The following is a 72,089-nucleotide window of genomic DNA, read 5'->3' as shown; positions in this document are numbered from 1 at the left end:
TTAGGGGAGGTGAGAGGTGTCCTGTGTTAACGTAGGCTTTTTATACACACAACAAAGGGTGTGGCATAATATAAATAGTGAAGTTATGTGGCTCACCAATGTGGAGGAACCTGGTTGGTCAGTCACATACCACCCTGGGTCCCTGTCTAGCACCACCCCCCCCCCCCCCCCCCCCCGATCAGGGTGTCTTACTGGTTTGAAAACTTTAGTTGCTAGTGACTTTATAGATTGTGAGTATTATTATTACAAAACATACCTTAACCAATTCAGCCATACAGTATATATACATTTTGGCCATTTTAAAATAGCCGATCTACAAGCTGTATAGATCTGCTATTTTCAAACGATTTAAAAACAAAACACACCCGTGTGAACTGAGTGGTGCAAGGTCTTATATAGCCTGATCAGCTGTGGTCTGACGTAATGTCTGACGTAATGTCAGTGACCATAGTAACCATGCTCATTCATTTGGGCCCCACGTACAGGTACATAGAAACATAGATACAGACAGACAGAAAGCTGGTTATTGGAATGGTTTGCACCACTCAAAAAAAATATATTGTATGCATTTGAAAAGTTGTGAAACAGGTCATTCTGCATAATGAATACTTTCTACTTTTGGTACTTTAAGTCCATTTAGCTACCGATACTTTGGTAATTTTACTGATGAAACTTTTGAATTCCAGACTTTTAACTTGTAACAGAGTATTTCATTGCAGTATTGATATAGTATTTTTACTCAAGTAAAACATGCGAGTACTTTTTCCACCACTGGCCCCACAGCTACCCATCGCTACACCAACGGGTTGCATTGTTCCTGCCGCTGGTCAGGAATCCTGCCTCCTTGAATAGAACCAAGGTATTCCACTACAGGTGTAGCCTGGCGCAGCCACACTTCACCCGCCCCTATTGCATATGCATATTCCCCGAGGCGGATTAGCCCAGCGCAGTAGTATATTAGTATCGCTACTACAGGTGTTTCCCAAAACCACCATTTAGACCTGAGGACGATTCTACAAATGTCTTCTAAATCCTGACAGTTTTCTGAAAAACCCATGTTTCTATATTAGTGGTTCTCAAATTATTTCATGTCAAGGCCAAAAATGTTATGAAATTGGCTGCCAACCCCCATCTGAAAATATGTTGTTCAGGCCCCCAGAAGCAAAGATTTGAGTTAAAAACGTTATAGAATATAATAGAATATATATGCAAAGATTTGAGGCACAATTTCACGATTTTTCAAAAATAGCAGATCTACAAGCTCGTATCACGGCACCGGCTTGTAGATCTGCTATTTTTCAATAGCTAAAGTATAACGTAATGCTTAAAACACCAAAAGGGGTTCCCGCCCAAAACCACACAAAAATACTATAGCCGATCTACAATCCGATCTATTTTAAATATTTAAATATTAAATATTGAAAATCTGTGATAAATTAAATAAACACTGAGGATTTTACTGTGTTAATTGCTAGAAACGTATAACCATACAGGAACCCTGGCGTCCCAATTCACATCATAACAGGCGAACATCCAGCTAAAACAGTCAATCTACACTACAGGGTCACAGATATGTGTCGCAAACGCAGAACATGAGCCGGTAAATCTGATATTTTCGGTGAAGACATTTGGTGTAGAGCGAAAGGAGGGGACCGCATGGACCCAGAGTTTCCAGAGTTCCACTTTCTGTTGTCAGTCGTTCAATAAAATTCATTCGAGTGATCCGTGTCAGTCAATAATGTGGGAACACAACACTGCCTTAGTGCCTATTTTCCTTACAAGATCTCCATCCAGCTGATTCAAATTCAATAATAATCAATGGCTCTGACACTTGCTCTTAGCAGTAGGCTAACTCCTGCCCTGTGTTTCATACTTTTTATTAAAGTGACTTCAGCGCTCGATAATAAGCATTCATCACCAGGGATTGAGAGACCAGTAGTTGTTTTTTGTATAAAGGGACACAGAAGTCATCAAATGTAGTGTGTATAGACTGTGGCTCTGCTGTTTATATGGAAACAAGTTCTGGTTCTACCGAATAACCTGTATGGTGGGTTGGATCTGAGTCTTCACTAACAGAGTGTGGAAGAAAATCAATACAAAGACGGGTTGTGTCAATAGAAAGCCTACTTTCCTTAGTGGAGGCACTCTGAGCCCCCCACCACACGTATAAACGGTACTTTTTGGCCAAAAAGGGATTTTGTTTCCACCGGAAAAAAAATCCTTTTAGTTACTCCAATGCGCCCTCTACCGATATTGCCCAGAGAACTGCCTCATAGAGAATATTTTTCCTCCGGTGAAAAAAAATCCCTTTCTGGCCAAAAAGTACCGTTTATATGTGTGGTGGGGGGCTCAGAGTGCGTCCACTAAGGAAAGTAGGCTTTCTAATGACACAACCCGCCTTTGTTTTGGTGAGTAGCAAAAACGTTCTTTTAAAATACGCTAAAGAGGAGAGGCTGGTCTGATTTCGATTTGAGATTTAAAACCGAAAGTCCCATAGCCTTATACTGCAGGGCAGAATCGTAGAAGCAGTAGAAGGCTATGGACCAGAGCTAGTCTAGTTCACACTGCTGACATTCTGTCTCGTGAGCCTTTGATCTGAGTTGGCCTTTAAAGGCCGCACATCCAATCAGACCCTAGAGAATCATCTGGTGGCCTAGCTGCTCTTCACACGCAGCCCTTAGATCAGATAAGCTCACTTTATGATCAATCAGCCGGCGAGGGTTTGGACCTCCATTGTATTCATTCTTCCCAGTGTCAAAGAGAAAATAATTCTGTTTAATCATAAGCTGCAGTACAGTTTGAAGGTAAACACACATCCATGGTGACAGTTCTGAGTACTGAGTCCCAACCCGTTCCTTTTAAAATACATTGTGAAATAAAATAGCCAAAACAAGCTCATGACGTGAGCACTTGCATGATTAAGTAGGTCATTCATTTACGAAAGAAATAGAAATAAAATTTAAATGTGGAGTTACGAGGTTTCTGATATTTTATTCATACTTTCAATTCTTGCCAATTCTATTTTCTGTCACCTTTGATGTCATCCAATCCGATGGTAACCAAGGGAGACTGTGCTATACGGCTGCTGCTGTTATGTGGCGCACCAATGTGGAGGAACCAGCCGTTCTGTCACATACCACCCTGGGTCCCTGTCCGCCCCCCAGGAGTGGTGGAAAGTAACTACATATACTTAAGTAAAAAAAATCAGGTACTTTTATTTTACTTTAATAATTTTAATTTAATTCCGATTTTCTATACTATTACTCCACTACATCTCAGAGACAAATATTGTACTTTTACTCCACTACATTAGTTACTAGTTAGCCTACTTTCTAGATTTTGATTATTATTACAAAACCTACATTAAAATGGAGGTTGGGTTTGTATAGGAAGGGGGCGGACCAGCTAAAATGAATATCAAATATCTAAATACTGAATCGAGCAACTTAAAACTGTCTGGGGTGTTCACATAAGCCTGGGTAGACGATTCAATTACCCCAACTTTTTTTTTAAAGTGAAATATCCCTTTAACCAATCTGACAATCTAACAATCTGTGCTGTTGTTGTCAGGCTTGGCTACAACAGGTTGCAACTGCAGACTCTCTCCACATGAGGGCAGCATAGGGATGGCTGCTTTCTGTCAACCTTCACAAACGCGTATGCATTTAATTATCTGTGTCAAAACACCTGCTGTTTCCGAGGTGTCCCAAACAGAACTAGACTACGTTCATTCATTTGTAGTCGCCTACTGCGGAGAAAGAGATATAGGCCTACAAGCTCACAACGTAGTTCCACTTTGAGTCACATTGATTTATACCTTTATTATTGAGCTGGCCTCGATAGAATTTCAGTCGCCCAGGCCTTGTTGGTAGTAGTAGTCGGTCGCCCACAGAGGCAGCACAGCAGTTTGATTTAGAAAGATACAGTTCTGTGTGAGACTGAGACACAACAATACAAAGGTAAGAAATAACAACATTAAGAAGCACCATTAATAATACAAAAGTATACATAAAATAAATGATACAAGCTCAACAACACCAGGTTATAGCCCAAACATTTAGACTCGTCGAAAAAAACCTACGAGAGTCTAAATGTTTGGGCTAACCAGGTTACACTACACTACAAAGTCACTTACTTTCATTACGCCAGCTGGCGCATGGGGCAGAAACAAAGTTTCTCCACTTGCATCTGTCTTCTCTATTATTATATGGTCCCCCAGGCCCCAGCTGGCTAGCTCTGCCTCTGATGTTGCTTATGGTTCTGCTTCTCTATCCTGCTAAAACGCATGTCATTCTACTGATTCTAGGCCTAGGGCCTCCCTTTCTTTCTCTTGGCTTCTGGTTCTGGGTCTGGGGTCCAGACAGTCTAATGCGACTCTTGGGGTAGCGTTGATGTCCATTCTGACTTCTGAGGACATGATGCATTGCCAACCCAGGTCCATATAGTGCAGCATATAAACATAACAATCGTTCAGTTTGTGATAAAAGCATGACATTTGGTACACATATAGCCAAAGGCATCCCAAACATAATTGGATGTGGAGGCATCCTGAATTTTCAACATGGCACCCATGGCAGCCATTTTTCAAAATGCCACCATTGACATCCTATTATAAGGCAATATTTTCTAAATTTCCTTATGCTTTAAGTAGCATGTGACATATCAAACTAGGGGGGTTTCATGATGCTGAATCCATTCCAAGCATTAGTTTGGGCTAATTGGCCAAATTGGGCTAAATAGCATAGCAACTTGCCCAAAATGTGCTGACATCAAGTTGCTATGGCCAAATTTAGCCCAATGAGTGTTTTTATGCAAAACTAATGCTTGGAATGGATTCAGCATCATGAAACCCCCCTAGTTTGATATGTCACATGCTACTTAAAGCATAAGGAAATTTAGAAAATATTGCCTTATAATAGGATGTCAATGGTGGCATTTTGTAAATGGCTGCCATGGGTGCCATGTTGAAAATTCAGGATGCCTCCACATCCAGTTATGTTCGGGATGCCTTTGGCTATATGTGTACCAAATGTCATGCTTGTATCACAAACTGAACGATTCCTTTATATATTGGAGCTAAGCAGCTGGACTAATAGCCCTTTATTGATTAGCCTATAATCATGTATGCAGTGCAGTGCATGTCATCTTGTTGGGTGATGTTCAGGAGGTTGTTGTTTGATTGATTGATTGATTGAAATATTTATTAACAGTTTGCAGAGTTGCAGTACATTTCAAGCACAACTCAATACAAAGACTGTTGTTTGTGATGGTCTTGGGCCCTGCTTGGGCCAGAATATGTGCCGGCATGATAGTGGAATATATGTGGATAATTTATGGATGTCGAGTTCTGTAGTTTTCCATTTACAGTCTGTGCCAGTGGAGTAAAACCAAACCAGTAAAACAAATTACATAATTACTCAAATTCATCTACTGTCCACACTGTCATTTTTTGAAAAATGTAGTTCAATTAAGGTAAACTTTAATGTAACCAAAACCAAATATAAACTTTTTGTCTGTCCGAGGGAGACCAATTAGTGTGAACATCAGCCCTGCTCTGCCTGTGGGCCAATTCTCTCTCTCTGTGTGTGTGTGTGTGTGTGTGTGTGTGTGTGTGTGTGTGTGTGTGTGTGTGTGTGTGTGTGTGTGTGTGTGTGTGTGTGTGTGTGTGTGTGTGTGTGTGTGTGTGTGTGTGTGTGTGTGTGTGTGTGTGTGTGTGTGTGTGTGTGTGTGTGTGTGTGTGTGTGTGTGTGTGTGTGTGTGTGTGTGTGTGTGTGTGTGTGTGTGTGTGGGGGGGGGGGGGGGGGGGGGCAGGCATCTCTCTGGCTATAATTAATCTGTCATCCCCCTTGTCCTCTGTCACCAGGACTTCTAGTACTGCTGGTTTTTATCTCCTACCAGGACCTCTAGTACTGCTGTTTTTATCTCCTACCAGGACCTCTAGTACTACTGTTTTTATCTCCTACCAGGACCTCTAGTACTGCTGGTTGTATGTCCTACCAGGACCTCTAGTACTGCTGGTTTTTATATCCTACCATGACCACTACAAGGTTGTAGATAATTGAAGACCCCACCCAGACAGGCACCCACCCACCCGCACGGAATACTTACCGCACGGAAAGTCCAAAAGGGTGAAGGGATACAAGATCCCCTTAGTGCAGTGGTTCCCAAAGTGGGGTGGTTTTATGTCCTACCAGGACCTCTAGTACTGCTGGTACTAGAGGTCCTGACCCCCAAGGGTACTTGAGGGCGTTCCAGGGGATACCCAGCTAAATGATCATTTGGAACCAAATGGACCCTTATGGATCTGTAACTCAGAGAGTGTACAAATGGAGAGTTAAATTAGCATTGATTTTACAATATAAATTGGGGGTCCCAGAGATAGAAAGAGAGTCCGTAGACTAATGCATGTCAAACTGGGGGTCGTTGAAATTAAACGGGTTAAAAATCACTGCTAGAGCCGTAAAAATCTTCTCTTATGGGGGTCCCTACCCTGGCATATCTTTTCAAATGGGGGTCCGTGGGCTAATTAGTGTCAATGTGGGGGTCCTTGAGATGAAAAAGTTTGGGAACCACTGCCTTAGTGCTCACTAGCAGGGATACAAGATGCCCTTAGTGCACACTAGCAGGGATACAAGATGCCCTTAGTGCACACTAGCAGGGATACAAGATGCCCTTAGTGCACACTAGCAGGGATACAAGATGCCCTTAGTGCACACTAGCAGGGATACAAGATGCCCTTAGTGCACACTAGCAGGGATACAAGATGCCCTTAGTGCACACTAGCTCAGTGGCCTTGCGGTCGGGGGTTCGATCCCCAGCCGGGTCATACCAGACCAGAAACGGGACCCAATGCCTCCCTGCTTGGCTCTCAGCATCAAGGGTTGGGATTGTGGGTAAATCCCTGCGACATACTATAGCGTCATGTCCAGGGGGTGTACTTGTACATCAAGCTGCCTCACGCTACAGAAACAGGAGATAGGCTCCTGTCCCTATATGGGCCTCATGGCTCGGCAAGGCTTACGTACACATCAGTTTAACCACTTTAACCCCATTTCATTGTTGGGCCATTCAAACCTGAGTGGAATAGTAACAGAGTGGCGACACTAGCGTTGACTCCCATTGTAACAATGGAATGCGGAAGTGCTCGTTTTATCTCAATGGGATAGTTCATAGAGTATAGGGGATAGTTCCAGCCATAGGAGCAATGTTTGGAACTATAGCCCATAGGCACCCGCTTTGTGGCGAGATCAAAGCGTGTCGCTACTCTCCTACTCTACACTCTGATTCAAACATACTGTAGCTGATCTACAAGCTCAATGCACCACAATGTGTAAAGGACCACTTCACCACTTTTCAACCTATCTTCAATCTTCACTTTTCAACCTATCCTCACTAATCATGATAAAATGGCACAATTATTTTCTACTCGGTCTGTCTCATAGGACACAGACTGACTGTCACCTGTTGTAAGCAGTGGATCAGGGAAGGTCTCTGGAATTAGTGCTACTTTGGCCCATGTGGTATCAATCTATCCCTTATTGTCTCCACCAGGCCAAAGGCATGGGGAGGGGATAGAGTATGTTTTGCACTCCGTCCATCAGTTTTTTAGAACGGCCTGTTATAGCGCCACCAGGAGGTCGACTTTTGTAAAACACATCTTTTAATATTACTCCTCCAGATTTTGTCCAAAAATCCCGCAAATCGCTACACAGTATCTCTATAGTCATGTGCTCAAGACGGATCTGTTCGATATTTTTGGTTTGGCCAAACATTTGTTTTATTGCTGATTGCAGCCTCATCAAACACAAATGTTTGGTCAAACCATGTGACTCACATTGGAATTGCATTGTGGCAGCCATTAATCAGAGACAGCTAAAGACAGCACAGAACATCCGTTTGATACGTGTGAATGAGGCCTCACAAGTGCCTGATTACTTGTTGGGTGGGTGTGATACATTGATTGGTCTGCTATGGCTTTACCATTCACATGCAATGCGGTCAAAGTGGTGCATAAGGATGGTGTTCCATTGTCATTAAAACACTGTATTGTTCACAGTACAAGATGCCCATAATTAAATGAGGTGAAACCGTGGCTGAAACAGATGTGTTGTGATCATGTGATGTACTCTCTGTAATGAACACACAAAGGAACTGTAGCTGTCAAACCTTTATTTGAAAAAGAAGAAAAATAGGAATGTTGACTGGTATAACACAGTACATATTTCACTTTGCAATGCACTCTATGATGATCTAAACAAATGATGAATAATATAATGTGATAATCTGTTCAAACAACACACGTTAACACACAGACGAGTTGCAATTGCACCACTAGTGCATGCATATTCATTCATTAATATAATGAATATGGCATTTTAATGCCTGACGAATGTGGACAAACACTGATTCTCATATTGTCATATCAGTATCATCAGAAGGTCATAATACAAGTTGAAAATAGCTTTCTTCACAGATGTGTTCATAAAGGTTGGGGTGCTCAATCTGTTCCAATGATTTAGTAAAAATGACTCCCTGGCCATATAATCATATAATCTCCTTTTGTATACGTGTCCCAGACATGTGTACTGTAATACTAACTAACAAGCCATGTAATGCATATGTCAATTGATGTCTATGTGGTGTTTTTAATTTTTTGACAGAAAACATGTTAATTGATTAAATCCTGCCTTAGTATGTTTTACTAAATTAACACCTTGAGCACCATCCCTATTCTGGGGGAATAGGGATGCTATCAAAAATAGCACACCTATACAAGGTGTAAAGGTGGTTACAAACTGATATAGTATTCAAATGATCTACACTACTACAACACACTACTAATTACTATGTCTTGTAGTATATGCAGTACTAAATTACTCACACAAAGTTTCCTCTTTGTATTTGTAGTACATTAAAGTACTCACACAAAGTATTAACCTCAGGTAGTATTTCAAGTGAGTCAAAGTGATCACATAGGGTATTCATTGTTGTGCAAACAGGACAGTCCCTGTTCTTGTTCACCGTCCACCATTGCTGCAGACAGGCGCTGCAGAAGCTGTGGCTACACGACAGGATAACAGGATGTTTAAAGATGTTGCAGCAAACAGGACAGGTGAGCTCCTCTTCCTGTCGAGCCATTCTGTCTGCTAGCATCACTCCCTCCTCAGGAGAAGAATTGTTGTTGTTGTTGTTCATCTTCACTTGAAGTCTGGAGTCCACAGTCAGTTCTGGTTCGAAATGATTGATACTCTGGAGAGGAGTTGTGGAGACGTTACAACTACACTCTTCTTATACTAGAGAGCCTGAGGCGGAGGCTTGCAATGATTGGCCAAAGAGGAGAACAATAGAACCATCACCACCAATCACAACCTAACTCACTCAAGGTTCAGTATTCAACACTACTTTAAAAAGTGAAGTAGGCCTAAGCAGGAAGTAATAAATATACATTACTAAAAATGTTTACTACATTCAGGTAAACTAATGTAACTGATTGAAATACAACATAAGGGAAACATTTTTGCTTCCCATTCATTTCACAACAACATACAATTGTGGGACTTTCCATTTAGAAATATATAATTAAATTAAATATTGCATATTAAAAAGCTAGCAGGCTTGAATATTTTATTAAGCAATGCGAATAGCTAATAATGTGGGTAAACTTAAATACATGACATCCACCAACACCCTGAAATACATTCGCATTACACTTTACAATGTCAGCACTACATCCATTTCATTTTCTGGTGTGAACATGAATAATAACACAATAATATAACACTAAGTAAGTCCTAATAAATAACACTAACGAATAATGTGTCTTAATTTAAATTAATATATTTTTATTTTTCAGAAGAGAAGAAATGTAATGAAATATTAAATATTTAAAAAAGAAAACGGGTTCACCTAAATGTTATATGAAATAACTTGTATGAGTATGAAAACTCAGTGTAGTCGCTGTTATTAACATTAGACTGGTAGTGAGAATCATTTAGATGAGCTGAATATAAAATACAACAAATAGAGTAGTAGAGTGTAGACCAGGGGTGCCCACACATTTATGACGTGAGATCTACTTTAAAAATGACCAGCTCAACAAGATCTACCCACTGAAAAAATAAGTGTACCATTGCTGAAAATAGTTTAAATATATAATGTACCTGGGGGAGAAATTACGACGTATTTAAAACACAAACTTTGCCATGCTACTAGTCCTACATACTTACACCTAGAAACCCCATTCAAACCTATTTAGGTTCATCTTATGGTGGACATGTTTGCATGAAAAGAAATCTTTGAAATGTTTCATAGTTTTAGAAATATATAGTGCAAGGACACTTCGACACCAACTCTGGGGGAGCCCAGGTTCGAACTGGCAACCTTGCAGTTACCATCCAGCCACTCTACCCCCTGTTTTGGTTTTATTTAGTTTATGACAGAATGGAGAGAGAAAGCTAAATTCATTGACAAAGTACATTTGGAATTTGTCACCCATCCTACACACCCTGTAGACAATGTTGGCTATGTCAGTAGTTTCGCCATACAAGATCCCCTTAGTGCAGTGGTTCCCAAAGTGGGGTGGTTTTATGTCCTACCAGGACCTCTAGTACTGCTGGTACTAGAGGTCCTGACCCCCAAGGGTACTTGAGGGCGTTCCAGGGGATACCCAGCTAAATGATCATTTGGAACCAAATGGACCCTTATGGATCTGTAACTCAGAGAGTGTACAAATGGAGAGTTAAATTAGCATTGATTTTACAATATAAATTGGGGGTCCCAGAGATAGAAAGAGAGTCCGTAGACTAATGCATGTCAAACTGGGGGTCGTTGAAATTAAACAGGTTAAAAATCACTGCTAGAGCCGTAAAAATCTTCTCTTATGGGGGTCCCTACCCTGGCATATCTTTTCAAATGGGGGTCCGTGGGCTAATTAGTGTCAATGTGGGGGTCCTTGAGATGAAAAAGTTTGGGAACCACTGCCTTAGTGCTCACTAGCAGGGATACAAGATGCCCTTAGTGCACACTAGCAGGGATACAAGATGCCCTTAGTGCACACTAGCAGGGATACAAGATGCCCTTAGTGCACACTAGCAGGGATACAAGATGCCCTTAGTGCACACTAGCAGGGATACAAGATGCCCTTAGTGCACACTAGCTCAGTGGCCTTGCGGTCGGGGGTTCGATCCCCAGCCGGGTCATACCAGACCAGAAACGGGACCCAATGCCTCCCTGCTTGGCTCTCAGCATCAAGGGTTGGGATTGTGGGTAAATCCCTGCGACATACTATAGCGTCATGTCCAGGGGGTGTACTTGTACATCAAGCTGCCTCACGCTACAGAAACAGGAGATAGGCTCCTGTCCCTATATGGGCCTCATGGCTCGGCAAGGCTTACGTACACATCAGTTTAACCACTTTAACCCCATTTCATTGTTGGGCCATTCAAACCTGAGTGGAATAGTAACAGAGTGGCGACACTAGCGTTGACTCCCATTGTAACAATGGAATGCGGAAGTGCTCGTTTTATCTCAATGGGATAGTTCATAGAGTATAGGGGATAGTTCCAGCCATAGGAGCAATGTTTGGAACTATAGCCCATTCAGGTAAACTAATGTAACTGATTGAAATACAACATAAGGGAAACATTTTTGCTTCCCATTCATTTCACAACAACATACAATTGTGGGACTTTCCATTTAGAAATATATAATTAAATTAAATATTGCATATTATAAAGCTAGCAGGCTTGAATATTTTATTAAGCAATGCGAATAGCTAATAATGTGGGTAAACTTAAATACATGACATCCACCAACACCCTGAAATACATTCGCATTACACTTTACAATGTCAGCACTACATCCATTTCATTTTCTGGTGTGAACATGAATAATAACACAATAATAAAACACTAAGTAAGTCCTAATAAATAACACTAATGAATAATGTGTCTTAATTTAAATTAATATATTTTTATTTTTCAGAAGAGAAGAAATGTAATGAAATATTAAATATTTAAAAAAGAAAACGGGTTCACCTAAATGTTATATGAAATAACTTGTATGAGTATGAAAACTCAGTGTAGTCGCAGTTATTAACATTAGACTGGTAGTGAGAATCATTTAGATGAGCTGAATATAAAATACAACAAATAGAGTAGTAGAGTGTAGACCAGGGGTGCCCACACATTTATGACGTGAGATCTACTTTAAAAATGACCAGCTCAACAAGATCTACCCACTGAAAAAATAAGTGTACCATTGCTGAAAATAGTTTAAATATATAATGTACCTGGCGGAGAAATTACGACGTATTTAAAACACAAACTTTGCCATGCTACTAGTCCTACATACTTACACCTAGAAACCCCATTCAAACCTATTTAGGTTCATCTTACGGTGGACATGTTTGCATGAAAAGAAATCTTTGAAATGTTTCATAGTTTTAGAAATATATAGTGCAAGGACACTTCGACACCAACTCTGGGGGAGCCCAGGTTCGAACTGGCAACCTTGCAGTTACCATCCAGCCACTCTACCCCCTGTTTTGGTTTTATTTAGTTTATGACAGAATGGAGAGAGAAAGCTAAATTCATTGACAAAGTACATTTGGAATTTGTCACCCATCCTACACACCCTGTAGACAATGTTGGCTATGTCAGTAGTTTCGCCATACAAGATCCCCTTAGTGCAGTGGTTCCCAAAGTGGGGTGGTTTTATGTCCTACCAGGACCTCTAGTACTGCTGGTACTAGAGGTCCTGACCCCCAAGGGTACTTGAGGGCGTTCCAGGGGATACCCAGCTAAATGATCATTTGGAACCAAATGGACCCTTATGGATCTGTAACTCAGAGAGTGTACAAATGGAGAGTTAAATTAGCATTGATTTTACAATATAAATTGGGGGTCCCAGAGATAGAAAGAGAGTCCGTAGACTAATGCATGTCAAACTGGGGGTCGTTGAAATTAAACGGGTTAAAAATCACTGCTAGAGCCGTAAAAATCTTCTCTTATGGGGGTCCCTACCCTGGCATATCTTTTCAAATGGGGGTCCGTGGGCTAATTAGTGTCAATGTGGGGGTCCTTGAGATGAAAAAGTTTGGGAACCACTGCCTTAGTGCTCACTAGCAGGGATACAAGATGCCCTTAGTGCACACTAGCAGGGATACAAGATGCCCTTAGTGCACACTAGCAGGGATACAAGATGCCCTTAGTGCACACTAGCAGGGATACAAGATGCCCTTAGTGCACACTAGCAGGGATACAAGATGCCCTTAGTGCACACTAGCTCAGTGGCCTTGCGGTCGGGGGTTCGATCCCCAGCCGGGTCATACCAGACCAGAAACGGGACCCAATGCCTCCCTGCTTGGCTCTCAGCATCAAGGGTTGGGATTGTGGGTAAATCCCTGCGACATAATATAGCGTCATGTCCAGGGGGTGTACTTGTACACCAAGCTGCCTCACGCTACAGAAACAGGCCCTATATGGGCCTCATGGCTCGGCAAGGCTTACGTACACATCAGTTTAACCACTTTAACCCCATTTCATTGTTGGGCCATTCAAACCTGAGTGGAATAGTAACAGAGTGGCGACACTAGCGTTGACTCCCATTGTAACAATGGAATGCGGAAGTGCTCGTTTTATCTCAATGGGATAGTTCATAGAGTATAGGGGATAGTTCCAGCCATAGGAGCAATGTTTGGAACTATAGCCCATTCAGGTAAACTAATGTAACTGATTGAAATACAACATAAGGGAAACATTTTTGCTTCCCATTCATTTCACAACAACATACAATTGTGGGACTTTCCATTTAGAAATATATAATTAAATTAAATATTGCATATTATAAAGCTAGCAGGCTTGAATATTTTATTAAGCAATGCGAATAGCTAATAATGTGGGTAAACTTAAATACATGACATCCACCAACACCCTGAAATACATTCGCATTACACTTTACAATGTCAGCACTACATCCATTTCATTTTCTGGTGTGAACATGAATAATAACACAATAATAAAACGCTAAGTAAGTCCTAATAAATAACACTAATGAATAATGTGTCTTAATTTAAATTAATATATTTTTATTTTTCAGAAGAGAAGAAATGTAATGAAATATTAAATATTTAAAAAAGAAAACGGGTTCACCTAAATGTTATATGAAATAACTTGTATGAGTATGAAAACTCAGTGTAGTCGCAGTTATTAACATTAGACTGGTAGTGAGAATCATTTAGATGAGCTGAATATAAAATACAACAAATAGAGTAGTAGAGTGTAGACCAGGGGTGCCCACACATTTATGACGTGAGATCTACTTTAAAAATGACCAGCTCAACAAGATCTACCCACTGAAAAAATAAGTGTACCATTGCTGAAAATAGTTTAAATATATAATGTACCTGGCGGAGAAATTACGACGTATTTAAAACACAAACTTTGCCATGCTACTAGTCCTACATACTTACACCTAGAAACCCCATTCAAACCTATTTAGGTTCATCTTACGGTGGACATGTTTGCATGAAAAGAAATCTTTGAAATGTTTCATAGTTTTAGAAATATATAGTGCAAGGACACTTCGACACCAACTCTGGGGGAGCCCAGGTTCGAACTGGCAACCTTGCAGTTACCATCCAGCCACTCTACCCCCTGTTTTGGTTTTATTTAGTTTATGACAGAATGGAGAGAGAAAGCTAAATTCATTGACAAAGTACATTTGGAATTTGTCACCCATCCTACACACCCTGTAGACAATGTTGGCTATGTCAGTAGTTTCGCCAGTGTTCTTTCACAGGTTAGTCTGATTACTTCTTGCCACACCCATGTATCACACCGTGTGATACATTAATTAGTCTTCTATGGCTTTACCATTCACATGTAATGCAGTCAAAGTGGTGCATACGGATGGTGTTCCATTGTCATTAAAACATAGTCATTGTCCTAGTTTTGTCTAAAAGAACAGAGTGTATGTAATGATGATGGCTAGTCGGTCAGTAATTGATCTACGCTTTAACATTCAATTGTCATTCAGTAGTGCATAATGCTGGTGGATCATTCAATGCTATGCTCACTGTTTTGTCACTAGAAGGAGGTGTTTGACCATTGCTTGGTCTATAGTGGTGATTCTCGAAATATCTTCTGTGCATGGCAGCAGTAGAGGCAAATATGTGTGGAGAGAAACTCTATTCAACCCTGTCGTGAGTTTAATCATGCTTGTGTGAATAGGCTAGATAGCATTTTATGTATGGCACTCTTGCATTTGTAGTGTTTCTCTCCAGTGTGACTTCTCTGATGGAGATCATAGAACCTGGAGTTATAGGCCTACTAAAGCTTTTTCTACACTCGGTACAGTGCAAAGCTTTCACTCCTGCATGTATGTGTGTGGATCCATGACACTGAGTTAAACTCCTCCCACACAGTACACAGTTGGATTATTTCTTTCCTGTGTGAATCCTGTAGTGTTTCTCTGAATGACCTTTTCCATATTGGTCAGAGCAGTATGGCTTCTCCAGTGTGAATTCTCTGGTGATTTTTACGCTTTCCCCACAATTGCAAATTAGAGATGTCCCGATACTGTATCCGGGTATCGGCCCTTATTTGTCATATCGGTATCGGCGAATATGCCAGTCTAACCACCGATCCGACACAGGGGTAAGGGGTTAACACTATGGCAGGTAAATAAGTGCACATTTGAGTGAGGAGTCAACATTGAATAGCCTCACTGGCCCCATGGGATAGTTCCAGCCATAGGAGCAATGTTTGGAACTATAGCCCATAGGCACCCGCTTTGTGGCGAGATCAAAGCGTGTCGCTACTCTCCTACTCTACACTCTGATTCAAACATACTGTAGCTGATCTACAAGCTCAAATTAATGCACCACAATGTGTAAAGGACCACTTCACCACTTTTCAACCTATCTTCACTTTTCAACCTATCCTCACTAATAATAATCATGATAAAATGGCACAATTATTTTCTACTCAGTCTGTCTCATAGGACACAGACTGACTGTCACCTGTTGTAAGCAGTGGATCAGGGAAGGTCTCTGGAATTAGTGCTACTTTGGCCCATGTGGTATCAATCTATCCCTTGTCTCCACCAGGCCGAAGGCATGGGGAGGGGATAGAGTATGTTTTGCACTCCGTCCATCAGTTTTTTAGAACGGCCTGTTATAGCGCCACCAGGAGGTCGACTTTTGTAAAACACATCTTTTAATATTACTCCTCCAGATTTTGTCCAAAAATCCCGCAAATCGCTACACAGTATCTCTATAGTCATGTGCTCAAGACGGATCTGTTCGATATTTTTGGTTTGGCCAAACGTTTGTTTTATTGCTGATTGCAGCCTCATCAAACACAAATGTTTGGTCAAACCATGTGACTCACATTGGAATTGCATTGTGGCAGCCATTAATCAGAGACAGCTAAAGACAGCACAGAACATCCGTTTGATACGTGTGAATGAGGCCTCACAAGTGCCTGATTACTTGTTGGGTGGGTGTGATACATTGATTGGTCTGCTATGGCTTTACCATTCACATGCAATGCGGTCAAAGTGGTGCATAAGGATGGTGTTCCATTGTCATTAAAACACTGTATTGTTCACAGTACAAGATGCCCATAATTAAATGAGGTGAAACCGTGAACAGTGTTGTGATCATGTGATGTACTCTCTGTAATGAACACACAAAGGCACTGTAGCTGTCAAACCTTTATTTGAAAAAGAAGAAAAATAGGAATGTTTTGACTGGTATAACACAGTACATAGTTCACTTTGCAATGCACTCTATGATGATCTAAACAAATGATGAATAATATAATCTGTTCAAACAACACACGTTAACACACAACGAGTTGCAATTGCACCACTAGTGCATGCATATTCATTCAATAATATAATGAATATGACATTTTAATTCCTGACGAATGTGGACAAACACTGATTCTCATATTGTCATATCAGTATCATCAGAAGGTCATAATACAAGTTGAAAATAGCTTTCTTCACAGATGTGTTCATAAAGGTTGGGGTGCTCAATCTGTTCCAATGATTCAGTAAAAATGACTCCCTGGTCATATAATCAGCCATGTCTCCTTTTGTATACGTGTCCCAGACATGTGTACTGTAATACTAACTAACAAGCCATGTAATGCATATGTCAATGGATTTTTTTTGACAGAAAACATGTTAATTGATTCAATCCTGCCTTAGTATTTTTTACTAAATTAACACCTTGAACACCAGCATCCCTATTCTGGGGGAATAGGGATGCTATCAAAAATAGCACACCTATACAAGCTCAAACAAGGTGTAAAGGTGGTTACAAACTGATATAGTATTCAAATGATCTACACTACTACAACACACTACTAATTACTATGTCTTGTAGTATATGCAGTACTAAATTACTCACACAAAGTTTCCTCTTTGTATTTGTAGTACATTAAAGTACTCACACAAAGTATTAACCTCAGGTAGTATTTCAAGTGAGTCAAAGTAATCACATAGAGTATTCACTTTGGAATTATCTCTGAGAGACCTGCGACTTCTCTCCTCTAAGAAGTTCTCAGAGAGGTTCTTCAAGGCCAAGTTGACAGGAGGTGCGTCCTGGGAGGAGTTTGTTCTGCAAACAGGACAGTCCTTGTTCATTTTCACCGTCCACCATTGCTGCAGACAGGCGCTGCAGAAGCTGTGGCTACACGACAGGATAACAGGATGTTTAAAGATGTTGCAGCAAACGGGACAGGTGAGCTCCTCTTCCTGTCGAGCCATTCTGTCTGCTAGCATCACTCCCTCCCCAGGAGCAGAATTGTTGTTGTTGTTCATCTTCACTTGAAGTCTGGAGTCCACAGTCAGTTCTGGTTCGAAATGATTGATATTCTGGAGGAGTTGCAGAGAGAGGAGTTGTGGAGACATTACAACTATACACTCCTCTTATACTAGAGAGCCTGAGGTGGAGGCTTGCAATGATTGGCCAAAGAGGAGAACAATAGAACCATCTGTCCACCAATCACAACCTAACTCACTCAAGGTTCAGTATTCAACACTACTTTAAAAAGTGAAGTAGGCCTAAGCAGGAAGTAATAAATATACATTACTAAAAATGTTTACTACATTCAGGTAAACTAATGTAACTGATTGAAATACAACATAAGGGAAACATTTTTGCTTCCCATTCATTTCACAACAACATACAATTGTGGGACTTTCCATTTAGAAATATATAATTAAATTAAATATTGCATATTAAAAAGCTAGCAGGCTTGAATATTTTATTAAGCAATGCGAATAGCTAATAATGTGGGTAAACTTAAATACATGACATCCACCAACACCCTGAAATACATTCGCATTACACTTTACAATGTCAGCACTACATCCATTTCATTTTCTGGTGTGAACATGAATAATAACACAATAATATAACACTAAGTAAGTCCTAATAAATAACACTAACGAATAATGTGTCTTAATTTAAATTAATATATTTTTATTTTTCAGAAGAGAAGAAATGTAATGAAATATTAAATATTTAAAAAAGAAAACGGGTTCACCTAAATGTTATATGAAATAACTTGTATGAGTATGAAAACTCAGTGTAGTCGCTGTTATTAACATTAGACTGGTAGTGAGAATCATTTAGATGAGCTGAATATAAAATACAACAAATAGAGTAGTAGAGTGTAGACCAGGGGTGCCCACACATTTATGACGTGAGATCTACTTTAAAAATGACCAGCTCAACAAGATCTACCCACTGAAAAAATAAGTGTACCATTGCTGAAAATAGTTTAAATATATAATGTACCTGGGGGAGAAATTACGACGTATTTAAAACACAAACTTTGCCATGCTACTAGTCCTACATACTTACACCTAGAAACCCCATTCAAACCTATTTAGGTTCATCTTATGGTGGACATGTTTGCATGAAAAGAAATCTTTGAAATGTTTCATAGTTTTAGAAATATATAGTGCAAGGACACTTCGACACCAACTCTGGGGGAGCCCAGGTTCGAACTGGCAACCTTGCAGTTACCATCCAGCCACTCTACCCCCTGTTTTGGTTTTATTTAGTTTATGACAGAATGGAGAGAGAAAGCTAAATTCATTGACAAAGTACATTTGGAATTTGTCACCCATCCTACACACCCTGTAGACAATGTTGGCTATGTCAGTAGTTTCGCCATACAAGATCCCCTTAGTGCAGTGGTTCCCAAAGTGGGGTGGTTTTATGTCCTACCAGGACCTCTAGTACTGCTGGTACTAGAGGTCCTGACCCCCAAGGGTACTTGAGGGCGTTCCAGGGGATACCCAGCTAAATGATCATTTGGAACCAAATGGACCCTTATGGATCTGTAACTCAGAGAGTGTACAAATGGAGAGTTAAATTAGCATTGATTTTACAATATAAATTGGGGGTCCCAGAGATAGAAAGAGAGTCCGTAGACTAATGCATGTCAAACTGGGGGTCGTTGAAATTAAACGGGTTAAAAATCACTGCTAGAGCCGTAAAAATCTTCTCTTATGGGGGTCCCTACCCTGGCATATCTTTTCAAATGGGGGTCCGTGGGCTAATTAGTGTCAATGTGGGGGTCCTTGAGATGAAAAAGTTTGGGAACCACTGCCTTAGTGCTCACTAGCAGGGATACAAGATGCCCTTAGTGCACACTAGCAGGGATACAAGATGCCCTTAGTGCACACTAGCAGGGATACAAGATGCCCTTAGTGCACACTAGCAGGGATACAAGATGCCCTTAGTGCACACTAGCAGGGATACAAGATGCCCTTAGTGCACACTAGCTCAGTGGCCTTGCGGTCGGGGGTTCGATCCCCAGCCGGGTCATACCAGACCAGAAACGGGACCCAATGCCTCCCTGCTTGGCTCTCAGCATCAAGGGTTGGGATTGTGGGTAAATCCCTGCGACATACTATAGCGTCATGTCCAGGGGGTGTACTTGTACACCAAGCTGCCTCACGCTACAGAAACAGGCCCTATATGGGCCTCATGGCTCGGCAAGGCTTACGTACACATCAGTTTAACCACTTTAACCCCATTTCATTGTTGGGCCATTCAAACCTGAGTGGAATAGTAACAGAGTGGCGACACTAGCGTTGACTCCCATTGTAACAATGGAATGCGGAAGTGCTCGTTTTATCTCAATGGGATAGTTCATAGAGTATAGGGGATAGTTCCAGCCATAGGAGCAATGTTTGGAACTATAGCCCATTCAGGTAAACTAATGTAACTGATTGAAATACAACATAAGGGAAACATTTTTGCTTCCCATTCATTTCACAACAACATACAATTGTGGGACTTTCCATTTAGAAATATATAATTAAATTAAATATTGCATATTATAAAGCTAGCAGGCTTGAATATTTTATTAAGCAATGCGAATAGCTAATAATGTGGGTAAACTTAAATACATGACATCCACCAACACCCTGAAATACATTCGCATTACACTTTACAATGTCAGCACTACATCCATTTCATTTTCTGGTGTGAACATGAATAATAACACAATAATAAAACGCTAAGTAAGTCCTAATAAATAACACTAATGAATAATGTGTCTTAATTTAAATTAATATATTTTTATTTTTCAGAAGAGAAGAAATGTAATGAAATATTAAATATTTAAAAAAGAAAACGGGTTCACCTAAATGTTATATGAAATAACTTGTATGAGTATGAAAACTCAGTGTAGTCGCAGTTATTAACATTAGACTGGTAGTGAGAATCATTTAGATGAGCTGAATATAAAATACAACAAATAGAGTAGTAGAGTGTAGACCAGGGGTGCCCACACATTTATGACGTGAGATCTACTTTAAAAATGACCAGCTCAACAAGATCTACCCACTGAAAAAATAAGTGTACCATTGCTGAAAATAGTTTAAATATATAATGTACCTGGCGGAGAAATTACGACGTATTTAAAACACAAACTTTGCCATGCTACTAGTCCTACATACTTACACCTAGAAACCCCATTCAAACCTATTTAGGTTCATCTTACGGTGGACATGTTTGCATGAAAAGAAATCTTTGAAATGTTTCATAGTTTTAGAAATATATAGTGCAAGGACACTTCGACACCAACTCTGGGGGAGCCCAGGTTCGAACTGGCAACCTTGCAGTTACCATCCAGCCACTCTACCCCCTGTTTTGGTTTTATTTAGTTTATGACAGAATGGAGAGAGAAAGCTAAATTCATTGACAAAGTACATTTGGAATTTGTCACCCATCCTACACACCCTGTAGACAATGTTGGCTATGTCAGTAGTTTCGCCAGTGTTCTTTCACAGGTTAGTCTGATTACTTCTTGCCACACCCATGTATCACACCGTGTGATACATTAATTAGTCTTCTATGGCTTTACCATTCACATGTAATGCAGTCAAAGTGGTGCATACGGATGGTGTTCCATTGTCATTAAAACATAGTCATTGTCCTAGTTTTGTCTGAAAAGAACAGAGTGTATGTAATGATGATGGCTAGTCGGTCAGTAATTGATCTACGCTTTAACATTCAATTGTCATTCAGTAGTGCATAATGCTGGTGGATCATTCAATGCTATGCTCACTGTTTTGTCACTAGAAGGAGGTGTTTGACCATTGCTTGGTCTATAGTGGTGATTCTCGAAATATCTTCTGTGCATGGCAGCAGTAGAGGCAAATATGTGTGGAGAGAAACTCTATTCAACCCTGTCGTGAGTTTAATCATGCTTGTGTGAATAGGCTAGATAGCATTTTATGTATGGCACTCTTGCATTTGTAGTGTTTCTCTCCAGTGTGACTTCTCTGATGGAGATCATAGAACCTGGAGTTATAGGCCTACTAAAGCTTTTTCTACACTCGGTACAGTGCAAAGCTTTCACTCCTGCATGTATGTGTGTGGATCCATGACACTGAGTTAAACTCCTCCCACACAGTACACAGTTGGATTATTTCTTTCCTGTGTGAATCCTGTAGTGTTTCTCTGAATGACCTTTTCCATATTGGTCAGAGCAGTATGGCTTCTCCAGTGTGAATTCTCTGGTGATTTTTACGCTTTCCCCACAATTGCAAATTAGAGATGTCCCGATACTGTATCCGGGTATCGGCCCTTATTTGTCATATCGGTATCGGCGAATATGCCAGTCTAACCACCGATCCGACACAGGGGTAAGGGGTTAACACTATGGCAGGTAAATAAGTGCACATTTGAGTGAGGAGTCAACATTGAATAGCCTCACTGGCCCCATGGGATAGTTCCAGCCATAGGAGCAATGTTTGGAACTATAGCCCATAGGCACCCGCTTTGTGGCGAGATCAAAGCGTGTCGCTACTCTCCTACTCTACACTCTGATTCAAACATACTGTAGCTGATCTACAAGCTCAAATTAATGCACCACAATGTGTAAAGGACCACTTCACCACTTTTCAACCTATCTTCACTTTTCAACCTATCCTCACTAATAATAATCATGATAAAATGGCACAATTATTTTCTACTCAGTCTGTCTCATAGGACACAGACTGACTGTCACCTGTTGTAAGCAGTGGATCAGGGAAGGTCTCTGGAATTAGTGCTACTTTGGCCCATGTGGTATCAATCTATCCCTTGTCTCCACCAGGCCGAAGGCATGGGGAGGGGATAGAGTATGTTTTGCACTCCGTCCATCAGTTTTTTAGAACGGCCTGTTATAGCGCCACCAGGAGGTCGACTTTTGTAAAACACATCTTTTAATATTACTCCTCCAGATTTTGTCCAAAAATCCCGCAAATCGCTACACAGTATCTCTATAGTCATGTGCTCAAGACGGATCTGTTCGATATTTTTGGTTTGGCCAAACGTTTGTTTTATTGCTGATTGCAGCCTCATCAAACACAAATGTTTGGTCAAACCATGTGACTCACATTGGAATTGCATTGTGGCAGCCATTAATCAGAGACAGCTAAAGACAGCACAGAACATCCGTTTGATACGTGTGAATGAGGCCTCACAAGTGCCTGATTACTTGTTGGGTGGGTGTGATACATTGATTGGTCTGCTATGGCTTTACCATTCACATGCAATGCGGTCAAAGTGGTGCATAAGGATGGTGTTCCATTGTCATTAAAACACTGTATTGTTCACAGTACAAGATGCCCATAATTAAATGAGGTGAAACCGTGAACAGTGTTGTGATCATGTGATGTACTCTCTGTAATGAACACACAAAGGCACTGTAGCTGTCAAACCTTTATTTGAAAAAGAAGAAAAATAGGAATGTTTTGACTGGTATAACACAGTACATAGTTCACTTTGCAATGCACTCTATGATGATCTAAACAAATGATGAATAATATAATCTGTTCAAACAACACACGTTAACACACAACGAGTTGCAATTGCACCACTAGTGCATGCATATTCATTCAATAATATAATGAATATGACATTTTAATTCCTGACGAATGTGGACAAACACTGATTCTCATATTGTCATATCAGTATCATCAGAAGGTCATAATACAAGTTGAAAATAGCTTTCTTCACAGATGTGTTCATAAAGGTTGGGGTGCTCAATCTGTTCCAACGATTCAGTAAAAATGACTCCCTGGTCATATAATCAGCCATGTCTCCTTTTGTATACGTGTCCCAGACATGTGTACTGTAATACTAACTAACAAGCCATGTAATGCATATGTCAATGGATTTTTTTTGACAGAAAACATGTTAATTGATTCAATCCTGCCTTAGTATTTTTTACTAAATTAACACCTTGAACACCAGCATCCCTATTCTGGGGGAATAGGGATGCTATCAAAAATAGCACACCTATACAAGCTCAAACAAGGTGTAAAGGTGGTTACAAACTGATATAGTATTCAAATGATCTACACTACTACAACACACTACTAATTACTATGTCTTGTAGTATATGCAGTACTAAATTACTCACACAAAGTTTCCTCTTTGTATTTGTAGTACATTAAAGTACTCACACAAAGTATTAACCTCAGGTAGTATTTCAAGTGAGTCAAAGTAATCACATAGAGTATTCACTTTGGAATTATCTCTGAGAGACCTGCGACTTCTCTCCTCTAAGAAGTTCTCAGAGAGGTTCTTCAAGGCCAAGTTGACAGGAGGTGCGTCCTGGGAGGAGTTTGTTCTGCAAACAGGACAGTCCTTGTTCATTTTCACCGTCCACCATTGCTGCAGACAGGCGCTGCAGAAGCTGTGGCTACACGACAGGATAACAGGATGTTTAAAGATGTTGCAGCAAACGGGACAGGTGAGCTCCTCTTCCTGTCGAGCCATTCTGTCTGCTAGCATCACTCCCTCCCCAGGAGCAGAATTGTTGTTGTTGTTCATCTTCACTTGAAGTCTGGAGTCCACAGTCAGTTCTGGTTCGAAATGATTGATATTCTGGAGGAGTTGCAGAGAGAGGAGTTGTGGAGACATTACAACTATACACTCCTCTTATACTAGAGAGCCTGAGGTGGAGGCTTGCAATGATTGGCCAAAGAGGAGAACAATAGAACCATCTGTCCACCAATCACAACCTAACTCACTCAAGGTTCAGTATTCAACACTACTTTAAAAAGTGAAGTAGGCCTAAGCAGGAAGTAATAAATATACATTACTAAAAATGTTTACTACATTCAGGTAAACTAATGTAACTGATTGAAATACAACATAAGGGAAACATTTTTGCTTCCCATTCATTTCACAACAACATACAATTGTGGGACTTTCCATTTAGAAATATATAATTAAATTAAATATTGCATATTAAAAAGCTAGCAGGCTTGAATATTTTATTAAGCAATGCGAATAGCTAATAATGTGGGTAAACTTAAATACATGACATCCACCAACACCCTGAAATACATTCGCATTACACTTTACAATGTCAGCACTACATCCATTTCATTTTCTGGTGTGAACATGAATAATAACACAATAATATAAAACTAAGTAAGTCCTAATAAATAACACTAACGAATAATGTGTCTTAATTTAAATTAATATATTTTTATTTTTCAGAAGAGAAGAAATGTAATGAAATATTAAATATTTAAAAAAGAAAACGGGTTCACCTAAATGTTATATGAAATAACTTGTATGTAATAGTTTAAATATATAATGTACCTGGGGGAGAAATTACGACGTATTTAAAACACAAACTTTGCCATGCTACTAGTCCTACATACTTACACCTAGAAACCCCATTCAAACCTATTTAGGTTCATCTTATGGTGGACATGTTTGCATGAAAAGAAATCTTTGAAATGTTTCATAGTTTTAGAAATATATAGTGCAAGGACACTTCGACACCAACTCTGGGGGAGCCCAGGTTCGAACTGGCAACCTTGCAGTTACCATCCAGCCACTCTACCCCCTGTTTTGGTTTTATTTAGTTTATGACAGAATGGAGAGAGAAAGCTAAATTCATTGACAAAGTACATTTGGAATTTGTCACCCATCCTACACACCCTCTAGACAATGTTGGCTATGTCAGTAGTTTCGCCAGTGTTCTTTCACAGGTTAGTCTGATTACTTCTTGCCACACCCATGTATCACACCGTGTGATACATTAATTAGTCTTCTATGGCTTTACCATTCACATGTAATGCAGTCAAAGTGGTGCATACGGATGGTGTTCCATTGTCATTAAAACATAGTCATTGTCCTAGTTTTGTCTGAAAAGAACAGAGTGTATGTAATGATGATGGCTAGTCGGTCAGTAATTGATCTACGCTTTAACATTCAATTGTCATTCAGTAGTGCATAATGCTGGTGGATCATTCAATGCTATGCTCACTGTTTTGTCACTAGAAGGAGGTGTTTGACCATTGCTTGGTCTATAGTGGTGATTCTCGAAATATCTTCTGTGCATGGCAGCAGTAGAGGCAAATATGTGTGGAGAGAAACTCTATTCAACCCTGTCGTGAGTTTAATCATGCTTGTGTGAATAGGCTAGATAGCATTTTATGTATGGCACTCTTGCATTTGTAGTGTTTCTCTCCAGTGTGACTTCTCTGATGGAGATCATAGAACCTGGAGTTATAGGCCTACTAAAGCTTTTTCTACACTCGGTACAGTGCAAAGCTTTCACTCCTGCATGTATGTGTGTGGATCCATGACACTGAGTAAAACTCCTCCCACACAGTACACAGTTGGATTATTTCTTTCCTGTGTGAATCCTGTAGTGTTTCTCTGAATGACCTTTTCCATATTGGTCAGAGCAGTATGGCTTCTCCAGTGTGAATTCTCTGGTGATTTTTATTTTTATTGACGGACGCTTTCCCCACAATTGCAAATTAGAGATGTCCCGATACTGTATCCGTATCGGCCCTTATTTGTCATATCGGTATCGGCGAATAGGCCAGTCTAACCACGATCCGACACAGGGGTAAGGGGTTAACACTATGGCAGGTAAATAAAATGTTGGGGCATGTGGAGTTTGCGTTCGAGTTGCCCAAACTGCAAGTGCACATTTGACTGAGGAGTCTGCTATAAACACAACATGAGATATATATATATATATATATATATATATATATATATATATATATATATATATATATATAGCTATAAACACGAGATCACAACACTGGTATCGGTATTCGGTATCATTGTCTAACACAGAAATTGTGGTATCGGGCTTCTCTCTGTATGGACGCAATGATGAGTCTATAAGTCACAATTGGTTAATAGTCCCCTCTGTTCTTCCATGAGACTCTGTAGTGTTGGATGTTATGTCTCACTAGTCACAAAAAAATCCTTAGTTTTAGTCTTTGTCGAAGACCCTATAGCAAAGAAATAGCAGATCTACAAGCTCAGAACACGTTGCAATGCAACACGTGGTTGCAACACTCGGCTATTTTTCAGATTTTGGCAATGTATATAATGGAAAACAAAAACAAATAAAAGCTTTTTTAACAACTCATGTCACTTTATATCACTTGTTCTCAAACCTTTTCATGTCAAGGACCCCCAAAATGATATTCATTTGGTCACGGACCCCATCTCAATATGGTAGGCCTATGTTGTTCCAAGGCCCCCCAGAAGCAAATATTTGAGGTGTAAATGTTTACTTAAAAAATACTGTATGTTCAAAGATTTGAAAAAAAAAAAGGGTTTAGGGGTTAGGGTTAAGTTTATTGTTATAAGCAGGGAACCCTGAGCCCCAAAGTATATAAATTATCATACTCAGCCATGGTCTTATTTACTATTCCCAAAGACAAGAACTAAAGGTGGTTTTGGGGATGGGATCAGATTTCCAGGTATTTCCTCATGATGATCATCAGTTCAGAATCCCTTCTATTACCATCATCTCCACATCAATATGAAAAGCTGTCAAGCTGTATTTATAGGTCAAGGATAATAACACACATGGTGCCACCCAAGGATATAGTAGCATAGTTGACAAAGCGAACACCAGTTTATAGAAGAAGGAAAAGTTGATCATAAACTTGAAAAGTACCCCTAATGTATAGTTTGTATTGTTTGTTCATATAAATATTTAGTTTGCAATGCATTATGGGTAATGCACTTTATAGGAATGTGACTGGCAAAGTAAATGTTCAGGTGAATTAACTACCAGTTTATCTAGCAGTGATTGATACAGCAGCTAGCTATCATAAACAGCTCACAAGTAAAGTAAACAGTCAACAAGTAAAGCTTAACAAGTAAAACTTAAATAGCCTATGAATGTAATACATTGTTCTACATTGAGAAAGAAAAATAGTAATGGTTAGAACCACACAGCACTTTGTAGCATGCTCCGTAAAGACACTTGGCCCACAATGCCAACATTATGGGTTCAATTCCCATTTAAGAGGTCCTTTGGTGAGGTTTGGACCAACTGTCTTGAGGCCAATTTTGGAGGTAAAAATTCATGTTAATGCTTTAGAGAAAGTGCCAAAATCCACCATGATCTTAATGGAATGGAAAAACATGTTTATAAAATAACAAATGGAAACTATAGTAAAATACGCATCACACATGGAGGTAGCTGATCTACAAGCTCAAATTAATGCACCACAATGTGTAAAGGACCACTTCACCACTTTTCAACCTATCTTCACTTTTCAACCTATCCTCACTAATAATAATCATGATAAAATGGCACAATTATTTTCTACTCAGTCTGTCTCATAGGACACAGACTGACTGTCACCTGTTGTAAGCAGTGGATCAGGGAAGGTCTCTGGAATTAGTGCTACTTTGGCCCATGTGGTATCAATCTATCCCTTATTGTCTCCACCAGGCCGAAGGCATGGGGAGGGGATAGAGTATGTTTTGCACTCCGTCCATCAGTTTTTTAGAACGGCCTGTTATAGCGCCACCAGGAGGTCGACTTTTGTAAAACACATCTTTTAATATTACTCCTCCAGATTTTGTCCAAAAATCCCGCAAATCGCTACACAGTATCTCTATAGTCATGTGCTCAAGACGGATCTGTTCGATATTTTTGGTTTGGCCAAACATTTGTTTAATTGCTGATTGCAGCCTCATCAAACACAAATGTTTGGTCAAACCATGTGACTCACATTGGAATTGCATTGTGGCAGCCATTAATCAGAGACAGCTAAAGACAGCACAGAACATCCGTTTGATACGTGTGAATGAGGCCTCACAAGTGCCTGATTACTTGTTGGGTGGGTGTGATACATTGATTGGTCTGCTATGGCTTTACCATTCACATGCAATGCGGTCAAAGTGGTGCATAAGGATGGTGTTCCATTGTCATTAAAACACTGTATTGTTCACAGTACAAGATGCCCATAATTAAATGAGGTGAAACCGTGAACAGTGTTGTGATCATGTGATGTACTCTCTGTAATGAACACACAAAGGCACTGTAGCTGTCAAACCTTTATTTGAAAAAGAAGAAAAATAGGAATGTTTTGACTGGTATAACACAGTACATAGTTCACTTTGCAATGCACTCTATGATGATCTAAACAAATGATGAATAATATAATGTGATAATCTGTTCAAACAACACACGTTAACACACAACGAGTTGCAATTGCACCACTAGTGCATGCATATTCATTCATTAATATAATGAATATGACATTTTAATTCCTGACGAATGTGGACAAACACTGATTCTCATATTGTCATATCTGTATCATCAGAAGGTCATAATACAAGTTGAAAATAGCTTTCTTCACAGATGTGTTCATAAAGGTTGGGGTGCTCAATCTGTTCCAATGATTCAGTAAAAATGACTCCCTGGTCATATAATCAGCCATGTCTCCTTTTGTATACGTGTCCCAGACATGTGTACTGTAATACTAACTAACAAGCCATGTAATGCATATATGTCAATGGATTTTTTTTGACAGAAAACATGTTAATTGATTCAATCCTGCCTTAGTATTTTTTACTAAATTAACACCAGCATCCCTATTCTGGGGGAATAGGGATGCTATCAAAAATAGCACACCTATACAAGCTCAAACAAGGTGTAAAGGTGGTTACAAACTGATATAGTATTCAAATGATCTACACTACTACAACACACTACTAATTACTATGTATTGTAGTATATGCAGTACTAAATTACTCACACAAAGTTTCCTCTTTGTATTTGTAGTACATTAAAGTACTCACACAAAGTATTAACCTCAGGTAGTATTTCAAGTGAGTCAAAGTAATCACATAGAGTATTCACTTTGGAATTATCTCTGAGAGACCTGCGACTTCTCTCCTCTAAGAAGTTCTCAGAGAGGTTCTTCAAGGACAAGTTGACAGGAGGTGCGTCCTGGGAGGAGTTTGTTCTGCATACAGGACAGTCCTTGTTCATTTTCACCGTCCACCATTGCTGCAGACAGGCGCTGCAGAAGCTGTGGCTACACGACAGGATAACAGGATGTTTAAAGATGTTGCAGCAAACAGGACAGGTGAGCTCCTCTTCCTGTCGAGCCATTCTGTCTGCTAGCATCACTCCCTCCCCAGGAGCAGAATTGTTGTTGTTGTTCATCTTCACTTGAAGTCTGGAGTCCACAGTCAGTTCTGGTTCGAAATGATTGATATTCTGGAGGAGTTGCAGAGAGAGGAGTTGTGGAGACATTACAACTATACACTCTTCTTATACTAGAGAGCCTGAGGTGGAGGCTTGCAATGATTGGCCAAAGAGGAGAACAATAGAACCATCTGTCCACCAATCACAACCTAACTCACTCAAGGTTCAGTATTCAACACTACTTTAAAAAGTGAAGTAGACCTAAGCAGGAAGTAATAAATATACATTACTAAAAATGTTTACTACATTCAGGCAAACTAATGTAGGCCTAACTAATTAAAATACAACATAAGGGAAACATTTTCCCCATCCATTTCACAACAACATACAATTGTGGGACTTTCCATCTAGGAAGATAAATATATAATTAAATACATATTGCATATTAAAAAGCTAGCAGGCTTGAATATTTTATTAAAGGACCACTTCACTACTTTTCAACCTATCTTCAGATAATAGGTCCTCACTAATAATCGTGATAAAATGGCACTATTTCTTTCTACTCGGTCTGTGTCTCATAGGAGGGCTGTGGGCAGTTCAGAGACCCGTGACATCATCGATGGGGAATCCAAGCTAATAGAAACTGCAGGCTTTCTAGTCCTGAAAAGTTGCAATGCGAAAATGGAAGCCGTTGTTCTCACGATAATACAAATCTAAAAATGTTTTTAAAAAAAATCTGCCTGACGATGATGTCACTGGTGGACGGGTTTCTGAACTGCCCACAGCCCTCGTATGAGACACAGACCGAGTAGAAAAGAATGGTGCCATTTTATCATGATTATTAGTGAGGACCTATTATATGAGGATAGGTTGAAAAGTGGTGAAGTGGTCCTTTAAGAAATGTGAATAGCTAATAATGTGGGTAAACATAAATACATGACATCCACCAACACCCTGAAATACATTCACATTACACTTTACAATGTCAGCACTACATCCATTTCATTTTCTGGTGTGAACATGAATAATAACACAATAATAAAACGCTAAGTAAGTCCTAATAAATAACACTAACGAATAATGTGTCTTAATTGAAATGAAAACAATTCTACTCATCCCCTTTCACTTTTTATATTTTTATTTTTCAGAAGAGAAGAAATGTAATGAAATATTAAATATTTAAAAAACAGGTTCACCTAAATCAGGGGTGCCCACACATTTATGACGTGAGATCTACTTTCAAAATGACCAGCTCAAGATCTACCCACTGAAAAAATAAGTGTACCATTGCTGAAAATAGTTTAAATATATAATGTACCTGGGGGGGGGGGGGGGGCTTTGGAATAGGACCTATTTAGAATAGGTTAATCTTACGGTGGACATGTTTGCCTGAAAATAAATCTTTGAAATGTTTCATAGTTTTAGAAATAGTGCTTTCAAATTTGAGAAATTCACAATGGGGCTCAATGGCAGATATTGGCACGTAAAAAAAGCATTCACACTTTGTATAATTCAGCTTACTGTGGAGACACATGCTGGAACTTTTTACTTTGAAATTATTTGTAGTTTCGGAGTTATTTAACTTAAACACCCAATGCACTCTCAATGCCTAAATAATGTTATGATCTATAGAAAACTCAGTGTAGTCGCTGTTATTAACGGTAGTGAGAATCATTTAGATGAATATAAAATACAACAAATATAGTAGAGTGTAGACAATGTTGGCTATGTCAGTAGTTTCGCCAGTGTTCTTTCACAAGTTAGTCTGATTACTTGTTGCCCTACCCATGTATCACACCGTGTGATACATTGATTGGTCTTCTATTTACCATTCACATGTAATGCAGTCAAAGTGGTGCATACGGATGGTGTTCCATTGTCATTAAAACATAGTCATTGTCCTAGTTTTGTCTGAAAAGAACAGAGTGTATGTAATGATGATGGCTAGTCGGTCAGTAATTGATCTACGCTTTAACATTCAATTGTCATTCAGTAGTGCATAATGCTGGTGGATCATTCAATGCTATGCTCACTGTTTTGTCACTAGAAGGAGGTGTTTGACCATTGCTTGGTCTATAGTGGTGATTCTCGAAATATCTTCTGTGCATGGCAGCAGTAGAGGCAAATATGTGTGGAGAGAAACTCTATTCAACCCTGTCGTGAGTTTAATCATGCTTGTGTGAATAGGCTAGATAGCATTTTATGTATGGCACTCTTGCATTTGTAGTGTTTCTCTCCAGTGTGACTTCTCTGATGGAGATCATAGAACCTGGAGTTATAGGCCTACTAAAGCTTTTTCTACACTCTGTACGGCGCAAGGCTTTCACTCCTGCATGTATGTGTGAGGATCCATGACACTGAGTAAAACTCATCCCACACAGTACACAGTTGAATTATTTATTTCCTGTGTGAATCCTGTAGTGTTTCTCTGAATGACCTTTTCCCACAATTGAAAATTAGAGATGTCCCAATACTGTATCCGTATCGGCCCTTATTTGTCATATCGGTATCGGCGAATAGGCCAGTCTAACCACGATCCGACACAGGGGTAAGGGGTTAACACTATGGCAGGTAAATAAAATGTTGGGGCATGTGGAGTTTGCGTTCGAGTTGCCCAAACTGCAAGTGCACATTTGACTGAGGAGTCTGCTATAAACACAACATGAGATATATATATATATATATATATATATATATATATATATATATATATATATAGCTATAAACACGAGATCACAACACTGGTATCGGTATTCGGTATCATTGTCTAACACAGAAATTGTGGTATCGGGCTTCTCTCTGTATGGACGCAATGATGAGTCTATAAGTCACAATTGGTTAATAGTCCCCTCTGTTCTTCCATGAGACTCTGTAGTGTTGGATGTTATGTCTCACTAGTCACAAAAAAATCCTTAGTTTTAGTCTTTGTTGAAGACCCTATAGCAAAGAAATAGCAGATCCACAAGCTCAGAACACGTTGCAATGCTACACATGGTTGCAACACTCGGCTATTTTTCAGATTTTGGCAATGTATATAATGGAAAACAAATAAAAGCTTTTTTAACAACTCATGTCACTTTATATCACTTGTTCTCAAACCTTTTCATGTCAAGGACCCCCAAAATGATATTCATTTGGTCACGGACCCCATCTCAATATGGTAGGCCTATGTTGTTCAAAGGCCCCCCAGAAGCAAATATTTGAGGTGTAAATGTTTACTTAAAAAATACTGTATGTTCAAAGATTTGAAAAAAAAAGGGTTTAGGGGTTAGGGTTAAGTTTATTGTTATAAGCAGGGAACCCTGAGCCCCAAAGTATATAAATTATCATACTCAGCCATGGTCTTATTTACTATTCCCAAAGACAAGAACTAAAGGTGGTTTTGGGGATGGGATCAGATTTCCAGGTATTTCCTCATGATGTTCAGAATCCCTTCTATTACCATCATCTCCACATCAATATGAAAAGCTGTCAAGCTGTATTTATAGGTCAAAGATGCAAGGATAATAACACACATGGTGCCACCCAAGGATATAGTAGCATAGTTGACAAAGCGAACACCAGTTTATAGAAGAAGGAAAAGTTGATCATAAACTTGAAAAGTACCCCTAATGTATAGTTTGTATTGTTTGTTCATATAAATATTTAGTTTGCAATGCATTATGGGTAATGCACTTTATAGGAATGTGACTGGCAAAGTAAATGTTCAGGTGAATTAACTACCAGTTTATCTAGCAGTGATTGATACAGCAGCTAGCTATCATAAACAGCTCACAAGTAAAGTAAACAGTCAACAAGTAAAGCTTAACAAGTAAAACTTAAATAGCCTATGAATGTAATACATTGTTCTACATTGAGAAAGAAAAATAGTAATGGTTAGAACCACACAGCACTTTGTAGCATGCTCTGTAAAGACACTTGGCCCACAATGCCAACATTATGGGTTCAATTCCCATTTAAGAGGTCCTTTGGTGAGGTTTGGACCAACTGTCTTGAGGCCAATTTTGGAGGTAAAAATTCATGTTAATGCTTTAGAGAAAGTGCCAAAATCCACCATGATCTTAATGGAATGGAAAAACATGTTTATAAAATAACAAATGGAAACTATAGTAAAATACGCACATCACTTCATGGAGGTGCTGGGTTCAAAAAGTAACATAGGAAAAGAGAGGAAGCCGCACACTCATATGCTCCGAAGGATACGTTTATTGACGACGTTTCGAGCCAAGGCTCTTCATCTGGTCAAACTCAAGATGTCAGTGATCCACCCACTTAAGTAGACACCCATGGGTCACGTTACTAGTGTGGGTGGAACCAACACAACATGGTCATTAGATCAATTAATGAAATATCATTAAATATAGTGTTACACATTTCTCAAATCCACAGCCGTGGAATAAGCTAAAGGACATCATGATTATTCTAGAATCTAGGATAGTGATTCACATAATCAGGTATTATTACTTAGGCAACAATTCGAATATATACAGTGTACAATAAAGAAATTATAAAAAATGGCTGATGGGGAAGTCCTCGTTCATTCCCTTTGAGGACATTGTATTCAAAGTGTAAATCCAAAAGGATTCACGTTGTAGCAATAGTCTATTTAGATCCCCTCCTCGCCTGGGGCATTTTACATGTTCAATCCCCTGATATCTCAGAGTGGCCACAGTATGTTTAGCGGACACAAAATGCATTGCAACCGGGCTTTTTGGATCTTGGTTGCGAATGCTACTTCTATGCTCGCTCATGCGTGTTTTTAACGCCCTGTTGGTCTTGCCAACATACCCTAGACCACATGGACATTTGAGCAAGTATATAACATTTTTGGTTGTGCATGTTATAGTGCCCTTGATGTCATAGTTTTTACCCGTGAGTGGGTGCGTAAAAGTGTGGCTCTTAGTGGTGAAGTTGCATTGTGCGCAACGGCCGCATTTATAATTACCATCGGGGATTTGAGTCAAAAAGTTAGATTCTGGCGAGATAGGAGTGAGATCTGATTTGACAACAGTTTGCCTAATATTGGGAGGACGTTTGTAAACAACCCTAGGTATTTCTTTAAAAGTATTGGCCAGTTTGGGGTCGCTGCTGATGATGTACCAATGTTTCTTTATAGCACATTCAAATTCTTTTCCCAGGGCTGAGTATTGCACAATGCATAGAGGACCGTTACTTGAGGGGGTATCTCGTTTGGATTGAAGAACTTCCTCTTGTGTGCAGTCGCTGAATCTGTCGCGTGCCTTTTTTAGCCATTCATCTGGATAGCCTCTGCTTCTGAAGCGCGCATCTAGGAGATCTGCCTGTGTTTTGTAATTCATTGCAGGAGTTGATATAGTCAAAACATTTTTAGATCATGTTCACTGCCGCTCCATAATAAAAGGATGTCATCCACATAGCGTCGCCAAAGTTTTATGTAGGTTAGGAAGGGATTATTGGGCCCAAAGACTGAATCTTGTTCAAAGAGGCCCATATAGAGGCCCGGTCATGAATCCACGGGTCCGCTTGTAGTCCCTCCTCATACCACTAGGGCCCAGTGCTTCAACGTTGAATAGCCTCACTGGCCCCTTGGGATAGTTCCAGCCATAGGAGCAATGTTTGGAACTATAGCCCATAGGCACCCGCTTTGTGGCGAGATCAAAGCGTGTCGCTACTCTCCTACTCTACACTCTGATTCAAACATACTGTAGCTGATCTACAAGCTCAATGCACTACAATGTGTAAAGGACCACTTCACCACTTTTCAACCGATCTTCAATCTTCACTTTTCAACCTATCCTCAATAATAATAATCATGATAAAATGGCACAATTCTTTTCTACTCAGTCTGTCTCATAGGACACAGACTGACTGTCACCTGTTGTAAGCAGTGGATCAGGGAAGGTCTCTGGAATTAGTGCTACTTTGGCCCATGTGGTATCAATCTATCCCTTATTGTCTCCACCAGGCCGAAGGCATGGGGAGGGGATAGAGTATGTTTTGCACTCCGTCCATCAGTTTTTCAGAACGGCCTGTTATAGCGCCACCAGGAGGTCGACTTTTGTAAAACACATCTTTTAATATTACTCCTCCAGATTTTGTCCAAAAATCCCGCAAATCACTACACAGTATCTCTATAGTCATGTGCTCAAGACGGATCTGTTCGATATTTTTGGTTTGGCCAAACATTTGTGTTTTATTGCTGATTGCAGCCTCATCAAACACAAATGTTTGGTCAAACCATGTGACTCCCATTGGAATTGCATTGTGGCAGCCATTATTCAGAGACAGCTAAAAACATCCGTTTGATACGTGTGAATGAGGCCTCACAAGTGCCTGATTACTTGTTGGGTGGGTGTGATACATTGATGGTCTGCTATGGCTTTACCATTCACATGCAATGCGGTCAAAGTGGTGCATAAGGATGGTGTTCCATTGTCATTAAAACACTGTATTGTTCACAGTACAAGATGCCCATAATTAAATGAGGTGAAACCGTGGCTGAAACAGATGTGTTGTGATCATGTGATGTACTCTCTGTAATGAACACACAAAGGAACTGTATAGCTGTCAAACCTTTATTTGAAAAAGAAGAAAAATAGGAATGTTGACTGGTATAACACAGTACATATTTCACTTTGCAATGCACTCTATGATGATCTAAACAAATGATGAATAATATAATGTGATAATCTGTTCAAACAACACACGTTAACACACAGACGAGTTGCAATTGCACCACTAGTGCATGCATATTTATTCATTAATATAATGAATATGGCATTTTAATTCCTGACGAATGTGGACAAACACTGATTCTCATATTGTCATATCAGTATCATCAGAAGGTCATAATACAAGTTGAAAATAGCTTTCTTCACAGATGTGTTCATAAAGGTTGGGGTGCTCAATCTGTTCCAATGATTTAGTAAAAATGACTCCCTGGCCATATAATCATATAATCTCCTTTTGTATACGTGTCCCAGACATGTGTACTGTAATACTAACTAACAAGCCATGTAATGCATATGTCAATGGATGTCTATGTGGTGTTTTTATTTTTTTGACAGAAAACATGTTAATTGATTCAATCCTGCCTTAGTATTTTTTACTAAATTAACACCTTGAACACCAGCACCATCCCTATTCTGGGGGAATAGGGATGCTATCAAAAATAGCACACCTGGCCCAGGCGGTGGCGTAACCGTCTGGGCACCCGACTGGTAATCCAGTCGCTGTGTGCCGCGGGTTCGACTCCAGAGCCCGACACGGCCTTTACTGCATGTCTTCCCCCATCTCTCTCCCGTTTGCTGTCAGCCTACTGTCTGTCCCTTCAAAAAAAAAACCAATAAAAGGCGTAAGCCGCAAAAAATATCTTTAAAAAAAAAAATAGCACACCTATACAAGCTCAAACAAGGTGTAAAGGTGGTTACAAACTGATATAGTATTCAAATGATCTACACTACTACAACACACTACTAATTACTATGTCTTGTAGTATATGCAGTACTAAATTACTCACACAAAGTTTCCTCTTTGTATTTGTAGTACATTAAAGTACTCACACAAAGTATTAACCTCAGGTAGTATTTCAAGTGAGTCAAAGTGATCACTTAGGGTATTCATTGTTGTGCAAACAGGACAGTCCCTGTTCTTGTTCACCGTCCACCATTGCTGCAGACAGGCGCTGCAGAAGCTGTGGCTACACGACAGGATAACAGGATGTTTAAAGATGTTGCAGCAAACAGGACAGGTGAGCTCCTCTTCCTGTCGAGCCATTCTGTCTGCTAGCATCACTCCCTCCTCAGGAGCAGAATTGTTGTTGTTGTTCATCTTCACTTGAAGTCTGGAGTCCACTGTCAGTTCTGGTTCGAAATGATTGATACTCTGGAGAGGAGTTGTGGAGACGTTACAACTACACTCTTTTTATACTAGAGAGCCTGAGGCGGAGGCTTGCAATGATTGGCCAAAGAGGAGAACAATAGAACCATCACCACCAATCACAACCTAACTCACTCAAGGTTCAGTATTCAACACTACTTTAAAAAGTGAAGTAGGCCTAAGCAGGAAGTAATAAATATACATTACTAAAAATGTTTACTACATTCAGGTAAACTAATGTAACTGATTGAAATACAACATAAGGGAAACATTTTTGCTTCCCATTCATTTCACAACAACATACAATTGTGGGACTTTCCATTTAGAAATATATAATTAAATTAAATATTGCATATTAAAAAGCTAGCAGGCTTGAATATTTTATCAAGCAATGCGAATAGCTAATAATGTGGGAAAACTTAAATACATGACATCCACCAACACCCTGAAATACATTCGCATTACACTTTACAATGTCAGCACTACATCCATTTCATTTTCTGGTGTGAACATGAATAATAACACAATAATATAACACTAAGTAAGTCCTAATAAATAACACTAACGAATAATGTGTCTTAATTTAAATTAATATATTTTTATTTTTCAGAAGAGAAGAAATTTAATGAAATATTAAATATTTAAAAAAGAAAACGGGTTCACCTAAATGTTATATGAAATAACTTGTATGAGTATGAAAACTCAGTGTAGTCGCTGTTATTAACATTAGACTGGTAGTGAGAATCATTTAGATGAGCTGAATATAAAATACAACAAATAGAGTAGTAGAGTGTAGACCAGGGGTGCCCACACATTTATGACGTGAGATCTACTTTAAAAATGACCAGCTCAACAAGATCTACCCACTGAAAAAATAAGTGTACCATTGCTGAAAATAGTTTAAATATATAATGTACCTGGGGGAGAAATTACGACGTATTTAAAACACAAACTTTGCCATGCTACTAGTCCTACATACTTACACCTAGAAACCCCATTCAAACCTATTTAGGTTCATCTTACGGTGGACATGTTTGCATGAAAAGAAATCTTTGAAATGTTTCATAGTTTTAGAAATATATAGTGCAAGGACACTTCGACACCAACTCTGGGGGAGCCCAGGTTCGAACTGGCAACCTTGCAGTTACCATCCAGCCACTCTACCCCCTGTTTTGGTTTGGTTTTATTTAGTTTATGACAGAATGGAGAGAGAAAGCTAAATTCATTGACAAAGTACATTTGGAATTTGTCACCCATCCTACACACCCTGTAGACAATGTTGGCTATGTCAGTAGTTTCGCCAGTGTTCTTTCACAGGTTAGTCTGATTACTTCTTGCCACACCCATGTATCACACCGTGTGATACATTAATTAGTCTTCTATGGCTTTACCATTCACATGTAATGCAGTCAAAGTGGTGCATACGGATGGTGTTCCATTGTCATTAAAACATAGTCATTGTCCTAGTTTTGTCTGAAAAGAACAGAGTGTATGTAATGATGATGGCTAGTCGGTCAGTAATTGATCTACGCTTTAACATTCAATTGTCATTCAGTAGTGCATAATGCTGGTGGATCATTCAATGCTATGCTCACTGTTTTGTCACTAGAAGGAGGTCCTTGTGACCTTGTGTGGTCTGGGGGTCCTTGTGACCTTGTGTGATCTGGGGGTCCTTGTGACCTTGTGTGATCTGGGGGTCCTTGTGACGTGAAAGTGCTTGAGAACCACTGCTCTGTATGACTCCAGGTTGGACGGCCAGCTGACAGAGAACGTGACGGGAGGAGCAGATCTAACACTATATTGTGCCTTATAGCTGAATCAGTCTCTCCATGTGGGACTGAACCTTGTTTGTTTTCATTTTAGCCACTTATGCCCTATGTATTTCGTCATACGACGAATAGCAAACATCTACAAATTTGCAATGTGTTGCGATGCAAGCTTGTAGATCTAATATTGTCAATGTTTTTGCTCGTTGCAAGATTTCACAAAACATGCAACAGCAAAATGCTGAACACATGCTTCCCATGATGGTTGTCATGTGATTGCTACTGTTAAACCCTCTCATTTTGTGTAATATGTTGTCCGTTGTGAAAACAAATCATTTGATTGATTAATAAAATTTGATTTTCTGGAGGAAATGTCACATCATTTTGTTGCTACTTTCAGCTTTGACAAAGCAATGTAGCCATGTGTTAACAAAGCTAGTTGTTTAGGTCATTGGTCGTCAAAGTGAGGTGCAAAGTTTGATTGATGAATACTTTATTGGCAGAAATGTATCAGTACAGGGTACGGTCAAACAGAAATGAAATCAGAAAAAAGTCCTTGCGGTCTTGTTTCCATTCAGGTCCTGGGTATTTAATTCATAATCATGACATGAAAAAATAACAACAAAATTCTAATCATCCTAAAAGGTAAAAATAACATATGTACAGGTTGGATAAGTACAGGTTGGATCCAAGTGGGATCCTCGAAGGGGTTCCAACGTGTTCCCAGCAAAATGAGTTTATATCGCTTTACACATCAGCTCAGTGGCCTTGCGGTCGGGGTTCGATCCCCAGCCGGGTCATACCAGACCAGAAACGGGACCCAATGCCTCCCTGCTTGGCTCTCAGCATCAAGGGTTGGGATTGGGGGTAAGTCCCTGCGACATACTATAGCGTCATGTCCAGGGGGTGTACTTGTACATCAAGCTGCCTCACGCTACAGAAACAGGCCCTATATGGGCCTCATGGCTCGGCAAGGCTTACGTACACATCAGTTTAACCACTTTAACCCCATTTCATTGTTGGGCCATTCAAACCTGAGTGGAATAGTAACAGTGGCGACACTAGCGTTGACTCCCATTGTAACAATGGAATGCGGAAGTGCTCGTTTTATCTCAATGGGATAGTTCATAGAGTATATAAAAGGATAGAGACTGAACTGGCGTGAAGCTCCGCCCCCCCCCCAGCTATTCATGTCAGTGGAAGTTGCTCAGTGGCGTTTTGAAGCACCCGGAAGACTGCCGGAAGTACCGTCTCAGAACGTCTACTTCCGCATTTGACCACCACATTTTGGTGGTCAAATGCGGAAGTGCAACCGAGCGCTCAATGTTAAAGCCCAGCTGCACAGGGTTTCCCGGTCATGAATCCACGGGTCCGCTTGTAGTCCCTCCTCATACCACTAGGGCCCAGTGCTTCAACGTTGAATAGCCTCACTGGCCCCTTGGGATAGTTCAAGCCATAGGAGCAATGTTTGGAACTATAGCCCATAGGCACCCGCTTTGTGGCGAGATCAAAGCGTGTCGCTACTCTCCTACTCTACACTCTGATTCAAACATACTGTAGCTGATCTACAAGCTCAATGCACTACAATGTGTAAAGGACCACTTCACCACTTTTCAACCTATCTTCAATCTTCACTTTTCAACCTATCCTCAATAATAATAATCATGATAAAATGGCACAATTATTTTCTACTCAGTCTGTCTCATAGGACACAGACTGACTGTCACCTGTTGTAAGCAGTGGATCAGGGAAGGTCTCTGGAATTAGTGCTACTTTGGCCCATGTGGTATCAATCTATCCCTTATTGTCTCCACCAGGCCGAAGGCATGGGGAGGGGATAGAGTGTGTTTTGCACTCCGTCCATCAGTTTTTCAGAACGGCCTGTTATAGCGCCACCAGGAGGTCGACTTTTGTAAAACACATCTTTTAATATTACTCCTCCAGATTTTGTCCAAAAATCCCGCAAATCACTACACAGTATCTCTATAGTCATGTGCTCAAGACGGATCTGTTCGATATTTTTGGTTTGGCCAAACATTTGTGTTTTATTGCTGATTGCAGCCTCATCAAACACAAATGTTTGGTCAAACCATGTGACTCCCATTGGAATTGCATTGTGGCAGCCATTATTCAGAGACAGCTAAGAACATCCGTTTGATACGTGTGAATGAGGCCTCACAAGTGCCTGATTACTTGTTGGGTGGGTGTGATACATTGATTGGTCTGCTATGGCTTTACCATTCACATGCAATGCGGTCAAAGTGGTGCATAAGGATGGTGTTCCATTGTCATTAAAACACTGTATTGTTCACAGTACAAGATGCCCATAATTAAATGAGGTGAAACCGTGGCTGAAACAGATGTGTTGTGATCATGTGATGTACTCTCTGTAATGAACACACAAAGGAACTGTAGCTGTCAAACCTTTATTTGAAAAAGAAGAAAAATAGGAATGTTGACTGGTATAACACAGTACATATTTCACTTTGCAATGCACTCTATGATGATCTAAACAAATGATGAATAATATAATGTGATAATCTGTTCAAACAACACACGTTAACACACAGACGAGTTGCAATTGCACCACTAGTGCATGCATATTCATTCATTAATATAATGAATATGGCATTTTAATTCCTGACGAATGTGGACAAACACTGATTCTCATATTGTCATATCAGTATCATCAGAAGGTCATAATACAAGTTGAAAATAGCTTTCTTCACAGATGTGTTCATAAAGGTTGGGGTGCTCAATCTGTTCCAATGATTTAGTAAAAATGACTCCCTGGCCATATAATCATATAATCTCCTTTTGTATACGTGTCCCAGACATGTGTACTGTAATACTAACTAACAAGCCATGTAATGCATATGTCAATGGATGTCTATGTGGTGTTTTTATTTTTTTGACAGAAAACATGTTAATTGATTCAATCCTGCCTTAGTATTTTTTACTAAATTAACACCTTGAACACCAGCACCATCCCTATTCTGGGGGAATAGGGATGCTATCAAAAATAGCAAACCTATACAAGCTCAAACAAGGTGTAAAGGTGGTTACAAACTGATATAGTATTCAAATGATCTACACTACTACAACACACTACTAATTACGTACAACTATGTGTTGTAGTATATGCAGTACTAAATTACTCACACAAAGTTTCCTCTTTGTATTTGTAGTACATTAAAGTACTCACACAAAGTATTAACCTCGGGTAGTATTTCAAGTGAGTCAAAGTAATCACATAGAGTATTCACTTTGGAATTATCTCTGAGAGACCTGCGACTTCTCTCCTCTAAGAAGTTCTCAGAGAGGTTCTTCAAGGCCAAGTTGACAGGAGGTGCGTCCTGGGAGGTGTTTGTTCTGCAAACAGGACAGTCCTTGTTCATTTTCACCGTCCACCATTGCTGCAGACAGGCGCTGCAGAAGCTGTGGCTACACGACAGGATAACAGGATGTTTAAAGATGTTGCAGCAAACAGGACAGGTGAGCTCCTCTTCCTGTCGAGCCATTCTGTCTGCTAGCATCACTCCCTCCCCAGGAGCAGAATTGTTGTTGTTGTTCATCTTCACTTGAAGTCTGGAGTCCACAGTCAGTTCTGGTTCGAAATGATTGATATTCTGGAGGAGTTGCAGAGAGAGGAGTTGTGAAGACATTACAACTATACACTCTTCTTATACTAGAGAGCCTGAGGTGGAGGCTTGCAATGATTGGCCAAAGAGGAGAACAATAGAACCATCTGTCCACCAATCACAACCTAACTCACTCAAGGTTCAGTATTCAACACTACTTTAAAAAGTGAAGTAGACCTAAGCAGGAAGTAATAAATATACATTACTAAAAATGTTTACTACATTCAGGCAAACTAATGTAGGCCTAACTAATTAAAATACAACATAAGGGAAACATTTTTCCCATCCATTTCACAACAACATACAATTGTGGGACTTTCCATCTAGGAAGATAAATATATAATTAAATACATATTGCATATTAAAAAGCTAGCAGGCTTGAATATTTTATTAAAGGACCACTTCACTACTTTTCAACCTATCTTCATATAATAGGTCCTCACTAATAATCGTGATAAAATGGCACTATTTCTTTCTACTCGGTCTGTGTCTCATAGGAGGGCTGTGGGCAGTTCAGAGACCTGTGACATCATCGATGGGGAATCCAAGCTAATAGAAACTGCAGGCTTTCTAGTCCTGAAAAGTTGCAATGCGAAAATGGAAGCCGTTGTTCTCACGATAATACAAATCTAAAAATGTTTTAAAAAAAAATCTGCCTGACGATGATGTCACTGGTGGACGGGTTTCTGAACTGCCCGTACAGCCCTCGTATGAGACACAGACCGAGTAGAAAAGAATGGTGCCATTTTATCATGATTATTAGTGAGGACCTATTATATGAGGATAGGTTGAAAAGTGGTGAAGTGGTCCTTTAAGAAATGTGAATAGCTAATAATGTGGGTAAACATAAATACATGACATCCACCAACACCCTGAAATACATTCACATTACACTTTACAATGTCAGCACTACATCCATTTCATTTTCTGGTGTGAACATGAATAATAACACAATAATATAACGCTATAATATAAGTAAGTCCTAATAAATAACACTAACGAATAATGTGTCTTAATTGAAATTAAAACAATTCTACTCATCCCCTTTCACTTTTTATATTTTAATTTTTCAGAAGAGAAGAAATGTAATGAAATATTAAATATTTAAAAAACAGGTTCACCTAAATCAGGGGTGCCCACACATTTATGACGTGAGATCTACTTTCAAAATGACCAGCTCAAGATCTACCCACTGAAAAAATAAGTGTACCATTGCCGAAAATAGTTAATGTACCTGGGGGGGGGGGGGGGGGGCGCTTTGGAATAGGACCTATTTAGAATAGGTTAATCTTACGGTGGACATGTTTGCCTGAAAATAAATCTTTGAAATGTTTCATAGTTTTAGAAATATAGTGCTTTCAAATTTGAGAAATTCACAATGGGGCTCAATGGCAGATATTGGCACGTCAAAAAAGCATTCACACTTTGTATAATTCAGCTTACTGTAGAGACACATGCTGGAACTTTTTACTTTGAAATTATTTGTAGTTTCGGAGTTATTTAACTTAAACACCCAATGCACTCTCAATGCCTAAATAATGTTATGATCTATAGAAAACTCAGTGTAGTCGCTGTTATTAACAGTAGTGAGAATCATTTAGATGAGCTGAATATAAAATACAACAAATAGAGTAGTAGAGTGTAGACAATGTTGGCTATGTCAGTAGTTTCGCCAGTGTTCTTTCACAAGTTAGTCTGATTACTTGTTGCCCCACCCATGTATCACACCGTGTGATACATTGATTGGTCTTCTATTTACCATTCACATGTAATGCAGTCAAAGTGGTGCATACGGATGGTGTTCCATTGTCATTAAAACATAGTCATTTTCCTAGTTTTGTCTGAAAAGAACAGTGTATGTAATGATGATGGCTAGTCGGTCAGTAATTGATCTACGCTTTAACATTCAATTGTCATTCAGTAGTGCATAATGCTGGTGGATCATTCAATGCTATGCTCACTGTTTTGTCACTAGAAGGAGGTGTTTGACCATTGCTTGGTCTATAGTGGTGATTCTCGAAATATCTTCTGTGCATGGCAGCAGTAGAGGAAAATATGTGTGGAGAGAAACTCTATTCAACCCTGTCGTGAGTTTAATCATGCTTGTGTGAATAGGCTAGATAGCATTTTATGTATGGCACTCTACTCTTGCATTTGTAGTGTTTCTCTCCAGTGTGACTTCTCTGATGGAGATTAAAAGAACCTGGAGTTATTGGCCATCTAAAGCTTTTTCTACACTCGGTACAGTGCAAGGCTTTCACTCCTGCATGTATGTGTGAGGATCCATGACACTGAGTAAAACTCATCCCACACAGTACACAGTTGAATTATTTATTTCCTGTGTGAATCCTGTGTTTCTCTGAATGACCTTTTCCATATTGGTCAGAGCAGTATGGCTTCTCCAGTGTGAATTATCTGGTGATTTTTATTTTTCTTGACGGACGCTTTCCCCACAATTGAAAATTAGAGATGTCCCGATACTGTATCCGTATCTGCCCTTATTTGTCATATCGGTATCGGCGAATAGGCCAGTCTAACCACGATCCGACACAGGGGTAAGGGGTTAACACTATGGCAGGTAAATAAAATGTTGGGGCATGTGGAGTTTGCGTTCGAGTTGCCCAAACTGCAAGTGCACATTTGAGTGAGGAGTCTGCTATAAACACAACACGAGATATATAGCTAAATAGCTATAAACACGAGATCACAACACTGGTATCGGTATTCGGTATCATTGTCTAACACAGAAATTGTGGTATCGGGCTTCTCTCTGTATGGACGCAATGATGAGTCTATAAGTCACAATTGGTTAATAGTCCCCTCTGTTCTTCCATGAGACTCTGTAGTGTTGGATGTTATGTCTCACTAGTCACAAAAAAATCCTTAGTTTTAGTCTTGGTCGAAGACCCTATAGCAAAGAAATAGCAGATCCACAAGCTCAGAACACGTTGCAATGCTACACATGGTTGCAACACCCGGCTATTTTTGAAGTTTTTCAGATTTTGGCAATGCATATAATGGAAAACACAAAAACAAAACAAAACAAATAAAAGCTTTTTTTTAACAACTCGTGTCACTATATCACTTGTTCTCAAACCTTTTCATGTCAAGGACCCCCAAAATGATATTCATTTGGTCACGGACCCCATCTCAATATGGTAGGCAGATTTGAGGTGAAAATGTTTGCTTAAAAAATACTGTACATTCAAAGATAAAAAAGGGTTTAGGGTTAAGTTTATTGTTATAAGCAGGGAACCCTGAGCCCCAAAGTATATAAATTATCATACTCAGCCATGGTCTTATTTACTATTCCCAAAGACAAGAACTAAAGGTGGTTTTGGGGATGGGATCAGATTTCCAGGTATTTCCTCATGATGTTCATCAGTTCAGAATCCCTTCTATTACCATCAGCTCCACATCAATATGAAAAGCTGTCAAGCTGTATTTATAGGTCAAAGATGCAAGGATAATAACACACATGGTGCCACCCAAGGATATAGTAGCATAGTTGACAAAGCGAACACCAGTTTATAGAAGAAGGAAAAGTTGATCATAAACTTGAAAAGTACCCCTAATGTATAGTTTGTATTGTTTGTTCATAGAAATATTTAGTTTGCAATGCATTATGGGTAATGCACTTTATAGGAATGTGACTGGCAAAGTAAATGTTCAGGTGAATTAACTACCAGTTTATCTAGCAGTGATTGATACAGCAGCTAGCTATCATAAACAGCTCACAAGTAAAGTAAACAGTCAACAAGTAAAGCTTAACAAGTAAAACTTAAATAGCCTATGAATGTAATAATATAATTCTACATTGAGAAAGAAAAATAGTAATGGTTAGAACCACACAGCACTTTGTAGCATGCTCCGTAAAGACACTTGGCCCACAATGCCAACATTATGGGTTCAATTCCCATTTAAGGAGTCCTTTGGTGAGGTTTGGACCAACTGTCTTGAGGCCAATTTTGGAGGTAAAAATTCATGTTAATGCTTTAGAGAAAGTGCCAAAATCCACCATGATCTTAATGGAATGGAAAAACATGTTTATAAAATAACAAATAAAATGAACATGATTGTGTAGAATGTGTCTTTAACAGTTTGACTGTATCAAAACGTTTTCCACATTGCTTGCATTTGTAGCGTTTCTCTCCAATGGGCCTTTTCCACACTCGGTACAGTGCAAGGCTTTCACTCCTGCATGTATGTGTGTGTATCCATGACACTGAGTAAAACTCCTCCCACACAGTTCACAGTTGAATTATTTCTTTCCTGTGTGAATTCTGTAGTGTTTCTCTAAAATCAGGGACTTTCTGAAACCTTTTCTACATTAGCCACATTGTATGGTCTTGGTATGGCTTCTCCAGTGTGAATTATCTGGTGATTTTTCTTTTTCTTGACGGAGACACACATGGAGACACACACATACATGCAGGAGTGAAAGCCTTGCACTGTACCGAGTGTAGAAAAAAGCTTTAGTAGGCCTATAACTCCAGGTTCTTTAATCTCCATCAGAGAAGTCACACTGGAGAGAAACACTACAAATGCAAGAGTGCCGTACATAAAATGCTATCTAGCCTATTCACACAAGCATGATTAAACTCCCGACAGGGTTGAATAGTTTCTCTCCACACATATTTTCCTCTACTGCTGCCATGCACAGAATATATTTCGAGAACCACCACTATAGACCAAGCAATGGTCAAACACCTCCTTCTAGTGACAAAACATTGAGCATAGCATTGAATGATCCTCCATCATTATGCACTACTGAATGACAATTGAATGTTAAAGCGTAGATCAATTACTGACCGACTAGCCATCATCATTACATACACTCTGTTCTTTTCAGACAAAACTAGGACAATGACTATGTTTTAATGACAATGGAACACCATCCGTATGCACCACTTTGACTGCATTACATGTGAATGGTAAAGCCATAGAAGACCAATCAATGTATCACACGGTGTGATACATGGGTGGGGCAACAAGATGGTGTGATCTTCTTAAAACGTGGAAAGGATCATAACAAACGTCTAAGGTATTTTTTCCCCTGACTTTCTGTTGAAAAGATTTTAACTCTTTCACATCAGTGCACGGCTGATTTAAGCCATGCATTTAGGGGTAAAAAATGTACCTTTGTACATATTAATAATAATGTAATGTAAACATACAGCATTTTTAAATTTAGCAATTAAAAGCATGGGTCTAAAACTACAAGGCTGCAAATAGTTTTACTCCACATGTATTTATTTGAAAACTCAGTTAGCCTACTAGTTACTTTTTAGATTGTATTATTACAAAACATACACTAAACAACGTCAGTCCTATATTTCTATATTGCAATATTGATACTTTAACTTAAGTAAAACAACATGTACTTTAGCACACTGCCTACTAAGTGTTCACTGACAGCTAGCCTAGTGGGGGAGTGGTTAGTGGGTGGGGGAGTGATTATGCAAGCCATTAGGGGTGGAGACAAGTATCCATTGTCACACCCATTCCTGGGGCCCAGAGGTGCTAACATCTTTGAAATCTTTGCAGGGGAAATTCTCTGCTTTGGGGTTTCCAGTTCAACAAGTTTCAGATGGTCATATCTTCTTCATTTTCAATTTCTTCAATTTCAATGAACAATACATCATATGAAAGCTTACATTATGTAGTTTCATAATATGTAAAAAACTGAAAAATGACCATGGCCCCCTTGTATATCAAACTACTGTGAGGGGTCACATATGTGTGGAGAGAAACTCTATTCAACCCTGTCGTGAGTTTAATCATGCTTGTGTGAATATATTTATTTTATGTATGGCACTCTTGCATTTGTAGTGTTTCTCTCCAGTGTGACTTCTCTGATGGAGATTAAAAGAACCTGGAGTTATAGGCCTACTAAAGCTTTTTCTACACTCGGTACAGTGCAAGCCAGGCTTTCACTCCTGCATGTATGTGTGTGTCTCCATGATACTGAGCAAAACTCCTCCCACACAGTACACAGGGACTTTCTGAAACCTTTTCTACATTAGCCACATTGTATGGTCTTGGTATGGCTTCTCCAGTGTGAATTCTCTGGTGATTTGCAATGAAAGGGCTTCTCTCTGTATGGACGCAATGATGAGTCTATAAGTCACAATATTGGTTAATAGTCCCCTCTGTTCTTCCACGAGACCCTGTAGTGTTGGATGTTTTGTCTAACTAGTTACAAAATAAATCTTTAGTTTTAGTCGAGCTGTCAAAGACAGTATCTTTCGTATCTTTCCTCCAAAAGACATTCTAGTCTAGTGCCTGCCCCTTCTGGACTGGACATCAATCACATCACTTCAGAAGAATACCCTTTTTTATAGTTTATACCCTCTCACCAATGTTTTTAGACATTATATAAAGTGTCCTATAATGTTGGAACATAGCTATGGCTACTTTATGATGGAAATTGTAGCATGATGTTTTATTTTTTAAAGAGTTACATATGCCCTTATATTTTTCATATGTGAATTTAGTTTGCCAACTTGGAGACTGGGGATGTTATCAAGTAGGCCCATTTGTTTCAGATGAATAGCTCTGGGGGGCCAAATATCCCCCCCCCCCCACTCCCCCCACCAACAACTCACACCTTGGTAAAGGGGTTACCTGATTGGTCAGAGAGGACCCTAAGTACCCTGACTAGACTGCATATATACTAGGTTGGGGTCAGTCTACTCTTCAGAGCAGATCATCTGAATCTAGAGAAAGCAGCAGGAGAAAGATCTAGGACTCAACGAACACACCATGCCTACATTAATGACCAGGAGACAACCGGAGAGCAAAGGATTAAAACTCAAAGTAGGAGGTCTGAAAAAGCACCGCTTTGAACCATACCAGCGTTCTTCAAGGACATGTACAGGTAAGGATCAATGACCAAATGAGAAAAAAATACACTTGTATTAGTATGGTCTGAGTCACCTATAGTAAATATATACCATAGATGTCTCTATAGCATATTCTGTAAGTCAAAATGCTAATAGATATCTATGGCATTTTATTAGATTCAATGTGAGGATACTTGAGCAAATTAATCACTAACTGTGGATTCAAAATGTCTCTTTCATAATCTTTGTAGTCCCTGAATCAGCAGTGATATAGAATAGATATTATGATTTAGATATGATGATAAGGAATATATAGTTAAACAAAAAGTGGAGATATATCCAAGATGCCAATGGAATGTCATGGTACTTATTGGTTATTTTGTATCATAATCCAATTGACTCTAAATTATCGGTCTCTGTCCTCTCTCTTTAGGTGGTTCCATGGACAAAGCCATACGACACTCCAACATGTCCAGCTCTGAACCAGACGTGGTGTTCATCTCTGAAGATGTCCCGTTGCCAGCGGTCTACATTGACATCATGACCACCAACTCCCCCATGCACTTTGACACAGAGTGGGGCACCGTCATAATGTTCAATTTTGTCATCGTCCCTTCCCCGGCGGCTTACGTCGACATCCTGACCACGTCCGCCCCCCAACAACACGCCATCGTGTCCTGCTCAGATGTCCCTAATTCCCCAACCACGCCACTGACCAAAGTGACCACCAGCTCCTCCTCCCAACACTCTGATGGTCCAGGGTTGGATTCAGAGAGTTGCATAGCCGAGCAGGACATGCTGGATGGAGGCCAGTACATCGTCACAAGCTTCATGGCGGAAGGGGGCTACGGGATGGTGGCCAAAGCCATCAACACGCGTACATGTGACATGGTGGCCATCAAGATAATAAAGAAACGCAAGAATTACGACGAAGTGGCAGAACACGAGGTAAGGCATTGCTTTGGAGAAAACAAATGTGTGTGTGCATCATTTGTTATATGACGCCGTGTCTAAATATGTCTTCTTGTATTCCCAGATGGCCATGTTGCAAAAGCTGAGAGTCCTGGACCCTGACACGTGTGGAATAGTGAGATTTCACGACAGCTTTGTCCACAACGGATTGAGATGCATTGTGTTTGAGTCTCTGGATGTCGATATCACGGAATTCTTGAACGGAAGAGATTCTCGTCTGTCCATGACGGAGATGAGACCCATCGTCCAGCAGGTATGAGTTTGAAATGAGAAGTGATGACAACAATATTGAGTTAGACTTCACAACTCCTTTGCTGCAGTGCACCTACTAATCATGCTCTTTATTCTTGTCTTGCAGCTTGCCATTACACTCCAGGCACTGAAGGGAATCGGTCTGATCCATGCAGACATCAAATTGGAGAACATCATGCTGGTGAACCAACGAGAACAAGCCCTCAGAGTGAAACTCATTGACTTTGGTCTGGCCGTTCCTGTCTCTGAGACCAAGCGACGGGCCATCGAGCCCAATCTGGCGTACAGGTGAGTTCTACTCTTGGACAATGTCTTAAATTAATGTGTTTTACTGAAAGCAAACATTTAATGACTGCATTTGACAAGATAGTTATTGCATTGCTATAAAACTTTATTTTCTTTTACAACCCACAGAGCACCAGAAGTATTCCTGGGCCTCCCACTCACAGAGGCCCTTGACATGTGGGCACTGGGCTGTGTCATGGCTAACATGATGCTGAGCGAGGATTTAATCAGCGGGGACACCCAATACGATGTGGTGAGTAATCTATTGATGAACTGCACATTTAAAACAGAATGCTTTCAGACTCTATTCTGAACAAACACTGTAGTTACACATTCTTCTTATGAGCTGGGAGTTTACTTAAGACTGAATTGTTGAATATCCTCTGTTTTTTTTCTTTCTGCAGCTTCAATCCATCTTCTCGATGCTTGGTATGCCAGCACAATCTCTCTTGGATACCGGACTAAAGACATGCAACTATTTCATCCCAGAGAACAATATGTGGAGATTTAAGGTACCCCCCCCCCCACACACACACACACACACACACACACACACACACACACACTTGGTGTAATAACTTCCTCTCTTATATTCAAGTATCCTTGCTCATATTAATTCAAATCACTGAAACTAACTTTTGTTTTTGTTTTGTTTTGATATAGAAACCAGAGGAGTATTACGTAGGGGGAGAGAAGAGGAGAGGAGAGAGAAGAGAAGAGGACGAAGACGAGGATGAGGATGAGGATGAGGATGAGGATGAGGATGATGATGATGAGAGCTCACTGGAAGAGGTGTTCGACTTTGACGATGCCGACGAAACGTCTTGTGACGTCTTCATGGACCTGTTGAAACGGATGCTTCACCTGGATCCAGAGGAGAGGATAACACCTGAGCAGGTGTTGAACCATCCCTTCATCACCACCAAGCCAAGTCCCACCTAGTCTCTCTCTCGAGACAGACGGTTGAATTCAACGGAAAAGAGGATGCTGTTTTTATTTTTTATTTTTTTCATGATGGGTTCTCAGATTGAGTCCCACCAAACCACCTCGTAGCAAGTCCACAAATAGTGTGGGATCTTGAGGTGGTGTTTTTTTTTGTGTGAAATAAAATTGGAAATGCTTCTTTTGCAAGAACTCAATGCATAGATTACACTCCACTGCTCTTGCACTGCATGGTACTGTCGCTTATGTCTGTTAAGAGACTGCTGCTGGAAATGTTTGACTACTTGCAAAATAAGCATTTCCAATTTTATTTATTATTCCCATGCACATTATGTATATTAGACATTTTAGACATTGTGTTACGTTCACATCATTGGCTGCATGCATTCCAACTGAGAGAAGAAATTAGCACAATACATTTTGTAAATAATTGTTCTATTGATATGTGTTTTAAGTTGTAAACATGGTTGAAATATGTGTTGTGTATGTTCTTTTTTGATATACATTTTGATATTTTCCAGTTATATCTCTACATTGATTGATTTCATACTATAGGTAGACAGTCCTTGCAGGGTTTCTTCATTATTTTGCATTAAAATTACTTTGAATGAAAGCTTAATCACAACCCATTGAAACTAATGTCACACCCCTGAAAATGACTCAAATCATGAAGGCAGCATGCAATTTACGTGGAATCTTTCACAGACTTTCATACTAGTCTACTACTACCAGCCATATGCACTCATGTTTATGTTGCATGTCATGGTAGGCCTACCTGCAATTTTTTTTGCTGCTAGTATTGAAGTAGCGTTGTGTATATATATATTTTTGTTCAACTTTTTTTCTTCTAGTATTGAAGAAGCATTTTTTTTGTTCAACTATTTTTTAAAGTGGCATCTGTATATATTATTTCTCTCAAATAAATGGTTACATTCCTACAGTTGATCTGTTGTTGTTGTTCTTGTTGTAGTAACGACCCAGCACACTCAAACAAAAGAGGCTGATGACCCCCCTTGGGCCCCCTCCACTCTCACTATAACTAGACACATACCCCCCCCCCCTCTCTCTCTCTCTGTTTAAAAGTACAGGAAAAATCTCAAAGTACATGTACAAATATAGTACAGGTAAATCTCTCTCTCTCTCTCTCTGTTTAAAAGTAGGCTACTATCATGTATCACACGGTGTGATACATGGGTGGGGCAACAAGTAATCAGACTTGTGAAAGAACACTGACGAAACTACTGACATCGCCAACATTGTCTACACGCTACTACTCTATTTGTTGTATTCTATATTCAGCTCTAAATGATTCTCACTACTGTTAATAACAGCGACTACACTGAGTTTTCTATAGATCATAACATTATTTAGGTGGACCTGTTTTTTAAATATTTAATATTTCATTACATTTCTTCTCTTCTGAAAAATAAAAATATAAAAAGTGAAAGGGGATGAGTAGAATTGTGGTGGTTCTCGAAATATCTTCTGTGCATGGCAGCAGTAGATGCAAATATGTGTGGAGAGAAACTCTATTCAACCCTGTCGTGAGTTTAATCATGCTTGTGTGAATATATTTATTTTATGTATGGCACTCTTGCATTTGTAGTGTTTCTCTCCAGTGTTTCTACCCCATCTCAATATGGTAGGCCTATGATGTTCCAAGGCCCCCCAGAAGCAAAGATTTGAGGTGAAAATGTTTGCTTAAAAAATACTGTACAGATAAAAAAGGGGTTAGGGTTAAGTTTATTGTTATAAGCAGGGAACCCTGAGCCCCAAAGTATATAAATTATCATACTCAGCCATGGTCTTATTTACTATTCCCAAAGACAAGAACTAAACTGACCATGGCCCCCTTGTATATCAAACTACTGTGAGGGGTCACATATGTGTGGAGAGAAACTCTATTCAACCCTGTCGTGAGTTTAATCATGCTTGTGTGAATATATTTATTTTATGTATGGCACTCTTGCATTTGTAGTGTTTCTCTCCAGTGTGACTTCTCTGATGGAGATTAAAGGAACCTGGAGTTATAGGCCTACTAAAGCTTTTTCTACACTCGGTACAGTGCAAGCCAGGCTTTCACTCCTGCATGTATGTGTGTGTCTCCATGACACTGAGCAAAACTCCTCCCACACAGTACACAGGGACTTTCTGAAACCTTTTCTACATTAGCCACATTGTATGGTCTTGGTATGGCTTCTCCAGTGTGAATTCTCTGGTGATTTGCAATGAAAGGGCTTCTCTCTGTATGGACGCAATGATGAGTCTATAAGTCACAATTGGTTAATAGTCCCCTCTGTTCTTCCATGAGACTCTGTAGTGTTGGATGTTATGTCTCACTAGTCACAAAAAAATCCTTAGTTTTAGTCTTGGTCGAAGACCCTATAGCAAAGAAATAGCAGATCCACAAGCTCAGAACACGTTGCAATGCTACACATGGTTGCAACACCCGGCTATTTTTGAAGTTTTTCAGATTTTGGCAATGCATATAATGGAAAACACAAAAACAAAACAAAACAAATAAAAGCTTTTTTTTAACAACTCGTGTCACTATATCACTTGTTCTCAAACCTTTTCATGTCAAGGACCCCCAAAATGATATTCATTTGGTCACGGACCCCATCTCAATATGGTAGGCCTATGTTGTTCCAAGGCCCCCCAGAAGCAAAGATTTGAGGTGAAAATGTTTGCTTAAAAAATACTGTACATTCAAAGATAAAAAAGGGTTTAGGGTTAAGTTTATTGTTATAAGCAGGGAACCCTGAGCCCCAAAGTATATAAATTATCATACTCAGCCATGGTCTTATTTACTATTCCCAAAGACAAGAACTAAAGGTGGTTTTGGGGATGGGATCAGATTTCCAGGTATTTCCTCATGATGTTCATCAGTTCAGAATCCCTTCTATTACCATCAGCTCCACATCAATATGAAAAGCTGTCAAGCTGTATTTATAGGTCAAAGATGCAAGGATAATAACACACATGGTGCCACCCAAGGATATAGTAGCATAGTTGACAAAGCGAACACCAGTTTATAGAAGAAGGAAAAGTTGATCATAAACTTGAAAAGTACCCCTAATGTATAGTTTGTATTGTTTGTTCATAGAAATATTTAGTTTGCAATGCATTATGGGTAATGCACTTTATAGGAATGTGACTGGCAAAGTAAATGTTCAGGTGAATTAACTACCAGTTTATCTAGCAGTGATTGATACAGCAGCTAGCTATCATAAACAGCTCACAAGTAAAGTAAACAGTCAACAAGTAAAGCTTAACAAGTAAAACTTAAATAGCCTATGAATGTAATAATATAATTCTACATTGAGAAAGAAAAATAGTAATGGTTAGAACCACACAGCACTTTGTAGCATGCTCCGTAAAGACACTTGGCCCACAATGCCAACATTATGGGTTCAATTCCCATTTAAGGAGTCCTTTGGTGAGGTTTGGACCAACTGTCTTGAGGCCAATTTTGGAGGTAAAAATTCATGTTAATGCTTTAGAGAAAGTGCCAAAATCCACCATGATCTTAATGGAATGGAAAAACATGTTTATAAAATAACAAATAAAATGAACATGATTGTGTAGAATGTGTCTTTAACAGTTTGACTGTATCAAAACGTTTTCCACATTGCTTGCATTTGTAGCGTTTCTCTCCAATGGGCCTTTTCCACACTCGGTACAGTGCAAGGCTTTCACTCCTGCATGTATGTGTGTGTATCCATGACACTGAGTAAAACTCCTCCCACACAGTTCACAGTTGAATTATTTCTTTCCTGTGTGAATTCTGTAGTGTTTCTCTAAAATCAGGGACTTTCTGAAACCTTTTCTACATTAGCCACATTGTATGGTCTTGGTATGGCTTCTCCAGTGTGAATTATCTGGTGATTTTTCTTTTTCTTGACGGAGACACACATGGAGACACACACATACATGCAGGAGTGAAAGCCTTGCACTGTACCGAGTGTAGAAAAAAGCTTTAGTAGGCCTATAACTCCAGGTTCTTTAATCTCCATCAGAGAAGTCACACTGGAGAGAAACACTACAAATGCAAGAGTGCCGTACATAAAATGCTATCTAGCCTATTCACACAAGCATGATTAAACTCCCGACAGGGTTGAATAGTTTCTCTCCACACATATTTTCCTCTACTGCTGCCATGCACAGAATATATTTCGAGAACCACCACTATAGACCAAGCAATGGTCAAACACCTCCTTCTAGTGACAAAACATTGAGCATAGCATTGAATGATCCTCCATCATTATGCACTACTGAATGACAATTGAATGTTAAAGCGTAGATCAATTACTGACCGACTAGCCATCATCATTACATACACTCTGTTCTTTTCAGACAAAACTAGGACAATGACTATGTTTTAATGACAATGGAACACCATCCGTATGCACCACTTTGACTGCATTACATGTGAATGGTAAAGCCATAGAAGACCAATCAATGTATCACACGGTGTGATACATGGGTGGGGCAACAAGATGGTGTGATCTTCTTAAAACGTGGAAAGGATCATAACAAACGTCTAAGGTATTTTTTCCCCTGACTTTCTGTTGAAAAGATTTTAACTCTTTCACATCAGTGCACGGCTGATTTAAGCCATGCATTTAGGGGTAAAAAAGGTACCTTTGTACATATTAATAATAATGTAATGTAAACATACAGCATTTTTAAATTTAGCAATTAAAAGCATGGGTCTAAAACTAAAAGGCTGCAAATAGTTTTACTCCACATGTATTTATTTGAAAACTCAGTTAGCCTACTAGTTACTTTTTAGATTGTATTATTACAAAACATACACTAAACAACGTCAGTCCTATATTTCTATATTGCAATATTGATACTTTAACTTAAGTAAAACAACATGTACTTTAGCACACTGCCTACTAAGTGTTCACTGACAGCTAGCCTAGTGGGGGAGTGGTTGGTGGGTGGGGGAGTGATTATGCAAGCCATTAGGGGTGGAGACAAGTATCTATTGTCACACCCATTCCTGGGGCCCAGAGGTGCTAACATCTTTGAAATCTTTGCAGGGGAAATTCTCTGCTTTGGGGTTTCCAGTTCAACAAGTTTCAGATGGTCATATCTTCTTCATTTTTTTCCCAATTTCAATGAACAATACATCATATGAAAGCTTACATTGTGTAGTTTCATAATATGTAAAAAACTGAAAAATGACCATGGCCCCCTTGTATATCAAACTACTGTGAGGGGTCACATATGTGTGGAGAGAAACTCTATTCAACCCTGTCGTGAGTTTAATCATGCTTGTGTGAATATATTTATTTTATGTATGGCACTCTTGCATTTGTAGTGTTTCTCTCCAGTGTGACTTCTCTGATGGAGATTAAAAGAACCTGGAGTTATAGGCCTACTAAAGCTTTTTCTACACTCGGTACAGTGCAAGCCAGGCTTTCACTCCTGCATGTATGTGTGTGTCTCCATGACACTGAGCAAAACTCCTCCCACACAGTACACAGGGACTTTCTGAAACCTTTTCTACATTAGCCACATTGTATGGTCTTGGTATGGCTTCTCCAGTGTGAATTCTCTGGTGATTTGCAATGAAAGGGCTTCTCTCTGTATGGACGCAATGATGAGTCTATAAGTCACAATATTGGTTAATAGTCCCCTCTGTTCTTCCACGAGACCCTGTAGTGTTGGATGTTTTGTCTAACTAGTTACAAAATAAATCTTTAGTTTTAGTCGAGCTGTCAAAGACAGTATCTTTCGTATCTTTCCTCCAAAAGACATTCTAGTCTAGTGCCTGCCCCTTCTGGACTGGACATCAATCACATCACTTCAGAAGAATACCCTTTTTTATAGTTTATACCCTCTCACCAATGTTTTTAGACATTATATAAAGTGTCCTATAATGTTGGAACATAGCTATGGCTACTTTATGATGGAAATTGTAGCATGATGTTTTATTTTTTAAAGAGTTACATATGCCCTTATATTTTTCATATGTGAATTTAGTTTGCCAACTTGGAGACTGGGGATGTTATCAAGTAGGCCCATTTGTTTCAGATGAATAGCTCTGGGGGGCCAAATACCCCCCCCCCCCCCACTCCCCCCACCAACAACTCACACCTTGGTAAAGGGGTTACCTGATTGGTCAGAGAGGACCCTAAGTACCCTGACTAGACTGCATATATACTAGGTTGGGGTCAGTCTACTCTTCAGAGCAGATCATCTGAATCTAGAGAAAGCAGCAGGAGAAAGATCTAAGACTCAACGAACACACCATGCCTACATTAATGACCAGGAGACAACCGGAGAGCAAAGGATTAAAACTCAAAGTAGGAGGTCTGAAAAAGCACCGCTTTGAACCATACCAGCGTTCTTCAAGGACATGTACAGGTAAGGATCAATGACCAAATGAGAAAAAAATACACTTGTATTAGTATGGTCTGAGTCACCTATAGTAAATATATACCATAGATGTCTCTATAGCATATTCTGTAAGTCAAAATGCTAATATATATCTATGGCATTTTATTAGATTCAATGTGAGGATACTTGAGCAAATTAATCACTAACTGTGGATTCAAAATGTCTCTTTCATAATCTTTGTAGTCCCTGAATCAGCAGTGATATAGAATAGATATTATGATTTAGATATGATGATAAGGAATATATAGTTAAACAAAAAGTGGAGATATATCCAAGATGCCAATGGAATGTCATGGTACTTATTGGTTATTTTGTATCATAATCCAATTGACTCTAAATTATCGGTCTCTGTCCTCTCTCTTTAGGTGGTTCCATGGACAAAGCCATACGACACTCCAACATGTCCAGCTCTGAACCAGACGTGGTGTTCATCTCTGAAGATGTCCCGTTGCCAGCGGTCTACATTGACATCATGACCACCAACTCCCCCATGCACTTTGACACAGAGTGGGGCACCGTCATAATGTTCAATTTTGTCATCGTCCCTTCCCCGGCGGCTTACGTCGACATCCTGACCACGTCCGCCCCCCAACAACACGCCATCGTGTCCTGCTCAGATGTCCCTAATTCCCCAACCACGCCACTGACCAAAGTGACCACCAGCTCCTCCTCCCAACACTCTGATGGTCCAGGGTTGGATTCAGAGAGTTGCATAGCCGAGCAGGACATGCTGGATGGAGGCCAGTACATCGTCACAAGCTTCATGGCGGAAGGGGGCTACGGGATGGTGGCCAAAGCCATCAACACGCGTACATGTGACATGGTGGCCATCAAGATAATAAAGAAACGCAAGAATTACGACGAAGTGGCAGAACACGAGGTAAGGCATTGCTTTGGAGAAAACAAATGTGTGTGTGCATCATTTGTTATATGACGCCGTGTCTAAATATGTCTTCTTGTATTCCCAGATGGCCATGTTGCAAAAGCTGAGAGTCCTGGACCCTGACACGTGTGGAATAGTGAGATTTCACGACAGCTTTGTCCACAACGGATTGAGATGCATTGTGTTTGAGTCTCTGGATGTCGATATCACGGAATTCTTGAACGGAAGAGATTCTCGTCTGTCCATGACGGAGATGAGACCCATCGTCCAGCAGGTATGAGTTTGAAATGAGAAGTGATGACAACAATATTGAGTTAGACTTCACAACTCCTTTGCTGCAGTGCACCTACTAATCATGCTCTTTATTCTTGTCTTGCAGCTTGCCATTACACTCCAGGCACTGAAGGGAATCGGTCTGATCCATGCAGACATCAAATTGGAGAACATCATGCTGGTGAACCAACGAGAACAAGCCCTCAGAGTGAAACTCATTGACTTTGGTCTGGCCGTTCCTGTCTCTGAGACCAAGCGACGGGCCATCGAGCCCAATCTGGCGTACAGGTGAGTTCTACTCTTGGACAATGTCTTAAATTAATGTGTTTTACTGAAAGCAAACATTTAATGACTGCATTTGACAAGATAGTTATTGCATTGCTATAAAACTTTATTTTCTTTTACAACCCACAGAGCACCAGAAGTATTCCTGGGCCTCCCACTCACAGAGGCCCTTGACATGTGGTCACTGGGCTGTGTCATGGCTAACATGATGCTGAGCGAGGATTTAATCAGCGGGGACACCCAATACGATGTGGTGAGTAATCTATTGATGAACTGCACATTTAAAACAGAATGCTTTCAGACTCTATTCTGAACAAACACTGTAGTTACACATTCTTCTTATGAGCTGGGAGTTTACTTAAGACTGAATTGTTGAATATCCTCTGTTTTTTTTCTTTCTGCAGCTTCAATCCATCTTCTCGATGCTTGGTATGCCAGCACAATCTCTCTTGGATACCGGACTAAAGACATGCAACTATTTCATCCCAGAGAACAATATGTGGAGATTTAAGGTACCCCCCCCCCCCCCCACACACACACACACACACACACACACACACACACACACTTGGTGTAATAACTTCCTCTCTTATATTCAAGTATCCTTGCTCATATTAATTCAAATCACTGAAACTAACTTTTGTTTTTGTTTTGTTTTGATATAGAAACCAGAGGAGTATTACGTAGGGGAAGAGGAGAGGAGAGAGAAGAGAAGAGGACGAAGACGAGGATGAGGATGAGGATGAGGATGAGGATGATGATGATGAGAGCTCACTGGAAGAGGTGTTCGACGATGCCGACGAAACGTCTTGTGACGTCTTCATGGACCTGTTGAAACGGATGCTTCACCTGGATCCAGAGGAGAGGATAACACCTGAGCAGGTGTTGAACCATCCCTTCATCACCACCAAGCCAAGTCCCACCTAGTCTCTCTCTCGAGACAGACGGTTGAATTCAACGGAAAAGAGGATGCTGTTTTTATTTTATTTTTTTTTCATGATGGGTTCTCAGATTGAGTCCCACCAAACCACCTCGTAGCAAGTCCACAAATAGTGTGGGATCTTGAGGTGGTGTTTTTTTTTGTGTGAAATAAAATTGGAAATGCTTCTTTTGCAAGAACGCACAACAGACTCAATGCATAGATTACACTCCACTGCTGTTGCACTGCATGGTACTGTCACTTATGTCTGTTAAGAGACTGCTGCTGGAAATGTTTGACTACTTGCAAAATAAGCATTTCCAATGTTATTTATTATTCCCATGCACATTATGTATATTAGACATTTTAGACATTGTGTTACGTTCACATCATTGGCTGCATGCATTCCAACTGAGAGAAGAAATTAGCACAATACATTTTGTAAATAATTGTTCTATTGATATGTGTTTTAAGTTGTAAACATGGTTGAAATATGTGTTGTGTATGTTCTTTTTTTATATACATTTTGATATTTTCCAGTTATATCTCTACATTGATTGATTTCATACTATAGGTAGACAGTCCTTGCAGGGTTTCTTCATTATTTTGCATTAAAATTACTTTGAATGAAAGCTTAATCACAACCCATTGAAACTAATGTCACACCCCTGAAAATGACTCAAATCATGAAGGCAGCATGCAATTTACGTGGAATCTTTCACAGACTTTCATACTAGTCTACTACTACTAGCCATATGCACTCATGTTTATGTTGCATGTCATGGTAGGCCTACCTGCAATTTTTTTTGCTGCTAGTATTGAAGTAGCGTTGTGTATATATATATTTTTGTTCAACTTTTTTTCTTCTAGTATTGAAGAAGCATTTTTTTTGTTCAACTATTTTTTAAAGTGGCATCTGTATATATTATTTCTCTCAAATAAATGGTTACATTCCTACAGTTGATCTGTTGTTGTTGTTCTTGTTGTAGTAACGACCCAGCACACTCAAACAAAAGAGGCTGATGACCCCCCTTGGGCCCCCTCCACTCTCACTATAACTAGACACATACCCCCCCCCCCCTCTCTCTCTCTCTCTGTTTAAAAGTACAGGAAAAATCTCAAAGTACATGTACAAATATAGTACAGGTAAATCTCTCTCTCTCTCTCTGTTTAAAAGTAGGCTACTATCATGTATCACACGGTGTGATACATGGGTGGGGCAACAAGTAATCAGACTTGTGAAAGAACACTGACGAAACTACTGACATCGCCAACATTGTCTACACGCTACTACTCTATTTGTTGTATTCTATATTCAGCTCTAAATGATTCTCACTACTGTTAATAACAGCGACTACACTGAGTTTTCTATAGATCATAACATTATTTAGGTGGACCTGTTTTTTAAATATTTAATATTTCATTACATTTCTTCTCTTCTGAAAAATAAAAATATAAAAAGTGAAAGGGGATGAGTAGAATTGTGGTGGTTCTCGAAATATCTTCTGTGCATGGCAGCAGTAGATGCAAATATGTGTGGAGAGAAACTCTATTCAACCCTGTCGTGAGTTTAATCATGCTTGTGTGAATATATTTATTTTATGTATGGCACTCTTGCATTTGTAGTGTTTCTCTCCAGTGTTTCTACCCCATCTCAATATGGTAGGCCTATGATGTTCCAAGGCCCCCCAGAAGCAAAGATTTGAGGTGAAAATGTTTGCTTAAAAAATACTGTACAGATAAAAAAGGGGTTAGGGTTAAGTTTATTGTTATAAGCAGGGAACCCTGAGCCCCAAAGTATATAAATTATCATACTCAGCCATGGTCTTATTTACTATTCCCAAAGACAAGAACTAAAGGTGGTTTTGGGGATGGGATCAGATTTCCAGGTATTTCCTCATGATGTTCATCAGTTCAGAATCCCTTCTATTACCATCATCTCCACATCAATATGAAAAGCTGTCAAGCTGTATTTATAGGTCAAAGATGCAAGGATAATAACACACATGGTGCCACCCAAGGATATAGTAGCATAGTTGACAAAGCGAACACCAGTTTATAGAAGAAGGAAAAGTTGATCATAAACTTGAAAAGTACCCCTAATGTATAGTTTGTATTGTTTGTTCATAGAAATATTTATTTTGCAATGCATTATGGGTAATGCACTTTATAGGAATGTGACTGGCAAAGTCAGGTGAATTAACTACCAGTTTATCTAGCAGTGATTGATACAGCAGCTAGCTATCATAAACAGCTCACAAGTAAAGTAAACAGTCAACAAGTAAAGCTTAACAAGTAAAACTTAAATAGCCTATGAATGTAATAATATAATTCTACATTGAGAAAGAAAAATAGTAATGGTTAGAACCACACAGCACTTTGTAGCATGCTCCGTAAAGACACTTGGCCCACAATGCCAACATTTTGGGTTCAATTCCCATTTAAGGAGTCCTTTGGTGAGGTTTGGACCAACTGTCTTGAGGCCAATTTTGGAGGTAAAAATTCATGTTAATGCTTTAGAGAAAGTGCCAAAATCCACCATGATCTTAATGGAATGGAAAAACATGTTTATAAAATAACAAATAAAATGAACATGATTGTGTAGAATGTGTCTTTAACAGTTTGACTGTATCAAAACGTTTTCCACATTGCTTGCATTTGTAGCGTTTCTCTCCAATGGGCCTTTTCCACACTCAGTACAGTGCAAGGCTTTCACTCCTGCATGTATGTGTGTGTATCCATGACACTGAGTAAAACTCCTCCCACACAGTTCACAGTTCAATTATTTCTTTCCTGTGTGAATTCTGTAGTGTTTCTCTAAAATCAGGGACTTTCTGAAACCTTTTCTACATTAGCCACATTGTATGGTCTTGGTATGGCTTCTCCAGTGTGAATTATCGGGTGATTTTTCTTTTTCTTGACGGAGACACACATGGAGACACACACATACATGCAGGAGTGAAAGCCTTGCACTGTACCGAGTGTAGAAAAAAGCTTTAGTAGGCCTATAACTCCAGGTTCTTTAATCTCCATCAGAGAAGTCACACTGGAGAGAAACACTACAAATGCAAGAGTGCCATACATAAAATGCTATCTAGCCTATTCACACAAGCATGATTAAACTCCCGACAGGGTTGAATAGTTTCTCTCCACACATATTTTCCTCTACTGCTGCCATGCACAGAATATATTTCGAGAACCACCACTATAGACCAAGCAATGGTCAAACACCTCCTTCTAGTGACAAAACAGTGAGCATAGCATTGAATGATCCTCCATCATTATGCACTACTGAATGACAATTGAATGTTAAAGCGGCTCTGTTCTTTTCAGACAACTAGGACAATGACTATGTTTTAATGACAATGGAACACCATCCGTATGCACCACTTTGACTGCATTTCATGTGAATGGTAAAGCCATAGCAATGGTCAAACACCTCCTTCTAGTGACAAAACAGTGAGCATAGCATTGAATGATCCTCCATCATTATGCACTACTGAATGACAATTGAATGTTAAAGCGGCTCTGTTCTTTTCAGACAAAACTAGGACAATGACTATGTTTTAATGACAATGGAACACCATCCGTATGCACCACTTTGACTGCATTTCATGTGAATGGTAAAGCCATAGAAGACCAATCAATGTATCACACGGTGTGATACATGGGTGGGGCAACAAGTAATCAGACTTGTGAAAGAACACTGACGAAACTACTGACATCGCCAACATTGTCTACACGCTACTACTCTATTTGTTGTATTCTATATTCAGCTCTAAATGATTCTCACTACTGTTAATAACAGCGACTACACTGAGTTTTCTATAGATCATAACATTATTTAGGTGGACCTGTTTTTTAAATATTTAATATTTCATTACATTTCTTCTCTTCTGAAAAATAAAAATATAAAAAGTGAAAGGGGATGAGTAGAATTGTGGTGGTTCTCGAAATATCTTCTGTGCATGGCAGCAGTAGATGCAAATATGTGTGGAGAGAAACTCTATTCAACCCTGTCGTGAGTTTAATCATGCTTGTGTGAATATATTTATTTTATGTATGGCACTCTTGCATTTGTAGTGTTTCTCTCCAGTGTTTCTACCCCATCTCAATATGGTAGGCCTATGATGTTCCAAGGCCCCCCAGAAGCAAAGATTTGAGGTGAAAATGTTTGCTTAAAAAATACTGTACAGATAAAAAAGGGGTTAGGGTTAAGTTTATTGTTATAAGCAGGGAACCCTGAGCCCCAAAGTATATAAATTATCATACTCAGCCATGGTCTTATTTACTATTCCCAAAGACAAGAACTAAACTGACCATGGCCCCCTTGTATATCAAACTACTGTGAGGGGTCACATATGTGTGGAGAGAAACTCTATTCAACCCTGTCGTGAGTTTAATCATGCTTGTGTGAATATATTTATTTTATGTATGGCACTCTTGCATTTGTAGTGTTTCTCTCCAGTGTGACTTCTCTGATGGAGATTAAAGGAACCTGGAGTTATAGGCCTACTAAAGCTTTTTCTACACTCGGTACAGTGCAAGCCAGGCTTTCACTCCTGCATGTATGTGTGTGTCTCCATGACACTGAGCAAAACTCCTCCCACACAGTACACAGGGACTTTCTGAAACCTTTTCTACATTAGCCACATTGTATGGTCTTGGTATGGCTTCTCCAGTGTGAATTCTCTGGTGATTTGCAATGAAAGGGCTTCTCTCTGTATGGACGCAATGATGAGTCTATAAGTCACAATTGGTTAATAGTCCCCTCTGTTCTTCCATGAGACTCTGTAGTGTTGGATGTTATGTCTCACTAGTCACAAAAAAATCCTTAGTTTTAGTCTTGGTCGAAGACCCTATAGCAAAGAAATAGCAGATCCACAAGCTCAGAACACGTTGCAATGCTACACATGGTTGCAACACCCGGCTATTTTTGAAGTTTTTCAGATTTTGGCAATGCATATAATGGAAAATACAAAAACAAAACAAAACAAATAAAAGCTTTTTTTTAACAACTCGTGTCACTATATCACTTGTTCTCAAACCTTTTCATGTCAAGGACCCCCAAAATGATATTCATTTGGTCACGGACCCCATCTCAATATGGTAGGCCTATGTTGTTCCAAGGCCCCCCAGAAGCAAAGATTTGAGGTGAAAATGTTTGCTTAAAAAATACTGTACATTCAAAGATAAAAAAGGGTTTAGGGTTAAGTTTATTGTTATAAGCAGGGAACCCTGAGCCCCAAAGTATATAAATTATCATACTCAGCCATGGTCTTATTTACTATTCCCAAAGACAAGAACTAAAGGTGGTTTTGGGGATGGGATCAGATTTCCAGGTATTTCCTCATGATGTTCATCAGTTCAGAATCCCTTCTATTACCATCAGCTCCACATCAATATGAAAAGCTGTCAAGCTGTATTTATAGGTCAAAGATGCAAGGATAATAACACACATGGTGCCACCCAAGGATATAGTAGCATAGTTGACAAAGCGAACACCAGTTTATAGAAGAAGGAAAAGTTCATCATAAACTTGAAAAGTACCCCTAATGTATAGTTTGTATTGTTTGTTCATAGAAATATTTAGTTTGCAATGCATTATGGGTAATGCACTTTATAGGAATGTGACTGGCAAAGTAAATGTTCAGGTGAATTAACTACCAGTTTATCTAGCAGTGATTGATACAGCAGCTAGCTATCATAAACAGCTCACAAGTAAAGTAAACAGTCAACAAGTAAAGCTTAACAAGTAAAACTTAAATAGCCTATGAATGTAATAATATAATTCTACATTGAGAAAGAAAAATAGTAATGGTTAGAACCACACAGCACTTTGTAGCATGCTCCGTAAAGACACTTGGCCCACAATGCCAACATTATGGGTTCAATTCCCATTTAAGGAGTCCTTTGGTGAGGTTTGGACCAACTGTCTTGAGGCCAATTTTGGAGGTAAAAATTCATGTTAATGCTTTAGAGAAAGTGCCAAAATCCACCATGATCTTAATGGAATGGAAAAACATGTTTATAAAATAACAAATAAAATGAACATGATTGTGTAGAATGTGTCTTTAACAGTTTGACTGTATCAAAACGTTTTCCACATTGCTTGCATTTGTAGCGTTTCTCTCCAATGGGCCTTTTCCACACTCGGTACAGTGCAAGGCTTTCACTCCTGCATGTATGTGTGTGTATCCATGACACTGAGTAAAACTCCTCCCACACAGTTCACAGTTGAATTATTTCTTTCCTGTGTGAATTCTGTAGTGTTTCTCTAAAATCAGGGACTTTCTGAAACCTTTTCTACATTAGCCACATTGTATGGTCTTGGTATGGCTTCTCCAGTGTGAATTATCTGGTGATTTTTCTTTTTCTTGACTGAGACACACATGGAGACACACACATACATGCAGGAGTGAAAGCCTTGCACTGTACCGAGTGTAGAAAAAAGCTTTAGTAGGCCTATAACTCCAGGTTCTTTAATCTCCATCAGAGAAGTCACACTGGAGAGAAACACTACAAATGCAAGAGTGCCGTACATAAAATGCTATCTAGCCTATTCACACAAGCATGATTAAACTCCCGACAGGGTTGAATAGTTTCTCTCCACACATATTTTCCTCTACTGCTGCCATGCACAGAATATATTTCGAGAACCACCACTATAGACCAAGCAATGGTCAAACACCTCCTTCTAGTGACAAAACATTGAGCATAGCATTGAATGATCCTCCATCATTATGCACTACTGAATGACAATTGAATGTTAAAGCGTAGATCAATTACTGACTGACTAGCCATCATCAAGGTTTTATATAGCATGATCAGCTGTGGTCTGACGTAATGTCTGACGTAATGAAATCACACCCGTCTTTAAAGATCTTTGGCTAGGTAGGGTCGTCTTCTGATGTGATGATTTGTGACCATGAAGTTGATTCAGCTGTAGTTTTTGTCCGATGTGAGGTATTATATAAGGTAAGGTATTATATAGCCTGATCAGCTCTGATCTGACGTAATGAAATCACACCCGGATGTGATTTCACAACTGGCTTTTTTTGTGCAGAAAAAATGAGCATGGTTGCTACGGTCATCCAGTTCACCCGGGTGTGATTTAATTACGTCAGAAATTATTTTGAACATAGCAACCATGCTCATTTTTTTCTGCACACAAAAGCCAGTTGTAGGAGTGGTTTACACCACTCAAAAATATAAAAAGTGAAAGGGGATGAGTAGAATTGTGGTGGTTCTCGAAATATCTTCTGTGCATGGCAGCAGTAGATGCAAATATGTGTGGAGAGAAACTCTATTCAACCCTGTCGTGAGTTTAATCATGCTTGTGTGAATATATTTATTTTATGTATGGCACTCTTGCATTTGTAGTGTTTCTCTCCAGTGTGACTTCTCTGATGGAGATTAAAATAACCTGGAGTTATAGGCCTACTAAAGCTTTTTCTACACTCGGTACAGTGCAAGCCAGGCTTTCACTCCTGCATGTATGTGTGTGTCTCCATGACACTGAGCAAAACTCCTCCCACACAGTACACAGGGACTTTCTGAAACCTTTTCTACATTAGCCACATTGTATGGTCTTGGTATGGCTTCTCCAGTGTGAATTCTCTGGTGATTTGCAATGAAAGGGCTTCTCTCTGTATGGACGCAATGATGAGTCTAAGTCACAATATTGGTTAATAGTCCCCTCTGTTCTTCCACGAGACCATGTAGTGTTGGATGTTTTGTCTAACTAGTTACAAAATAAATCTTTCGTTTTAGTCGAGCTGTCAAAGACATTATCTTTCGTATCTTTCCTCCAAAAGACATTCTAGTCTAGTGCCTGCCCCTTCTGGACTGGACATCAATCACATCACTTCAGAAGAATACCCTTTTTTATAGTTTATACCCTCTCACCAATGTTTTTAGACATTATATAAAGTGTCCTATAATGTTGGAACATAGCTATGGCTACTTTATGATGTTTTATTTTTTAAAGAGTTACATATGCCCTTATATTTTTCATATGTGAATTTAGTTTGCCAACTTGGAGACTGGGGATGTTATCAAGTAGGCCCATTTGTAACATGGGGCCAAATACCCCCCCCCCCCCCCCCCCACTCCCCCCACCAGAAACTCACACCTTGGTAAAGGGGTTACCTGATTGGTCAGAGAGGACCCTAAGTACCCTGACTAGACTGCATATATACTAGGTTGGGGTCAGTCTACTCTTCAGAGCAGATCATCTGAATCTAGAGAAAGCAGCAGGAGAAAGATCTAGGACTCAACGAACACACCATGCCTACATTAATGACCAGGAGACAACCGGAGAGCAAAGGATTAAAACTCAAAGTAGGAGGTCTGAAAAAGCACCGCTTTGAACCATACCATCGCTCTTCAAGGACATGTACAGGTAAGGAGAAATGACCAAATGAGAAAAAATACACTTGTATTAGTATGGTCTGAGTCACCTATAGTAAATATATACCATAGATGTCTCTATAGCATATTCTGTAAATCAAAATGCTAATAGATATTTATGACATTTTATTAGATTCAATGTGAGGATACTTGAGCAAATTAATCACTAACTGTGGATTCAAAATGTCTCTTTCATAATCTTTGTAGTCCCTGAATCAGCAGTGATATAGAATAGATATTATGATTTAGATATGATGATAAGGAATATATAGTTAAACAAAAAGTGGAGATATATCCAAGATGCCAATGGAATGTCATGGTACTTATTGGTTATTTTGTATCATAATCCAATTGACTCTAAATTATCGGTCTCTGTCCTCTCTCTTTAGGTGGTTCCATGGACAAAGCCATCCGACACTCCAACATGTCCAGCTCTGAACCAGACGTGGTGTTCATCTCTGAAGATGTCCCGTCGCCAGCGGTCTACATTGAGATCATGACCACCAACTCCCCCATGCACTTTGACACAGAGTGGGGCAGGACCTGTTCCACTCTGTGTTGTGGCAAAATTGAACAGGACCTGTTCAATTTTGTCATCGTCCCTTTCCCGGCGGCTTACGTCGACATCCTGACCACGTCCACCCCCCAACAACACGCCATCATGTCCTGCTCAGATGTCCCTAATTCCCCAACCACGCCACTGACCAAAGTGACCACCAGCTCCTCCTCCCAACACTCTGATGGTCCAGGGTTGGATTCAGAGAGTTGCATAGCCGAGCAGGACATGCTGGATGGAGGCCAGTACATCGTCACAAGCTTCATGGCGGAAGGGGGCTACGGGATGGTGGCCAAAGCCATCAACACGCGTACATGTGACATGGTGGCCATCAAGATAATAAAGAAACGCAAGAATTACGACGAAGTGGCAGAACACGAGGTAAGGCATTGCTTTGGAGAAAAAAAATGTGTGTGTGCATCATTTGTTATATGACGCTGTGTCTAAATCTGTCTTCTTGTATTCCCAGATGGCCATGTTGCAAAAGCTGAGAGTCCTGGACCCTGACACGTGTGGAATAGTGAGATTTCACGACAGCTTTGTCCACAACGGATTGAGATGCATTGTGTTTGAGTCTCTGGATGTCGATATCACGGAATTCTTGAACGGAATCGATTCTCGTCTGTCCATGACGGAGATGAGACCCATCGTCCAGCAGGTATGAGTTTGAAATGAGAAGTGATGACAACAATATTGAGTTAGACTTCACAACTCCTTTGCTGCAGTGCACCTACTAATCATGCTCTTTATTCTTGTCTTGCAGCTTGCCATTACACTCCAGGCACTGAAGGGAATCGGTCTGATCCATGCAGACATCAAATTGGAGAACATCATGCTGGTGAACCAACGAGAACAAGCCCTCAGAGTCAAACTCATTGACTTTGGTCTGGCCGTTCCTGTCTCTGAGACCAAGCGACGGGCCATCGAGCCCAATCTGGAGTACAGGTGAGTTCTACTCTTGGACAATGTCTTAAATTAATGTGTTTTACTGAAAGCAAACATTTAATGACAAGATAGTTATTGCATTGCTATAAAACTTTATTTTCTTTTACAACCCACAGAGCACCAGAAGTATTCCTGGGCCTCCCACTCACAGAGGCCCTTGACATGTGGTCACTGGGCTGTGTCATGGCTAACATGATGCTGAGCGAGGATTTAATCAGCGGGGACACCCGATACGATGTGGTGAGTAATCTATTGATGAACTGCACATTTAAAACAGAATGCTTTTTAGACTCTATTCTGAACAAACACTGTAGTTACACATTCTTCTTATGAGCTGGGAGTTTACTTAAGACTGAATTGTTGAATATCCTCTGTTTTTTTTCTTTCTGCAGCTTCAATCCATCTTCTCGATGCTTGGTATGCCAGCACAATCTCTCTTGGATACCGGACTAAAGACATGCAACTATTTCATCCCAGAGAACAATATGTGGAGATTTAAGGTACCCCCCCCCCCCCCCAACACACACACACACACACACACACACTTGGTGTAATAACTTCCTCTCTTATATTCAAGTATCCTTGCTCATATTAATTCAAATCCCTGAAACTAACTTTTGTTTTTGTTTTGTTTTGATATAGAAACCAAAGGAGTATTACGTAGGGGGAGAGAAGAGGAGAGGAGAGAGAAGAGAAGAGGACGAAGACGAGGATGAGGACGAGGATGATGAGAGCTCACTGGAAGCGGACGTGTTCGACTTTGACGATGCCGACAAAACGTCTTGTGACGTCTTCATGGACCTGTTGAAACGGATGCTTCACCTGGATCCAGAGGAGAGGATAACACCTGAGCAGGTGTTGAACCATCCCTTC

This window comes from Electrona antarctica, assembly GCF_951216825.1.
Source record: "Electrona antarctica genome assembly, chromosome: 23".
Taxonomy (NCBI): domain Eukaryota; kingdom Metazoa; phylum Chordata; class Actinopteri; order Myctophiformes; family Myctophidae; genus Electrona; species Electrona antarctica.
Note: the sequence above shows the minus strand (reverse complement) of the source record.